Here is a 71,201-nt window from a genome sequence, read left to right as displayed (position 1 = left end):
CCTTTCTACTTGTAACCTGGCCAAGAATAATTTGTGGCAGGAAAGTTTGAGCATTTGTAAAAATAAAATAAAAATGTAAAAAGAGGGAGAGAGAGCGTGCAAGAGTGCACTTGAGTGTACATTCGTGTGAAACTAAACAGAGGGAAAGTTATTTAGTTGGTAAAACGTCTCTGCGTTTCCCTCCCTCCCCCTGGGCCCTGACACTCGGCCCCCCTCCCCAAGTGTTGAAATTGAGATTGCTCGGGTATTTGTTTTGTTAATCTCCTGCCAGGGCCAAGGGGCTGCAGGCTGGGTTTCTTCTTGTTCACATAGGGCTCTGGCTGCCAAACGAGTCCCCCCCCCCCCCCCCCCCCCCCCGCCACCCCTCACCTAGCCCAGGGCCGGGGATCTGTGCACCTGTTCCCTGCCCGTCTGGAGCACTGGTGGGGCTGGGGGAGGAGATTTGCCCTCCTAAGAGAGTGTAGCTTTACCCTGAGACCCCCAGCTCCTTGAGGGTGCCAAATATGAGGACTCCCCTCCCCACAGCCTCCTGGAGCCACAGATGTCTGGACCGTACCCCTGGGTGCTTGCTGAGGCCCCGTGGGAGTGCCAGACTCCAGGCGGGTCCTGGTGCGCTAATTAAGAGAGAACCAGGTAGAAGAATTATCCAGACCTAGGTATGAAGCCTGCCTCAGTCATTTGCTCATTAGATGAATGACTTCACCTCTCTGTGCCTCAGTTTCTCACCGATAACATAGGAAGGATTTTAGCGTTGTTGGGAGCGTTGGAAGAGCTGACACGGGGAAGGGGTTAAAGGCTGCCTGGCACACGGTGGCTAGCTACTCAATAAACGTGAGTGCTTACTCCCGGGGGGGCTTTAAGCAACATCGGAGGCTTCCAGAAAATGACATTTGGCTTCTCTATGGCTCAGTTTCTCTCTATAAAATGGGCATAACATCTCCGTCCACCTCACAGTGTTGTTTAGGAGAATCAAGGAAATTAAATAAACCAGATCCCTAGGCCAGTGTCAGGCACATGGTAAGCACTCGTCAAAAACTCGCTAGCTGCGGCCTCATTGTGTCTTTGCTCTGCTTTGTCATAAAATTTTACTCTGATTCAATAAAGAAGGAAGGAGACGAACGCGCCCTTTCCATTGGCCATGCCCTGTACTAGGCGCCTTTCCGCGAGTGAGCTTGCTGTATGTCCCTAATACTTTCTACCCCGGTCTTATTTGTCCCATCTTTCAGGGGAAGAAACTGAGGCTTGAGTGACTCAGCAGGTTAATGGCAGAGTTGGGAGCAGAGGCTCGGGCTTGTCTGGTGCAGGTCAGGAGCTGATCCCTGCAGGGGAGGGACCAGACCAGGAGAGGATAGATGGTGACGATGATGACGGTGATGGTGGTGGTGATTTGAGTGCTTATGTGGTGGGTGCTGTTTGAGGCAGGTCATATATGTTATCACATTGGGCTCTCCTTCCAACCCTGTGAAGCGGGTTCATTGTGCTGACGAGACAGATATGGAAACAGGGGCACAGGGAGGTGGGGAAGTAGTGTTCTTTGACCCTGAGCCTCCTGGGCAGCATGTGCTTTTGGCCCCTCAGTGCCACCGGCAAAGAAGCCGGCACTTGGTGCAGGCACCCCATACACAGACGTTCCCATTCCTGATCTCACCTTACGTTTTCCCTCTGAGAGGCCAGACCGTAAGAACTGACAGGCCGAACCCAAAGCCCAACTCACTCGTTATACAGTTGGGGAAACTGAGTCCAAGATGGGGGAAGGGGCTCGCCTAAGTGCAGGCAGAGTAAGCCAGATGTGATGGTCGGTGGAGCCCCAGTGGCTCTCTGGGGGCTGCAGCTGTGGAGAGGAGGGAGCAAGGAGAGGTATTCTGGCCTGGGGCAGAGCCTGGCTGCCACTTTGCCGGGATGGGGTGGGGGGAGGCGGAGTAGAACAGTCTGGTAGGAGGAGGAGCCCTCTGAGCGGCCCCCAGCTGCGCTTCGCAGCTTGGCTGTCTCGCCCCTTCCCCAAACTCAGCCCTCCCCTCAGACCCCCTTCGTGCCTCCCCAACACTCCCATCCTTCCCTTTGATGACACCCCAGGCCTGGGAGCTGGGACCTGGGGTTAAGGCTCCAGGAAACGGGCAAGCCCCTTCCTCTCCAGGCATCAGTGCAATGAGGGGCAGTGGCACCCATGTTCTCAGCAGGCACGCGGACAAATGTGGTAATGTGGGTGAAAGGCTGAAATCCGGGCAGAAATGGGAGTTGTTGTTATTTTTATTATTACTACATCAGATAACTGGTCGGACTGCATTTTTCTCCGGTTGCCCCCGGGGCCCTGTAGAAACAGCTTCAGATTGTGCTGGAAACTGCTGAGCCTACCAATCGGGCAATCTAGGCTCAACCCCAGCCCTGGCCTGCCTTGTGGGCGCTGGGGACAAGGTGGTGTCCCCGTCCTCTCTTGCTCCCAGGTGGACCCCGAGGAGTGACTGAGCTGTTCCGTCTTTTGGTCTCTAAAACTTCACAGATGTCTTCTTGGCCTTGCGGGGTGTGGGGAGGACCCCCCCCCCCCCGGAGCAGCAGGGAAGGGGACACCTGGTAGGGGTGGGTCCCTGGCAGGCTCCCTGCTCCGGCACCTGAGCCAGCGGGCTTCCTGGGTCTGACTGGGGCAACGAATGAGTAAGTCCCTCTCTCATCTCGGCGACATTCGGTGGGGGGGGGGGGGGGGGGGGAGGGGGGGGGAGGGACATCTGGCCCATCCTGAGGCCCTCCTGTGGTGACAGGCATCAGCTTGGGGGAGGGGACCCAAGTCAGTCGAGACTGAGGCTGACCTGGTGCGAGAGGCTGCCAGGCGGAGGAAGCTGGGGCAGGGAGAGAGCGCCTCCCCAGGCCAGGGCCCGGAGCCGACGCTGGAGGCCTGCAGGGGCCGGGGGGTTGGAGGGTGCACATCGCCACCTAGGCCCCAAGGATGGCAGCGCAGCCCCAGCCGGGCTCCAGGGCGGCTTCTGCCCGCCCCTTCCGCACCTGGAGGAGCACCCCCTGGGCGCCCTGCCTGTGCTGGGGCCTGAGGACAGGTGTGATGCCCGCCAGGCCCGCCCCTGTCTCCAGGGTGTTCACAGCATGGACAGTGGCCGACCCTGTAGTGCGACTGTTTGGGCCTCTGTGTCCCTGCTTGCTCACCCACCAGCTGACTGTGTGACCCTAGGCCTCTCTGAGCCCATTCTGTCATCTGTGAAAAGGGGGACTGCTTCCTCCCTGGCAGATTCACCGAGAGCCTGAAGCGGGATGTTGCCTGTGACGTGCCCGCCCTGGGGGCTGGCACGCGGTGAGTTTTCAGTGGCTGGCTGTTCCCTTTCTCCTTCCACGACAGCTAAAGTCATAGGATGCTAGAAAAACACTGGAGAATAAGCAACGTCCTTCTTGGGGAGACAAGGAACGCTTCCCGCTGAAGAGAGGGTGTTGGAATGGGGTTTTGAAGAACGAATAGAGTTTCCTAGGCATTCCAGGTCTCCGTGAAGGCAGGAACCATACCTGCCCTGGGTTGTCCCTGATTTCCCAATGCCCGGTACATAACAGGAGCTTAATAAATGTTTGCTAGATGGGTGGATGGCGTTCCAGGAGGCAGGGACAGCATGAGCAGAGGCGTGGAGGCATGCCTTGGGTCTGGCATCACTGGAAGGTGAGCCACCTTGTCTACAAAAGGCCATTGTACCTGTGAATCCACCTGTGTGTTTCCTGCGGGACCGTGGGCACCCCACGGAAGGGCTCCTGTTGCCCTTGCCTTACTGTCACTATGGCCCAGTCATGCCCTGGCCCAGAGGACCGGGCTCTGGAACCGATGCTCGATTCGACAGAAGGCCGCCCCTTTGGACGACTGCCAAAATCTTTGTTTGGAGTAAGGTGTGTGCGTGCATGTGTGTGTGTGTGTGCGCGTGTGTGGGTGCCTTCCTGTTATCCCCCCACTTCTTCCTTGGGACCCAAGGGGAAAGTCCAAACTCTATATCCCATCTTACTCTAGGCCCTTCCTGATTGGCCTCGGTCCATTTCACCAGCCCCGTAGACTTTCGTCGGCTGATGCTCTGTCCTGTGGGGGAAATGAAGCAGGGCAAAGGCGGGGTGGGGGGGGAGCTGGAGGGGAGGGAATACTGTTTCAGGCGGGCTGGTCAGTGAGGGGCCTCCCTAGGAAGATGACACTAGAACCAAGCGTCAACTCCCCTTTCAGGATCTGGGAGCAAACCTGCCTAACCCTCTGGGCTGGGCCGGGCATCCTCCCGGTGCCCCCTGGCCTTTGCGCCCACCTGGCCCAGCCACTTGTAACCTTATGACCTTGGACAATTCGATAAGCCTTTCTTTGCCTCAGTTTCCTCTTCTGTTAAATGGGGATAAAATAGCACCCACTTCCAGGCCGGCTGCGGGCACTCCATCTGTTATCATTTGCAGACGGCTCAGGACGGCACCTTGCACATCATCGATGCTCCAGAAACGGGGCCGGATTCGTTATCAGCATTACTGCATTTATCCTATTTTTACATCTCCTCTCCTCTAGATGCAATGATCTTTGAGTCTTGTCCCACCCTCTGGAAATGGAAATGGGAGGAGCTTCCTAAGGGAGTGTGGGCAAGACTGGGGAGGGAGGACAGTGCCCTGCGGTCTCCAACTGCTGGACCCAACGGGGACCAGTCGAGCCGTCGGTTATGTGCCAGGACAGACGGTGCTGCCTTGTGCGAGTACCCTTATCTCCCACAGTCCTCCAAACACCCCTCAGGTAGCCCCACCCTGCAGATGATGCAGCCTGTGCCTCGGGGACCGATAACCTGGTTCAGACTCCCAGGGGACTCCGCCGGGATGTGAACCCAGGTCGGCCTGACTCTGCCCTAAACTGTCTGGCTGGAGAAATGCCATCCGGCCCACCCCAGGTTAATGCTGGTTGACAGTCCCACCCACCAAGGAGGCCAGAGTTTTATTCCATGGACTGAACTTGGAACAGATCTGAAGGAAGCCACGTGCACGCGGCCGTGGCCTTTCCCAAAAGGGAGGCACATCGACTGTATAGTTGATACACCTAAAGGCAAGTGTAGCCCTTTAGGATGCAGAGGTGGGGGGGGGGTGGGCATGGGAGGAGAGAGGAGAGGGGGTTGGATGGTGGGCAGTCCTCCGTGGAGGACCACTCTGCGGTCTGCGCTCGCTGCGTGTGGGCTTGGACCTGGGAGCACTGGCAGGGCCGTGAGCAGCCTCGGTCCGCGTGGCCCCCCATGAGCCTCCCGAGCTGAAGAGTTTCTGCAGTGAGAAGGTTGGGTTTTCCTCCTGCTCAGCCTCCAAGCAAGCCAGCTCTTTCATCTGGTCCCCAAAGACACCGCATGGCAGGGAAAATCCAGGGGCTGCACCCCACGCAGACCAATAGCCAGTGCTCCTCACTGGGTGGGTGCCAGCCTCGGCCCAAGGCTCCTCCGGGTGCGAGATGCGGGAGAAGGAGCACCAGGCTGCGGTCACAAAACCAGAGACTGACCTTGTATGACCTTGAGCGAGTCCCTTCCCTTTTCGGGGCCTCATGATCCCCTCGGTGAACAGAGCAGTGGCAAGAGTGGGTGACCTCCCTTCCAGCTCTACCGCTGAGTGTGACCGGTCATGCAGTCGGTCAACAGGCATTCTGGGCCAGGTGCTGCTCTAGCTGTTGGGGAGAAGGGGAAGGGGAAGGGGAAGGGGAAGGGGAAGGGGAAGGGGAAGGGGAAGGGGAAGGAGAAGGAGAAGGAGAAGGAGAAGGAGAAGGAGAAGGAGAAGGTCTGCCCTTAAGGAACTTGCATTTTTGATGGCGAGACGGTGAACATGCCAACAATGAAGAAGGTGATTTCAGATGGTGATAAGTGACAACACACAGGGTCATGTGAGAGAGAGCAAGGGGGCCTCCTTAGGTGGGGTGGTCCAAGAAGGGCTTCCTGAGGAGGTGGTGCTTAAACTGACATCTGAAGATTGAGCTCCATCATGTGAGGATCTAGCAGAAGAGCACGTAAGGCAGGATGGCACGTGCAAAGGCCCTGAGGTGGGACTGACGCTGGCATGACTGAGGAACAGAAGAAAGGCCAGAGTGGCTGGGGTGGTGAGCAAGGTGGGGGTGCTGCCTGAGACAAGGCAGGGAGGTGAGGAGGGTTGATGGTTCTCAGCCAGCGGTGCACCACCGTCCCCAGGAAATGCTTTTCGGTTGTCCCAAGGATTGGGGGACTACCACTAGCATGTAGTGCTGGGAGGGATGACAGGTGTCCTGTAACACACAGAGGTCCCACACAATACTGAGGTTTCCTTTATCAAGACCCATTAGATCCCACCTCAAGCCCCTCAGGATGGTTACTATTAAAAACAAAAACAAACACAAAACCCCAAATCAGCAGCAGTTGGTGAGGATGTGGGGAAATCGGAACCCTGTGCACCGCTGGTGGGAATGTAGAACGATGCGGCAGCTATGGAAGACGGTACGGCCGCTCCTCCAAAACATCAAAAATAGAACCACCACGTGACCCACCGATTCCGTTTCGGGCTATGGATCCAAAAGAATTGAGAGCGACACCCAACGAGATATTAGCACAGCCCCGTTCACAGCAGCGCTATTCACAATAGCCGAAAGGTTAGAAAAACCCCAAATGTCCATCAACGGATGCGTGGATGAACAAAATGTGGAATATACACAAAATGGAATATTATTCAGGTTCGAAAGGATAGATTCTGGCACGGGCTACTCCATGGGCGGACCTTGAGGACAGACATTGTGCGAAATGAAACAAACCAGTCGCAGAAAGACAAATACGTGTGATGCCACTTCTGTGAGGACCTCGTAGCCAAAGTCATAGAGTTGAAGCGTAGAATGGTGGTACCCAGGGGCTGGAGGTGGGAGGGATGGGGAATTGTTGTTTGTTTAACGGGTGTGGGGTTTCAGTTGCGGGGGATGAACACGTTCTCAAGATCGGAAACACGACAGTGTGAATACGTACTTAACACGACTGAGCTACACGCTTAGAAACGGTTAGGAGGGCGAATTGTATGTGACGTGCACTTTACCACGTTCTGAAAAAGAAACGGCAGATCATTTTCCCTTGGTTAAGAGTTTGGATGTTTTTCTGAGCAGCAGGAAGCCATTGGGAGGGACTGATGTTTATTCCGCATATTTTTTGTTTATTTGTTTGCTTGTTTTGTGGACTCACTCTGGCTGCCCTGTGGAGAGAGGATGCGGGCGGGCCAAGGAGGCTGGACGGTGGCACAGGAGGGAGAGAGCGGCTTGGACCGGGCTGGTAGCCATGGCTGTGGAGAAGTGGATGGTTCCAAGGCGGATGGGGGAGGAGAGACTGCGGGACCGGTAGAAGGACTGGATGGGGAGGCAAGAGGAAGTGTCACCTGTGGCCTTTTGCTCGGTGGCCATGTGTTTTCTGAGCTCCTGTGATGTGCTCAGCACGTGCTGGAGAGGCAAGCAGGGGGCCGGGGGACTAGACCGGTGGGAATTTAAAGTCTGACCACATCACCTCCAGGCTGGACCAGACAGCTGAAGGCCTGAGAGGATTCGAGACATCATCTCGTCCGTCCTCCTGCCCCCAGGCCAGACACAGGTCCCCCCATGTCCCCAAACCCCAACTCCGAAAGACGGTGCACAGGGGGGAGTTGGGGGGTGCTCCAAACCTCCCCCGCCCCGGGGAATCCATGATGTGGGGGCGGGATATTGCACCTCGGTTAGAGGCTTTAGCATTTCCAAAGCCTGGTGGTAGCTCCAGTCTGTTTGATGGTCTTCAAGTCCCCGGGGGGTTGACAGGGAAGGTTTGTGCACTTGAGGCAACTGAGTCTTAGAGAAGCATTGTGTCTCCTCCCCAAAGAGGTATGAAGCTCCCTTGAGAAGTGTCCATTCTCGGCTTTAAACATGAGAGGAGCACTGGAGGCAGGGAGTTTTGTGTGGGGGGGGGGGCGGGCCCGGGGAAGGGTAGCCAGGCTGGAGAAACGGTGTGTCCAGCTTTGAAGTGACAGGAGAGCATTTCCCTCCAAGCACAGAGCAGAGGGTTTCTGAGCCTCCCATCTGCAGCCTCCTCCCGAGGGGACCCTGGCGACCACCTCCCGGGATGTTGCCGTCGACTGACCATCCAGGAGCCGCCAGCTCTGTCCCACAAACTGCCAGGCTCAGGTGTCCTGGGCAGACACGGCTGCGCTTTTCCCCAAATGCCCGTGTTTGGAGTGTGCAGGTGTGGGAGCCCGAGTGTGCAGGTCTGCGCGCCTGGGGCGTGCAGACGTGGGAACCAGAGGTGCCTCTAGGTGCCGGATGCCGGCCTCCACCCTTGCAGCCAAGTCCAGGAATGTGTCTGGCTGCAGACAGCTGGCGTCACAGCTGCAGACCAGAGGCCTCCAGGGCTGGGAGTTACCGGGAAGTCCTCCCATCCATCCTCTTGCCTTCAGGGGGACATCCCCCCTCCTCCAAGACTAAACCCGCCAAGGGGAACGATATCTTTCCCCCACAGAGCTCCTCCTCCCTCCCCCAGGACTTGAGCAGCTTCCAACCGAGGACCTCTTCCCAAGGCCTGTAGCTGTCTTTACTTCTGCCTGCCCGGCATGTGCTCCCTCTGGGAGCCTCTTCTCCCTCACTTGCTTTGGGCAGGCCCACCTGTGGCCTAGGCCTGGCCGGTCACAGGGCCATAGTCCCCTCATCTCAAGGTTGCTTAGGGGCGGGCACGAGACTGACACAAGGCCAGTCAGGTTAAACTCTGGCAGTTTTGCCGTAGCAACGGGGAGAAAGGCGCTCTCTGTGGCCTTGAGGTCGCTGTGGCCAAGGAGGCCCAAAGCTGCCATTGTTTGAGGAGAACCTGCCCGAGGATGACTCCAACCCGAGGGCAGCAGGGTGGAGAGCTGGAGACAGCTGGGGAGACGCTTCTGACCACCGCAGTTGAGCACCTGGCTCCAGCCATGCCTGCCACTGGAGACCCGAGGTCACTTTAGTTCCCCTTCCCACTGCAGAAGCCAGTCTGACTCGGGCCGCTGTCGTTTGCAGTGAGAACGCGCCAAGCCCAGCCTACCCGCCCTCCCCTGCCAAACCTTCGCCCTTCAACCTGGCCCATGGGGGGCTGCAGGGTCTCTGTTGTGCCCTTGGCAGAAGATCCATCTCCCTGAGTCTGCGGGCCGGTCGCTGCCCAGCATCCGTGTCTCCACTCGGACTCACCCTGTTCCCCTTGCTGGCCCCCCCTTGATTTTGTATCAGTCAGAATTCTTTCCATGGCAAGTTACAGAAGCCTGCGTCACTTAGCTGTCGTGAGAAAGGGAGCTTGAGGGTCTAGGAAGTGGCCTGGTCGTGGGGGGCCAGGGGGCTAGAACCAGGGCTCAGGGCCACCAGGATTGTCTGTCCATCACTCGCCTCTGCTTGTCTCTGCTTCCCTTTGAGGTTGGTCTCCCTCTCCCCCTCCAGGGGGTGAGGAACTTGGCCAGAAGTAGCCCAGCCTGGGAACCCCAGTCCGAAACAAGAGAGCTGCTTTCTCTTGGGATCCGTGTGGGCCCCCAGGAGGGACTTTAGCTGGCTTTGTTTGGATCACGTGCCCACTCTTGGACCAGGGAAGTGGGGCAGGATCATCGACCAAGTCTGGGTCATGTGAGTAGGGCACTGAGGCTCAGTGATTGATGGAGTCATGTTGGGGAGGAGGAGCATTCCCCAACGGAGACAGGGTGGCAGGTATGGGACAAAGGGTGGGATACAGGGACTGCTGGACAGAAAAGAACAGCGGACATCCACCCCAGCCCCCATCACCATCACCACCATCGCTGACTGCCAACATTTACTGAATTCCTAGCATGGACCAGATTCTAGGAGGAATCTACCCATCCATCCATCCATCCATCCATCATGACCAACTCTGCACCACACCCTATGCTAGAGATACAATGAGGTAAGTGCCTCTTGTCACACTCACAGATGGGGACTCGGTTCTTAGTTCAGCCTAGAGGGAAAGAACATAACTAAGCCATCACACTTCCCTGGGATATGAGCATTGATAGGGGAGTATAAGGTACTCAGAGCAGGGCCAGCTAAATGTAGTTTGGGCATGGTAGTCAGGGAGGGCTTCCGGGAGGAAGTGACAGCTGAGTGGAGAACTAACGGAAGAGCAGGAGGTAGCCGGGGGAAGAAGAAGAAGAGCTTCCAGGAGAGGTGATCTTGGGAGGAGTAGAGCGTCTGCCCCACGGAGATCGTGTCATGTGGGGAGACAGGATACGAACCCGTTCCTTCCTCTGTCCCTTCATTCAGCTGGCGTCAACTGAGCTCCAGGGCCGGCCTCAGTACTAGGCTGGGCCACAGGATTTGGAGATGAGATGGCCGCGGCCCCTTCCCCCAGGAATTCCTGTTCTACTAGGGGAGGCAGATGTCAGAGTGGGAGGTGGCAGGACGGGGGAGGGGGCAGCTTGGTGGCTCTGGAGGGCAGTGAGGGCTCCAGGAGGAGGTGCAGGCCACACTGAGCCTTGGTGGGATGAGCTCACTAGGTGGGAATGAAACCACAGGTCCTCTGCTCTTAGAGCGAGTCCCTCTAGCCACTGTCTCCATAACTACCAGTCTGTGTGTGTCCCAAACAGTGTCCTCTCGATGGCCGCTCGCCCCTGGAGAAGCTCACCAACGTTCCTTGGCCAGTCGGTGCCGTGCTCTGTGCTGTGCTCGTCCGGAGGTGTAGGGGGAAGCAAGCCATGGACGCTGCTGGGAAGGACCGTAAGTGGACCAACGTGGGAAGGGAAGGTGGGAGAGGGGTCTGGTCTGGATCCGAAGTCAGGAGATGGGATCCAGACCGTTTTCAGCAGCACGCTCTCCACATGACCTGGGGCGAGCCCCGTTCCCCTCCGAGCCTCGGTCAGGTCCACTCCCGGGGGAGGAGCACATAGGTCTTGATAAGGTGCCGTCCTAGTTCGGACACTTTGGCGCTTCTGGGCCTCCAGCCCCTGCGGCAGGCAACCCCTGTCTTCGTGGACCGCGAGGGGATGGTGGAGGTAAGGCGGCATTGGGGTTCCTGGCTCTCGGCCACACCGCCTGCAGCCTTCAGGACCTGAGTCATCTTCCGGGCAGCGAGTGACCTCTCCATACCCCTGTCTCCCCCCAGCCCCGTGACCCTGGGCGGTGTGCAGGGCCAGGCCGTCCCAGGCAGGCGGCACGGTGGAAATCACAATATTGACCCAGCACGCAGGAAGTGGGGAGGACAGGCCGCCGGGGTTCCGGGGCGGGGGGGGGAGACAGCTTGCTGAGTGACGAGCTCTGAGCAATGCTCTCCCTCCCTCCTGGGTCACCGCTGCTGCCCGCCTGCCAGGGCTGTTCCTCCCTCCAGGGCCCCCTCCCCGGACCTCCCTCCTACACATTCCCCCGGCCCAGACCCAGGAGGGGGGCTGCCGGTGAGCTCTCTCGGGGCCTGCCTCCCTCCATACGAGGTAGGGGCTCCCCTGGGCTTCCGGCTCCCGGGGGTCCAAAGTGGAACTGCATCCTTCCAGGCTGCCGGCCTTGGCAATAATCCCACCTCCCATTGAAAGAATGGGGAAACTGAGGCTCAGAAGGTTACTTGGCCAGTACCATCAGAGCCGGGATGCAGACTCAGAAGTGTCGACTCCAGGCCAGAACTCTGTCCAGCCACCCAGCAGTCAGTCATCTTTGGTAATGACGGTGTGAATGATAAACCACTCACTTTGTGAAGGGCTTCGTCTCGCTCGGTCCTCGCCACAACCCTATGAGGGGTTCAGTTATAACGTGATTTTACAGATGGGCAAAATAAGGCTCGGGGGAGGCTAAATAACTTTTCCAAAGACACAGCTAGCCAGCAGCAGGCTGGGGGTTTGAACTGGGGTTTGCCTGATCCCAAAGCTCACGCTTTGTCTGTTCTGACAAGCCACGGGACAGGAGGCGCCCACCCCTGAAGGTCTGCCTAAATGTTCCCCTAACCCCCACCAAGCCTTAGGACCACCTTCTGGATCGCTGTTTCCCATGAGAATTTGCATCTGCAAGGAGGTTCCTTGGGGTAGCCCCGCCCAGAGCCTTACTCTCCAACGGTGCACATCTCCGTGGGTGTTCCTTGCGGGGGCTGGGCTGTGGACTTGGAGGTGACCATCTAGCCTGCTGATGGGTTAAGCTGGACCAGGAAACGCTGCCAGATGGTCATCCCACTGGGGAGGCAGTGGGGGAGCAGAAATGCTCCTGGGCTTGGAGGTGGGGCCCCCGGCCTTCTCCCTATCCCTCAGCGTCTCGGCTTCCGCATCGAGAGAAGGACTCGAGGGCATTTGAAGGCCTACTTCCCAATACCAGAAAGCGAGTAGGAGGTTTGGCTCCTGTTACCACCCCCCCCCCCACCCCCCGCACCCTTCCCATAAGCTGGGGATGGGTGGGGACAGGGGCTCACATGGGCTTTCCTCTGGCTCTGCTTGGATTTTATGCCCTGGGCTCTCTCTATGTGGAGTCACCAGTCCAAACTTGCCCATGTGCTTTTTCTAGGCTGCCACTGGGGGTGTTGTCTGAATCACAGGAAAAATTCACTCAGCATTCAGCGTGGGCAATTTGCACGAAGTCTGAGAAACTGGTTTAATTTTATGTAACGTGTTACTTCTTTGTTTTGCCCTCGGTGAAGCTCAGGGCTAGAAATGATACACAGCAGTTCAGGGTTTCCTGATGCAGCTTACTCTCCTTGCCCCCTTCCACTGGTTCCAAATTATAATGACTTCCATGTATCGAAGTTTATTCCATTTATTCTACTGTGCAGAAGGGAAGACACAACCCTGGGCCGATTTTAACTCAATGTATAAAATTGTGTGTATTCATATTTTCTCTTGAACCATATGTAATGTCATAATTTGCTTTCAACCTTTGTGAATTAAGACTTTGTTTAAATAAATAATAATAATCCGTTACAAATAGTTATTAGGTGTGTTAATATAGGGTATATGACTGTATCCTTAGCATATCCCTGTGGGTGGGTCATCACACGGACAGAAATGCAGGTTCAGGGTCAGGACCTCTGCTAGCCCATAGAGTCCCTCTGGGTGTACTAGAAGAATGTGCCCTTCTGGGTGATCATGGCTTTGGTAAGCAGAGCACTTGATAGATTCACCTCATCATCCCGGGTGCCCTTGTTCAGTGCACAAGCTGTACAACCGTACACGGCAGCCCTCTTCAGTGTCTTGCCAAATCCCGCCCATATAGCCTCTACTCCAAATCCAGGGCTTGTTCTACTTCACACAGCTCCCAGTCCACATTCTGGGTCTTGGTCACCAACTGAGGCCCTGGGACAGATGGCATTTAGTCTGAGGCTGAGGGAGGGGGTGGTAGGAAGAGCAGTGTGAACAACTCAGCCCGTGTTCGTGTCACAGGCAAGCAACGTCGCTTCTGGTGCCTGCCCCTGCCTGCCGGGTTCTGCCGAGGATCCTGCACAATGGATAGTCCCAGTGAGGCCCTCTCAGAGGACCTGCCGGACTCCCCAAGACCCCGTCCTTGGCCTCCACCCCGAGCTGGAAAATCAAGGGCGAGGCCTCCTCCTTGGTGCCTTTATCCTGCACGTTTCTTCCCGCTCACTTTCCGCCCCGGATTACCGCTAGGGTTGGGCTTCTGCACACTGCTGTCGCTTGGGTCCCCACACGGGATGCTTGAAAAACATCTCTCTGAAAGCAGAGAAAGTGTGAGCCTTCGGGAAGGAGGGTGTGGAAGGAGAGAGGTCCTCGGAGAAGGGGAAATTTACAGCATTCATTTGGCCGGTTCTTAGGACATTGTGTAGCCTGCGTGGAATGCCTTCCGGAGGTGAGCGCTGGTATTTTCCCGCTTGAAATCGGATGTCAACGCTTCTGTGCCCTTGGAGATGGCCTCCACCATCTCTGCCTTTGACAGATGAGGAAACTGAGGCCCGGGACCGAAAGTGACTTGCCTAAGCCCATAGAGCTGACCCAAAACTCCCAGGCACCGACTGTGAAGGCCATTACCATCCACATTTTACGGATGGGAAAACTGAGGGTCAAAGAGCCTGAGTCACTCGCCAGGGGTCACCCTGCACCGTGGCAAAGAAGGTGAGCGGTCCTACTGGTCAGAAATACGGCCTGTGGAGTAGTCCATCAGTCCTGGGTTCCACCACCACCCACTGGCTGTGGGACCTTAGTCAAGTTACTTTGTCTCTCTGAGCCTCGGTCTCCTCATCTGTAAAATGGAGGTAATAACCATAAGGCTGTTAAGACCATTCAGTAGGCTGTGCCTGAGAGGTGCCTCTCCCCCCCCCACAGTCTTGGGGTACATTTACGGTCAGCGAATGGTGGCCGAGGTCAGTATGATTATCTACATGACGTTGCAGCTGTAGCAGACGTTTGTTGGGTTGCCTGCCACCGTGCAACCTCTGGATCCTTGGAGCCAGTGGCCTCGTGCTGATGACAGTGGTGGTGGGAGCGTGCCCCCCTGCCCCCACCAGAATAGAGGGAGCTCCCTCCATGCCCTCCTACCTAGTGTAACCCACAGCCCTGACTTGACCAGCTGACTATGCTCTGCTGAGTCTTTGAGTCTCTGATTCCATAACCACCTAGCAACAGTTGGGGACTTTTTTTTTTTTTTGTATCAGGATTGTAGAGACGTCCTGATCGGCCTTTTTGTTTTTTCAGATGTTCGTTTATCTATTTATGCATTGAGCAGCTATCTCAGGGGCACCTCTCTGAGCCAAGCACTGGGCTGGGGGCCTGGGACCCAGTGACGCACACAACAGGGACGGTCCCCGCTTCCTCACTGCCAGCCTCCCTGGGCCCTCCTGGAACCTGTCAGCCAGAGCCTAGCTAGGACCGGGCAGTGGTGGGATTGCTCCCATAGGTCCCCAGCCTGGGCTCGTCCCCTGGCATCGCCCTGCTTCCTGGTACCCCTAGTCTACAAGACGCCTGAGGCTTGGGGACCCTAAGATCGCCCTGGATAGGATCAACCAGGTCATAGGATTCATCTGAAAACGCTGTGTCACCAGGCCTTTGAGATGCCACAGACTTTCCTGATGACAATCGTTTTCAACTTATGCCCCTGAGAGCTGTGGAGTTCTGCAGGGTACCCCAAGGGGTGCTGGGGTTTGGGAATGGTGAAGGGGGCAGGCGAGTGCAAGAGGTCCCCTCCCCTCCCTACTACCATGCTGATGCCAACCAGGGTGGCTTTATGTGGGCGACATTTAGCAAGCATGGGCTGTGGAACGACATTGCTCGGGCTTGAGTTCTGTCTCCACCACTCTCGAGCTGCCCTTGGATAATCACTCCGTGCCTCAGTTGCCCCGTCTGTAGAGCGGGCATAATCACGCTTCCCAGAGTTGCTCTGAGGACTGAAGGGATGTGTGTGGCCAAATGCTGAGAAGCCCTGACCCCGGGGGAGTCCTCAGTAAGCTACTGTCATTAGCTACTCCGCATGGTGGGTTTCAACGGGATGTTGTAGCTGGGATGGGGAGAGGGGTAGAGACCATTTCTTTTCTTTCGCTACCCTTTATGATGAATACATTTGTGACCATTTGTATGAATTAATTTGCTTCAACACATCTACAAGCAAAGAACAAAGAGCACTAATTCTAGAGTGAGAGAGAGAGAGAGACCTTTCTTGTCCTGGCTTTGATACTTATGGCCTGTGTGTCCTAGAATAAAGTTCTTAACCTCTGTGCCTGTTTCCTTGTTTGGAAAATGGGGTGATAAAAAGCTATTCCAATGGGGGACTTAGCGAGCTCGCAGCACTGGGCACAGGGCCTCGCGTGCAGTGGGGGAGTGCTCAGTCAACGGCAGCTGCTGGGAGGCCTGGGTTCAGTGAGGCACAGAGCAGGAGAAGGGACTCCATCTGTGGGCATCAGGGAAGGCTTCTTAGAGGAGGCGGTGTCTGAATGGTTCTTTTTTTTTTTTTAATTTTTTTTAACGTCTATTTATTTTTGGGACAGAGACAGAGCACGAACGGGGGAGGGGCAGAGAGAGGGAGACACAGAATCCGAAGCAGGCTCCAGGCTCTGAGCCGTCAGCCCAGAGCCCGACGTGGGGCTCAAACTCACAGACCGCGAGATCGTGACCTGAGTTGAAGTCGGACGCTTAACCGACTGAGCCACCCGGGCGCCCTTTGAATGTTTCTTAAAGGCTGCACAGGAGCGACCCAGGTGGAAGGCAGCTCAGGCAGAGTGAGCACGGAGGTTTGGAGCTGGCGTGTTGGGAAGAGCGTATTGCTCAGGACCCCCGAAAGGTGGGCTGGAAACTGGGGTGGGTGGGAAGCAGCTGGACATGAGACCTGGAAGGGTTTGAGCAGGGAAGTGACCTGGCGTGTTGGGAAGAGCGTATTGCTCAGGACCCCCGAAAGGTGGGCTGGAAACTGGGGTGGGTGGGAAGCAGCTGGACATGAGCCACGGAAGGGTTTGAGCAGGGAAGTGACCTGGTTGGTTTTAAGTTGTAGAGAGACAAGTCAGTGTCACATGGAGAATGGGCAGGAGGGGGGGCCCTGGAGTCCGCTGCGGTCGTCCAGGTGATGAGGCCCAGAAGAGGGAGACGGGCCGTCAGCAGTGCCCTCTGAGCTGGGCCCAGCAGTCCTCCGTCTGGTCCCATCTGGTGAGGGTGAGTGGAGCTGACCTCTACCCCGTGGCTCAAGGCCACTGCTCTGAAGGCCCGCCGAGCTGGCTGGAGAAGAGGCGGGCTCCAGCCTGCAAAGGGGAAGCAGAAATATTTGCTCAGCTGCAGAGACAAGCTCGTGAGTCGTTCCTTCCACTTAAGACACTGGCTCAGGGTGAGGGTCTGGCATAGTCCTCCCTCAGCCCTCCGGGGTTTGCCCCTCCCCCACTTAGGCCTCTGAGCCACCCACAGACAGTGTCCTTCCTCGCTGAGACAAGCCCTCTGAGATCTGAAGTCAGCGACCGTGACCTCTTCTTCCTTCTCTTCTCCCATCAAACACACCCCCTTCTTTCATCTTTTCCTTGCGTGACAGGGACTGACCTTTGTTTTTATTTTTAGAGAAATGTCCAGATTCAGCAGTCAGTGATTCAGATCTTTCTTTTTCAACTGGCTGACACAGACAAGGCACCGTAGGGTTTAGAGCCAAGACTTTGATGTGGGGCAGCCTGAGCCAGAGTGCTGCTGTGCTGTGTGACCTGGGCAGGTCACGGAAGTCTCTGATCTCTAAATAGAACCCCTTTCTCCAAGGGCCATTATGAAGGCTGAATGGGAGAGTATTTATAGAGCACATAGGACGGTGCTTGGTGCGTAGGAAATGCTCAGTAAACGGTAGCTATTATTTGGTGCTTCTCTGGACATCTCAGCATCGCTTTGGCCGAGCTGCGCCTGGACCCCTGACCTGCAGAAACCGTGAGATAAGAAATGTGTGCTGTTTTAAGGGCACGAAGCTTGCGGTCGTATGGTTACACGTGACGAGTACAATTTATACATAATTTCTTACATAATACAATTTAGATTTGGAAAGCATTTCCAGGTGGGTCTCTCTCTCTCTCTCTCTCTCTGGGTTTGGCAACCTGCCCCCTGCCTGGGGTACTTTTTGCCCTGAGTGCCAGGCCCGGGTTTGCAGGCAGGAGAAGGGGCCAACAGTGAGGGGGGTGGCAGAATTATCAATTCCTTGAAAGAGTTGATGGGGCAGCAGGAGGAATGCATTGTCGAATGTTTGCTACGTTCTTCGCCCAACCCTTTCCACACCCCGGTTCATCTTGTCTCCACCACTCCCTGTGAACAATAGCTATGACCCCATTAAACAGACGGCAGGGCCAAGGTCCGGGGCAGTTCAGCCATTGGCCTGAGGCTGAGGGGTGGTGGGGTCTGCAGACCCAGGTAGGCTGATGCGCAGGACCCCCCCCCCCCCCCACCGATGCGATAAGGGCGTCTGAATTCCATTCAGAGCGTGGCCCAGATGGCAAATGCAGCAGCCAGACCTTGGTTTGCGTTCTGTCTCTGCCGCTTCCTAGCTGTGTGAGCGTGGGCAAGCCGCCATCCCTCTGTGAGCCCTTCTCTTCTTCTGGAACGTGAGATTGATGCTTCGGGCCCAGCGCTGGAGACCAGTAGCCATCCCTCACCACTCTCGAGGCCTGCCTTCGAGAACACACACGTCTCGGGACCGCGTTTCCCCCGCCCGCTTGGCACAAGGGGAGGCCAGTGGATCGTGAGTGTGGGGGTGGGGGCGTGCGGCCTCTAGGCCACGTCTGGGTAAGGTGACCACCTGCCTTCCGCACCTCCCTCCTCCTTCAGGATGGAGTGGGTCCCCAGTGTTGGTAAGGTGGCTTCGACCGTGTTGATGAGGGTGAGTCCCCGGGAAATCGCAGAGCAACAAGATAGAAAGCATCCGGGAGCCCAGACGACAGTGGGGAGCTGGGCCATCTCCTCCCCTCCCCGCCCCCCGCCACCCCGGGCCTGTGTCTACTTCTGGACACGAGAAAGAAGTGCAACACCCCCCTTCTTGCTGAGCCACTGTGTTTCAGGGTCTCTTTGTTACAGCAGTGTGGCTTGTGCCCTGACCACTAGGGGTAAATGGAAGCAAGGCCCTTAATCAATGCTGGCTGTTGCCATGCATCCTGGGAGGGCAGGGAATGCAGATCAGGAATGGGGCAAAAGGGCTCCTGCCGATCTGTGGCTCCCCCCTTGGCACCTCTTATTCAGAGCAAAACATACCCATGTCCCCAGATCAGATCTGCATTGAGTCCAGGGGAAGTTGGAGCACTAGCCTTCCCGAATTGTGTGAGCCTCACCCTGAAGTGGTACAAAAGCAGAGATCAGCCCTTCGCTGCCCCGGAAGTGGGGAAGGGGGCAAGGCCATACCAGTCAGGCCTCTCAGGGTGGGCGGGGGTGGGGGTGGGGGTTCATGGCAACACTCCTGCGTCTCACCAGCTCCCTCCACTTCGCCAGACCTGCCAGTCCTCCCCCCACAGCCCCTCTCCAAGTCTCGTCCATCAGAGGTCAGGGCTCTGGATGTGGGGGGCAGGAGCCCTGGCCGTGTGAGGCCAGGAGGGCAAGAGTACCTTGACTTTGGTATGACCTCCTCATCAGCAAGGGATCTGGCCAACTCCTTCCGACCTCTCTGCAGAGAAACCTTGCCATTGCAAGAACTGATTTTTTTTTTTTTCTAAATAAAAGTTTAGACTTCTAGAAGGATCACAAGGCTAGTACGGAGCCCTTGTGAACCTTTCTCCCCATTTGATCTGCTGTGAACACCTTACATCACAATTCTCAAAACCAAGATGTTACTTTCAGTGCATTACTGTTGCCTAAACCGTAGACTTTTTAGGTTTCACCAGTTTTCCCGCGAACGCCCTTTTGCTGTCTCGGGATCCAGTCCAGGACCCCACACTGCAATTAGGAAGCACTGATTTTTCTTCCCTGGGCAGCCTGGTCTGGCACGGGTGCGCCTAGGCCTCTGTTGCCGCGGCTTGCCCCTACTCCTTGCAAACTGACGGCTCTGGCATTAAGTTGGCCTCCTCCCCCCGGGGAGGCCAGGGGCCCCGCGTTAGCTAGGACGGCTCACTGGGCATCGGCATCGGCCTCAAACGGTTTTTCTCTGGTGCCTAAATTTCCGCTCGAAAATTGAGGGAGATGGGAGTTTACTACCAACACCAACGAAGTGCCCTGCAAGGGCCCGAAGGCACGCTCGTGGCCGTCTCCTACTTCAGCGGGTTTAGCTAAGGACAGCTCACTGGCAGCGAGTTCCACTGAGCACCTACTGTGTGCCCGGCCTCGTGCTGGCTTCTGATGGGCCAGACACAGTACCTGCCCTGGGATGCTCACAGTCTCATCAAGAGGAAGGATGCAGGGGAGAGAAAGACAAGTGTGCATGTGGCTACATGGAGGAAGACCCGACTCGACTGTGTGGCCCTGGGGAGGCCACATAACCTCTCTGGTCCGTGTCTCATGTCTCGTAAGCTTGTTGAAGAGTCTAAGAAGAGCCCTGTATTAAGTGTATTAAGACACTGGGTGTCTTAAACAACGGATATTTATTATCTCACAGTTCGAGCTCTGCTGCTGTCTTCACGTGGTGTTCTTCCTGTGTGTGTGTGTGTTTCTGGGTCCAGATTTCCCGTTTTTATAAGGGGACCCATCACATGGGCTCTGGGCCCACCCTGCTTCAGCGGGACCTCAACTGACTTAACCGATTCCACCTGCAATGACCCTGTTTCCAAATAAGGAAATTCTGAGGTACCGGTGAGTTAGGACGACAACATAGGAGTTTGGGTGGGGTGGGGGACACAACTCAACCCATCCCACCACCTGGGGCCCCTCCCTGTGGCTGAACTCTGGATGAAAGCACTTTCTATCCCATTCTTGTCCACGCTGGGTAGCTCACAGAGGTCGGCACAGGAGTGGCTGTTTGATGAATTGTTGCGTTACTTTATGTTACGAAGGGGTCTGCTCTGTAAGCAGGGAAGTGGCAGGATCCAGCTCCTTCCCCAGGTGGCCCCTTACCCCCTCACTGTTGGTCCCTTTTCCTGCCTGCAAACCCGGGCCTGGCACTCAGGGGAAAAAGTACCCCAGGCAGGGGGTATGTTGCCAAACCCAGAAAGAGAGAGACCTACTTGGAAATGCTTTCTAAATCCTCCAACTAGAGGCTCTACGGCCCCACACCTCTGCCCCAGGGAGAGAGGAAAGGCAGAGAGAGGAGGAGGAGTGGGTTTCCGGTGTGTTTATATTTCAGGCTATTCTGAACCCCCCTGAAAGCACTCACACACAAGGGCGCATTTAAATGTACCAGGAAGTGCCCCCGGGATGGAAACTGGTGGAAACTGGAGCCTGAGGAATGCTGGGGCACTACATTGCCCGCTCTGGTCTCCCGTCCCTCAAACAACCAGCAATTCAGCCCCTTCAGTGCCCACGTCAGAGCCGGAAGGGCTCCTAAAGGTCATCGTGCTCCTCCTTTTCCCTCCCTCCCCACCAAACATTTACTGAACATCTCAGCATCTTTGCCAAGCCAGTTATAGGACCCTTTAGGCCACAAGGAATAGAAAAAAAGTACCCAAACTAGCTAGGTGAAAAATACGGGGGAATTTTATGGCTCAGGTCACTGCAAAGTCCAAGGAGAGTTGGCATCAGGTATGGCTGGAACCAGCAGCTCCAACATATCGTCAAGACCTGGTCTTTTAGCAGCCCTGGGCTCTCCTCCCTCCATGCTGGCCTCATTCAGACTCTCATCTTCAAGTCCCACAGATCTCAGGATGTGATGTTTCAATTGGTCCAGATTAGTCACAGGTACCCTCCTGAGCTGGGGGTGGAGTCAACTCTGCCTGAAGTTCAGAGGTACCTTTCCCGTCCAACCCTCATCCCCAAACACCAGGCGCCAAAACTGTGTATGTGCTCTCATCCCAACGAAATGGACTCACGTTCTCTGTTCACACCTCCCCAGTGATGGGGAGCTCACCAGACAGGGGGGCTGCCCTGTCCTTTGAGAACTTCATGCATAGACTATCTCTCACTATGCTTCAGTCTCATTTTTTGTTCACCCGTCTCCCTTAACCAACTCCTTTCTTTCTGTATCTCCCACACCTGGCACAGAAGAGGCGCTCAATAAATGTTTACCAAATGAAGAAACGATGCCTTCCATTACTGAACACATACCACGCACCAGATGTTTCATGCGTGTGACCTCCATCGATTCTCATGACTGCTCTCTTAGGTAAATGGCATTGTCTCTTCTTTTATGTGTGAAGAAACTGAGGTTCCAAGAGGTTAAGACATCACCTTAACCAAGGCCACCCACCAAGAAGATGGGGAACCAGGATCTGAGTCCACACCTGTCTGCCTTCTGCCTGAGGTGGGGGTGGGAGAGGCTGGGAGGGAAAGGCAGAAAGTAGGAAAGAAGGAGAGAAAGTAAGGAGAGAAGAGAGATAAGGACAGAGAGAAGGGGAGGTGGGAAGCTTTGAATGTTAAGAATCCTCTCCTCTGATGTTTACTCTTAACTGGCTTTTTGGTCAGTGGCTCCTTCAAAAACCTGATTAAAGTTAGTACATGTTAACGTGGCAATGCATTCAAGCACTAACAACGTGAGAATATTTAATAGAACTAAATGTGGTCAATACCCATATAGAACATTAAGAGTATAAATTTGGAAACATGAAGACAAGGGTTGATATGATTTGTTTGGGGAGTACAGGGTATAGTTTTTAAAAGGAGAATTTCGGCTTGGGGCATGGATGGCGGGCAGATTTCTTCTCTTCTGACATCTCGGGAGATTCATACTCTGTGGTTGACAAGAATCGAACCTTTGTTACACTACGTGGGTCCTCCTTATCTTAAACAATTTTCTGTTCAGCGTGATAACGGTATTAATAGGATAATAGAGAAATCGTGGTGAAATGAATGATGAAGGATAACATCTGGTGGCTACACAGTGGCCCCGGGTCTTCTCGCTATCACTGGATTTGCTTTTAAAATGCAGAATGGGGGCGTCTGGGTGGCTCAGTTGGATAAGCGTCCGACTTCGGCTCAGGTCATGATCTCGCGGTTCGTGGGTTCGAGCCCCGCGTCGGGCTCTGTGCTGACAGCTCGGAGCCTGGAGCCTGCTTCTGATTCTGTGTCTCCCTCTCTCTCCCTCTCTGCCCCTCTCCCGCTCATACTCTGTCTCTCTCTCTCAAATAAACATTTAAAATTTTTTAAAAATAATACAAAGAAAATAAAATGCAGAATGGACCTCAGGTTAGGAAGCGCTGTCTTGGCCTTCGTGGCCGTGATTTTTGGAGTATGGGACAGGCGTGGAAAGTAAGATGAAGGTCCATATAACAAGGGCACATGCAGGGGTCTTTCTGTGTATAATTTCAGGGCTTTTGAAAATCTCCTAGGTCTTCTGAGCTTACACATGCGAGAAAATTACCCAAGACTAAGGAAGACCCACCCAAGAGTATTAGAGGAAACAGTACTTGGAACTTATATAGAGTCTGAAACCCTGCCTACTCCCACCCACCAGATGGCAAAACCTTATAATTTATGGTACCTTGGGTAGAGTACTCAGGAGGGTCTTGCCTTCGTAGGGAATACTCCTCACAAATCTCCAAAGAGACTCGAAACGATCAAACTGGTTTCCAAATCATTTAATTCTGCCCCAAACATTAAGAATTGTTTACAGAGGGGCGCCTGGGTGGCTCAGTCGGTTAAGCGTCCGACTTCAGCTCAGGTCGTGCTCTTGTGGCTGACGGGTTCGAACCCTGCGGTGGGCTTTGTGCTGACAGCAGAACCTGATGTGGGGCTGGAACTCAAGAGCCATGAAATCATGACGCGAGCCGAAGTTGGACTCTCAACCTACTTTATTTCGGGGAGCCCGAAATAAAGCCTTTTAAAGATATGCAAAAGAGGGGCACCAGAGTGGCTCAGTTGGTTAAGCGTCCCTTTCTTGATTTTGGCTCAGGTCATGATCTCACGGTTCGTGAAATTGAGCCCTGACTCTGGCTTTGCACGGAGCCTGCTTGGGATTCTCTCTCCCCCTCTCTCTCTGCCCCTCCCCTGCTTGCGTGTGCGTGCAGCTCTCTCTCTCTCTCTCTCTCAAAACAAATAAATAAAACTTCAAAAAAATAACAAATATATGCAAAAGAGAAAATAATTTAATTAGCAGCACTCACACAGTAAGAAGTATTTTTAGAAGGTCTTTTAAGGGGTGCCTGGCTGGATCAGATGGTGGGGCATGCGACTTTTGATCTCCTGGTTGTGAGTTCAAGCCCTCTGCTGGGTGTAGAGATTATATAAAAATAAATCTTTTTTAAAAAATAAAAAATAAATAAAAGATCTTTTAGGCAGAATAAAAATAATACCGCGGGGAATATGGATTTAAACAAAACAAGGAAGAACACTAGAAATGATAGCTTTGAGGACCAAAAATACAAGATGTTTTTCTTTTCTTTTTAAGTTTGTTATTTATTTTGACAGAGAGAGAGAGAGAAAGAGACAGAGAGCATGCACAGGAGGGGCAGAGAGAGGGGGGTGGAGAGAGAGAGTCCCAAGCAGGCTTCACACTGTCAGCATGGAGCCCTCCGTGGGGCTCAAACTCATGAACTGTGAGATCATGACATGAGCCAAAATCAAGAGTCCAATGCTTAACCGACTGAGCCACCTAGGTGCCCCCGAGATCCTTTTCTTATCAGTTAAATCTTTTAAAAAGGTAACTGACTAAGCAAAAGCAATAACAAAATAATGAATTTCTAGATATAAAGTGTACGAAACAATTGCACAAAAGCTGAGATAGGAGAAACGGAAGTACTTTAGGGTTCTTGTACTTGTCATGAATTGGAATAATATTGCTTGAAGATCAAATGATAAGTTAAACATGTATACCATCAACCCTAAAGCAACCATAAAAATAGCAAAATGGTTACAGCTAATAATAAGTACACAAAGAAGGTAAAATGAAATCAATGAATCTGAAAGAAAGCAGAGATAAAGAGAACAAAGAGACCATTAGAAAATAAATAGAAATAGATTTGATTTAAATCTAACTGTATCAATAATCTTATTAAATAGAAACTATTGGAGGGGTGCCTGGGTGGCTCAGTCAGTTAAGTGTCCAACTCTGGCTCGGGTCATGATCTCACTGTTCAGGAGTTCAAGCCCCGCATCCAGCTCTGTGCTGACAGCTCAGAGCCTGGAGCCTGCTTCAGATTCTCCCTTTTCCACTTTCACTCTCTCTCTCTCTCTCAAGAATAAATAAACATTAAAATAATAATAATAATAATAATAAAAGAAATGATTTGAATACCTCAATCAAGGGATAGAGTTTTTATATTGGACAACAAAAGCAAGACCCAACTTTATGCTGCCTGGAAACCTACTTTAAATACAAAGAAACAAGTAGTTTAAAACTAAAATTATAGAAAAAAATATGGCATGTAACGTTAATCAAAGGAAAGCTGGAGTGGCTGTATTAATATCAGATAAAGTAGACTTCAAAACAAAGAATTTGACCAAGGATAGCCAAAATCATTTCATAATTATAAGGGAATCAATTCGTCGGGAGGACATAACAACCCTAAATATTTATGCACCTAAGAGGTTCAAAATACAAGAAACAAAAACTGATAGAATTACAAGGAGAAATAGATCAATCCGCAATTATAATCAGAGATTTCAATCCTCCTGTCTTGGTAATTGATGGAATAAGTGGATAGAAGGTCAGTAAGGACATAGACAACTTGAACGTTATCAGCCTAGTTGATTTAGTGGATGTTGATAGAACACGATGCCCAAAACAGCAGAATTCATGTTCTTTTCAAGTGCACATGAAATGGTTACTAGATAGAGTATATTCTGGGCTATAAGACATGTCTTGGTACATTTAAGAGAATTTCAATCATACAAAGCATGATTCTGATCACAAGAGAATTCACCGGAAATCGATAAGAAAAGATCTCTGGAAAATCTCTCCCATATTCAGACACTAAATAACACACCTCTAAGTAACACCGAGGTGAAAGAAGAAATTAAAAGGGAAATTATAAAATATTTTCAACCGAGTGAAAATGAGAACACAGCATATCAAAATTTGTGGGATGCTATCAGAGCACTACTGAGGCAGAAACTGACAGCACTAAATATCTGTATTAGAAAAAACAAAATGTCTGAAGTCCAAGATCTCAGCCTTCATTTAAAGAAACTAGAAAAAGAAGATCAAATCAAAACCAAAGTAAGCAGCAAAAGGGAAATGATAAAAAATAAGAGGGGAAATAAAATGAAATAGGAAACAGAAAAACAAGAGAAGCATTAATGAAATCAAATGCTGGTAACTGAGAAGCTGAGTACAATTGACAAACTTCTAGTCATACTGGCCAGGGAAGAGAGAGGTCACGCATTACCAATATTGAGAACGAGAGAGAGGGCATCCCTACAAAGGCCACAGATATTTAAAAAATCATAAGAGAATATTATTCATAACTTAGTGCCAATAAACTTCATGACATCGATGAAGTGGACACATTTCTCAAAAGACACGAGCTACCAACGTCTGCTCAAAAAGAAATAGATGTCGCCCTACATGTACTGAAAAAATGACGTATAGTTAAAAAAAAGCTTCCCACAAAGAAAACCTTAGGCTTCACTAGCGAATTCTACCAAAGGAAGAATACTATCAACGGTACACAGACTTTTCGCAAAAATTGATGGGGAAGGAACACTCCCTTAATCACGAGGCCAGCGTTACCCTTCTACTGAAACCAGAAAACGACATTACACAAAAAAGAAAACTGCAACTAATATCTTTCATGAACAAAGATGCAAAAACTCTTTTCTTTAAACTTTTTTAATGTTTATTTTTGAGAGAGAGACAGAGCATGAGTGGGGGAGGGGCAGAGAGAGAGAGGGAGACACAGAATCAGAAGCAGCTCCAGGCTCCGAGCTGTCAGCACAGAGCCTGATGCGGGGCTCGAACTCACAGACCACGAGATCATGACCTGAGCTGAAGTTGGACGCTTAACCAACTGAGCCACCCAGCTGCCCCTAGATGCAAAAATTCTTAACACAATCTTATCAAATTTGATCTTACAATGTATAAAAATGTTAAAATATCATAACTAAGTGGAGTCTATCCCAGGAATACAAAGTTGGTTTAACATGTGAAAATTAAGCGATGTAATTCACCATATTACAACAACAACAACAACAACAACAACAACAAAAGAACTCTATGGTCATCCCAACAGATGCAGAAGAAGCATGTAACAAAATTCAACATCCATTTCTTACAAAAACTTTCCACGAGTCAGGAATAGAAGACAACCTCCTCAACCTGATCCAGGCACTTACTCAAAAAAACAAAATAAAATTAGCTGACAACATGCGTGATGGTGGAAGATGGAATGCCTTGTCTCTAAGAACAGGAAAAATACAAGGATGTCTGCTCTCACCACTTCCATTCAACACAGCACGGAAAGGTCTAGCTAGTGCAGTAAGGGAAAATAAGGAAATAAAAGACATCTGGATTGGAATGGAAGAAGTAAAAATGTTGCCGATGAGCTATCGCTGTGTTTGGAAAATCTAATGCAGATTTGAATTGATCCCTGGGTTTAGCAAGATTGCAGGATGCAAAATCAATATTAATTAATTATACCTCTTTATATTAGCAATGAATAATCAGAAGTTGACGTTAAAATACACCATTTCCACCAGCATCAAAAAATATAAAATACTGAAAAATGGTATATAAGAATGTACGTTGAAAACCACCAAACACTGCTGAGACGAATCAAAGAAACCATAAATAAATGGGGAGATAGCATACCTATCTATGTTCATGGGTTAGAAGGCTCAATATTGTGAGGAGGTCGCTTCTTCCCACATTGATTCATAGAGTCGGCGCAATCCCCCATCGAAATCTCAGCAGGCTTCCGTGCAAAAATCGACAAGCTGGTTCCAACGGTCACAGGGGAATGAATAGCAACCAAAGCAATCAAAGCAACTTTGAAAAAGGGCAAAGTGAGAGCACTTGCCTGATTTCAAGACTCATTACAAAGTTCCAGTGGTCGGCACGAGTGGTATTGGCAGACAGACAGACAAATAGACACATGGAATAGAAAAGGAAATCCGGAAATGGACCCACATGTACAAGGACAACTGATTTTTTTCAAAGGTGCAAGGGCAATTCAGTGGAGAAAGTAGTCTTTTTTATCAAATGGTATTAAAGCAATTGAATACTGACATGCAAAAAAAATGGGAAGGGAAGGGAAGGGAGGAAGGAAGGAAGGAACGAACGAACAAAGCAGGGAGGGAGGGAAGGAGGGAAGGAGGGAGGGAGGGAGGGAAGGAAGGAGGGAGGGAGGGAGGGAGGGAGGGAAGGAGGGAAAGAAGGAAGGAAGGAAGGAAGGAAGGAAGGAAGGAAGGAGGAAAGGAAGGAAGGAAGGAAGGAAGGAGGGAAGGAAGGAGGGAGGGAGGGAGGGAAGGAAGGAGGGAGGGAGGGAGGGAGGGAGGGAAGGAGGGAAAGAAGGAAGGAAGGAAGGAAGGAAGGAAGGAAGGAAGGAAGGAAGAAAGGAAGGAAGGAAGGAAGGAAGGAAGGAGGGAAGGAAGGAGGGAGGGAGGGAGGGAAGGAAGGAGGGAGGGAGGGAGGGAAGGAAGGAAGGAAGGAAGGAAGGAAGGAGGGAAGGAGGGAAGGAAGGAAGGAGGGAAGGAAGGAGGGAAGGAAGGAGGGAGGGAGGGAGGGAAGGAGGGAGAGAGGGAAAGAAGGAGGGAGGGAGGGAAGGAAGGAGGGAGGGAGGGAGAGAAAGAAGGAGGGAGGGAGGGAAGGAAGGAAAGAAGGAAGGAAGGAAGGAAGGAAGGAAGGAAGGAAGGAGGGAGGGAAGGAAGGAAGCAGGGAGGGAGGGAAGAAGGAAGGAAGGAAGGAAGGAAGGAAGGAGGGAAAGAAGGAAGGAAGCAGGGAGGGAGGGAAGGAAGGAGGGAAGGAGGGAAGGAAGGAGTGAGGGAGGAAAGGAAGGAAGGAGGGAGGGAGGGAAGGAAGGAAGGAGGGAGGGAAGGAAGGAAGGAAGGAAGGGAAGGAGGGAAGGAAAGAGGGAGGGAGGGAGGGAGGGAGGGAAGGAAGGAAGGAGGGAGGGAGGGAGGGAAGGAGGGAGGGAGGGAGGGAAGGAAGGAAGGAAGGAAGGAAGGAAGGAAGGAAGAATGAACAAAAGCATAGGACTTTCATCTATATCTCAAACCATACAAAAAATAACTCAAAAAGCATCATAAAGCTAAATGTCAAATCTAGGGGCACCTGGGCGACTCAGTCAGTCGACTGAGCATCCAGCTCTTGATTTAGTCTAGGGTTGTGGTCCCAGGGTTGTGGAATCGAGCCCTGTGTTGGGCTCCACACCGAGCATATGGAGCCTGCTTGGCACTCTCCTCTCTTCTCTCTCTCTCCCCACCCACCCCACCACCCCTCTCCCTGACTCGCACTTGCTCTGTCTAAAAACATTAAAAATTTTTTTAAATTAAAAATAAAATATTTAAATGTAAAATCTAAAGTTATAAAATTCCTAGAAGAAAATATGAGGGAAAATCTTTGTGACCTTGGGTTAGGCAAATATTTTTCGGATCCTAAAGGAAAATATAGACAAATTGTTCTTTATTAAAAGTACTTTTGGGGCGCCTGGGTGGCGCAGTCGGTTAAGCGTCCGACTTCAGCCAGGTCACGATCTCGCGGTCCGTGAGTTCGAGCCCCGCGTCAGGCTCTGGGCTGATGGCTCAGAGCCTGGAGCCTGTTTCCGATTCTGTGTCTCCCTCTCTCTCTGCCCCTCCCCCGTTCATGCTCTGTCTCTCTCTGTCCCAAAAATAAATAAAAAACGTTGAAAAAAAAAATTAAAAAAAAATAAATAAAAGTACTTTTTAGGGGTGCCTGGGTGGCTCAGTTGGTTGAGCGACGGACTTCGGCTCAGGTCATGATCTCGCAGTTTGTGAGTTCGAACCCTGCGTCAGGCTCTGTGCTGACGGCTTAGAGCCTAGAGCCTGCTTCGGATTCTGTGTCTCCCTCTCTCTCTGCGCACCACCCCCCTCCCCTGCTCATGCTCTGTGTCTCTCTGTCTTTCAATAATAAACATTAAAAAAATTTTTTTAAAAAGTACTTTTTAAAAATCTACAATTCAAAAAACACTGTTACGGGAATAAAAAGACACGACAAATGCTGGGCAAGTCATTTATCTGATAAAGGTCTTATATCCGGAATATATTTTTAAAAAAACTTTCAAAACCATGAATAAGAGGATGCAAAACACAACTTTTTCAATGAGCAAAAGATGTGAACGGTCACTTCACAAAAGAAGATATACAGATGGTGATTAAGCGTGTGGAAAGACACATAACATTACTCATTATTCAGAAACTGCAAACAGAATACAATGAGATCCTACGACACATGAATTAGAATGGCTAAAATCTGAAAGACTGACCATATCAGGGGTTGGGGAGACACTGAGCAACTGCGGGAGTATAAAATGGTACAAAGATTTTGGAAAACCGTTTGGTGGCTACTTAGAAAGTTAGCTTACACCTACCGCATAATTCAGGTATTTGCTCAAGAGAAAAGAAAGCGTATGTCCCATATAGCCATGCAAAGGCTTGTACATCAAGGCTCATAACAGCCTTATTTACAATAGCCCTAAACTGGGAACAATCAAATGTCCATCAACGGGTGAATTGCTAAACAAATTGTGGTATATCCATACAGTGGAAGAGAACTGAGAAATAGAAAGGAACAGACTCTGATATACAAGGCAACATGAATAAACCTCAACATAATTATGTCGAGTGAAAAAGTCAGTGGTATATACCATATAGTTCCATTTAGATAGTGTTCTAGAAAATACAAAGTAATCTCTAGCCACAGAAAGTAGATCAGTGGTTGCTGGGGGAAGGAGAATTACAAAGGGACTTAATCTCGTTTATAGTATCTTGTCTATAATGTTGGTTTCATAGGTGTGTACATATGTCAAAACTTACCAAGCTGGGGGCGCCTGGGTGGCTCAGTTGGTTGGGCGTCCGACTTCAGCTCAGGTCACAATCTCACGGTCCGTGAGTTCGAGCCCCGCGTCAGGCTCTGGGCTGACGGCTCAGAGCCTGGAGCCTGTTTCCGATTCTGTGTCTCCCTCTCTCTCTGCCCCTCCCCCACTCATGCTCTGTCTCTCTCTGTCTCAAAAATAAATTAAAAAAAAAAAAAAACAACTTACCAAGCTGTACCTTTAAAAAATTTTTTATTAAGTTTATTCATTTATTTTGAGAGAGAGAGAGAGAGAGAGAGAGCATGGGGAAGGGGCAGAGAGAGAGGGAGAGAATCCCAAGTAGGCACCACACTGTCAGCTCGGAGCCCGATGTGGGTGGGGCTCAGACTCGTGAATCGTGAGATCGTGACCCGAGCTGGAATCAATAACCAGACGTCAGCCGACTGAGCCATCCAGGCACCCCTCAAACTGAGCCTTTTAAGTAACTGCAGCCTCTTGTAGCCTAATACAACTGTTTCAGAATGCCATACGCACTTACTATCTACTTACTGTTTACTTACAAAACATTTTTGCAACTACAGAGATTCCTTCCTTCCTTCCTTCCTTCCTTCCTTCCTTCCTTCCTTCAGAAAGCTGTACTATCATATACTCTGTATACACTGTATATAGTCATGTCCTCTTGTAAGGTCTGGGACTAATACCTCAGTCTGCAACATAGACAAAAACTTTCTGACCTCTTAGCGCTCACATTCTTGGTGGGGGAAGTTGTGGGTGGGGAGACAAATGCTAACAAATAACTGAAACACTTACTATGTCAGATGACGATGCGTCCTAGGAAGGAGAAAGAAGCAAGGCTAGAAGATAGGGGGGTGGGGTGGGGGTGGGGTGGCCATATGAAACAGGGGTTGCTAATGTGACCTTTGAACAGAAACCTGGAAGATGACGAAGCAAGGCCTGTTGGTATTTGGGAGAAGAGGCTTCTAGCTGGAAAGGAGAGACTGTGCAAAGCTCCAGAGGGAAGGTGCTTGGGGAATTGATAAATAGCAAGGATTCCAGCGTGTCTGGAGCAGGGTGAGCGAGGAGAGCAGGTCATAGGCGGGGCAGGTCAGGTTCAGCCATTTGGAAGCACTTTGGCTTTTATAAACATGGGGTGAGTCCTGCCCCTAGGAAAAGGGACAGGAAATTGGTGTTCTTTTGTGGACCTACTGTGTGCCTCCAGCCTCAGAAGTCAGAAAGGTGAGGGCCTCCCCCATCCTGCCGCACCTCTGGGCTAACACCCGAATGGCATCCAGTGCTGTCCTGGCGCACAGCTGGCATCAGGAAATGTTCGCTGTGATCAGCGGATTGAGAGAGTAGACTGGCACAAGCTTCCAGGAAAGAGGCATTTGAGCTGCATGGGCTAGAATATTCTGGAGCTCTGTGGTTGAAACCCCTTGTTTCTGGAGGAAGCCGGAGGGAACGGTAGGCTTTGGGACCGTCGAGGGCATGGCTCCTGGGGTCCCGTTGCCCTCCCTCCGCAGGGCCTGACACGGCTCCTGACCTGCAGCAGGGACTCAGTGCATGTTTGTTGAGTGACCGGATGAAGGAGGGGAGGAACAAACGAATGAAACGGTGGCATGTTTGGGGCTGAGACAGACACAGAACCTGCTTTTCTATCCACGGACTGCCCAGAGCCTCACAAGACCCCAGAGCCTGGAGTCAGAGACACCAGGATTCAAAGGCCACTGGAATTCTCAATTTTGTTCCCAGGAAAGTGGGGGACAATGAAAATACCTACTTCAGGGGAGCTTGCGAGGACCCAATGAGGGAGTCGATGTGACATGCCTTCTATGGTGCTGGCTGCGTGGAGTCCTCAATAGGTATTCAGCTTGGCTTTTATTGAGTACTAGCGGGTGGCAGGGCCGTGCTAGGGGCTTTTCGTGGGTTAACTCTGAAGCTAAGCATCACGACAACCCGGTGAAGTAGGTGCCATCATTATCAACCCCCATCTAAGAGGCGAGGATACAGAAGCTCAGAGAGGTCCAGCAACTTGCCTGAAGTCACACAGCTAGTAAGTGGAGAAGCTGGCATTTGAACCAGAGTCCGTGCTTATAGCTGCTGTTCGGTTTTACAGATTGTTCTAGACTTTCCATTTAGATAGGGGTCTCTTTCTCTCCCTCTTTCTCCTTCCTCTAACCAGACCTAGGATTGGGGGGTGGGTGTTGTGCACTGGGCAGTAGGGAGCTGCGACGGCCCCTGAGGAGGAGCACGAGCATCCGACATCCCCCCTCTTCTTCCTAAAGCTGGAGGCACATGTTGAAACTGGGGGGGGACAAGGAGGGGGATTTGTGCGAGAGAAGTCTCTGTTGACCACCCTCATCCCTGCTCCCCAGCTGGGCTCGCTGTAACCTTGAAGGAAATTGGGGACCATGGGCCCACCCCCCACCCCCACCCAGAGCGGGGCTTGAATGAGCTAAGCACGTCTGTTGAGCTCCTGGATGAACCTTGAGGTCCATAGCCTGCCCCTCAAGAGGGACTCTTGCTGGCAGTGACCTGCCCGGGCAGGGAGGGGACCAAAGAGGTGCCTTGGGCTGGTTGTCTGGGCGGGTCTCATAGCAGCTATAATTGCTGGGCACCAGAGCCCAGGCTGGGCCCTTTTATGGAGACATTTATAGCCAGCACGTCTGGGGGACAATTCAAGTGGTTTTGTCTCTTTTGTGTCCCTTTAATAAACGAGAAGAAGAGACATCAAATTAAGGCTGATTCCGGAGAAACTTGGCTTTGCCGAGAGGCTCTGGGGAGGTCAGGGGAAGGTCATTCTGCTCTCCGACCCTGAGGCCTGCATTTTTTACCACATGCTCTTAAAATGTACACACTCAGATGTCAGGGCTAGCCGGGCCTTTGAGGTCACCCAAACCAGCTCTCAGCCTTGTGCAGTGATCCGCACTGGAGAATTTGAAGACTTCCAGAGACGGGGAGCTCACTACCTTTCAAAGCAACGATGCTGTTATCAGCTGTCCACAGTCTCTCTTCTCAGGGGCTGTGGAAAAGGACAGACTTAGGACAGCGTCTCCGCTCTGACGCTCACCAGCGCCAACATCAGTCCCCGAGCAGAGGCGCTCACTGTTGTGAGTTTGCTCCTGTGTCAAATATCGTTCGTTCATTCAGCAAATCTTCTGTCTTAGGCTGGGCTTCACCAGAAGCAGAGTCAAGACAAGGATGTGAGTGCAAGTATTTGGGGAGGGATCCTGGGAAAACCCATGGAGGAGGGGATACTGAGACAGAGAAGGTGGTGCCCCCCCCCCGCACCCCACCGCAAGAAATATGTTCAAGCCCTAACCCCTGGTACCTGTGAATGCGACCGTATTCGGAAATAAGGTGTAATCAAGTTAAGATGATGAGGTTGTATTCGTTTAGGGTGGGCCCTAATTCAATGACTGGTATTCTTTTTTTTTTTTTTAATTTTTTTTTTTAAAGTTTATTTTTGAGACAGAGAGAGACAGAGCATGAATGGGGGAGGGGCAGAGAGAGAGGGAGACACAGAATCGGAAGCAGGCTCCAGGCTCTGAGCGGTCAACCCAGAGCCCGACGCGGGGCTCGAACTCACGGACCGCGAGATCGTGACCTGAGCCGAAGTCGGACACTCCACCGACTGAGCCACCCAGGCGCCCCTATGGCTGGTATTCTTATAAGATGAGGGAAATCTGTGCACATGGGTACACACAGACAGAAGACAGCTCTGTGAAGACACAGAATGCCATGGGACAAGGCGGATAATGAAGTCACGCTGCCACAAGCCTGCGGGTCCCAAGGGTCGCTGGCGACCACCAGAAGCTAGGGGAGATTTCGGGCTTCTAGCCTCCTGAATGGTGAAAGAAGACATTTCTGGTGTTTTCAGCCACCCAGTTCATGGTATTTTGTTACACAGCCCTGTGGAACTGATACAGCTGGGGAGGAAGCCATCAACAAGAAGGCAGTGTGGGAGTTCAACAGAGTGCTGCTCGGGGAAACTGAGGTGTGGACCCCAGCAGGGGGAGGGGTGCTCAGGGAGAGAGCATATAGCATGACCCAAAGTTCTTCCAGCCAAGGCGGAGGGGCTGGGGTGTTTGTCCCCCAGAGCCCATCCATCCTTGCCTGAAGGATGCTCCTGGGCACACGGACCCCTGGCACTCCGGCCTGACCAGTGTGTGGACAGGGCAAGTTCAGGTGGCCGGAAGGGGTCCCAGGTGAGGATTACAGGTGGTGGCGGTCAGAAGGGTTGGGGGTCAGGGTGCACAGGAAGGGGGTGCTGAGGGGACGTGGGCGGCACAGAGCCTTCCTGAGCGCCTCCTGTGTGCATAAGGCACCATTCTAAGTACACGGAGGGTGGCCAGGCCCTGCCCCCGCAGGACTGACACTCCAAGAGGGAGGCAGACGACCGCCTAGTAAACCAGGTGGCAGCATTAGCCCAGTAGGGCAGGAAGGGGGCACACAGTGACAGGTGATTGGCCACAGTCCTTGTGGGTCACCGGCGTGGTCCTAGCTGAGCCTGGACGGTCAGCGCGGGCCTCTCTGAGGAGACCCGAATGCTGGGAAATCCAAAATTCGGACATCTGATGGAACAGCGTTCCGGGCAGAGGGAACAGCCAGGGCAGAAGCCCTGAGGAAATGGAGGGCCGCTGTGAAGATTTCATGATCTAAAGGACCCAGCTCAGGCCTGGAGCAGCGGAGGCTGGAAATCTCCAGACCGTGCTTCCCCCATTTCCTGCCTCAGTTCCAAGTCTGGCCCTCTGGTCACCTTCCGGCAGAAACCCTTGAAAGGGTCCGGGCGCAGGAGCCCCTCACCAGCCCTTGGACCCTGGAAAAGGCCTTCGGCTCTGAACCTCACTGTCCTCCTCTGTGAAATGACAGTAGTAACATACTACCTCCCGGGGTTGGTGTGAAATTTGAAGGCAGACTTGTCCCCGGCCGAGGGAGGGGGATCCCTCGTACTCATGCCTGACCTGCCACGGTCCCCCCAGAGGCCGGACAGCGGTCAGCAAATATTTCGGGGGGTGCTTGGGGGGTGGGCAGCACGCTTTTTAAATGTAACCCAGCACTATTGGTTTAAATTTTTTCACAGCATTTAGGAATACAGCGAGCACGAAATAAAACTCATCCGCCTCTCCCCCTTCCAATACCGCTCCTACTTCCTGTTTCCTTCCAGGCTTTTCCACGGGTAGCAGACGTATACGCGCGTATAAATGGTCCTTGGTTTTTATTTTTAACAAGCATGGCAACGTGTCTTGCCCTTTTAACTGAATGCGCTGTGGACATCTTCTCTTCTCAATAGTCCCGAGGTAGAAATGGTCACCCATTTCAGTGACAACAAACCGGGCTTGGGAGGGGGAAGCGTTTTGCTCACCGTCACGTACCTGTGCGTGGGAGCGAGTCCCGGGAGCTGAGCCCGGGAGCGAGTCCACTTCAGTCTGGAGCTGAAACACCGTCAGCGGCCGTCCGCGGCATCTCAGTGGGACCTGGGGAGAGGGACCTCCTTCTGGAGGCAGAGGGCCGAGAGAGCTGCAGAGAGGAGCGGGGGCAGGAGGTGGGCCGACAGGGGTACCGGTGGGGCCCGTTGAAGGAGGAGGGGCCCGGCCCGGAGACGCGTGAGCAGCCCGCAGGTCTGTGCAGCTAAGCGCAAAGATGCCAGGACAGGGAGAGCTGGGTGCTCGGCCGCCTCTGCTGCTCCCGCCAGGCTCCCGCCAGACACCCTCCCCTCGATGGCCTCCTCGCTCCCCTGTCCGTCTGAGCCAACGGGAAGGTCTGAGCCCTCCTCAGCTGGCGCAGGCCGGCATCCCATCTGTGGCTCTGTTCCCGAGTGGGCACAACGGTCGCTATTTGCCCTCCCGCCATCCTGTGGGAGCTCAGAGGCAGCAGATGTGCCCCCTCCCTGGTGGACGCTGGGGTCCCCTGAAGCACCGTGGCAGGCAGTCATTCAACTCTTGCCTGGATGACTCCAGAGACGGGCAGCTTATGACCTCCCCAGGAAGCTGGTTCCATCTTGGGTAGCTATCATGGTTCGTTGGAGAGTGAGCACAGCAAGCCTGGGCTTTGGAGGCCGACCCCGGCCCTGGTGGAGAGGATGGGGGTCCGTCCCGGTTGTGTGTGAGGGCAGGGAGAGCTCAGTGAGCCTCAGTTTCCTCTCCGGTTGCCTTTGGCTCTGTGTTTATCTAACGGCAAGTCATAAAGGGTTATGAGTCGTGATCAGCATTTTACAAGAGATAAAATAGGATAGAAAATGCTGGCATCATCTGGAGCAGTTAAGCATAAGACTTGTTTCTTAAAACACTCGATGTCAGCATGGGGGGCAGCATGCTGGTGTGGTGGCACCAAGGGGTCGGTGCAGGCCCGGTGGGGGCGGGGGCCTCCAGCAGCACTGAGGGTGGCCTGGAGGGGCTCCCGGGCTCAGGCGAGCCTCTTCCTGCCCAACCCACGCCAAGCAGGGGTGGGGAGGCAGAGGTGGTGGGAACAAGGAGATCCTCTCCTCTCTCCCTGGTGCAGCCAGTGGGCTCTGAGCAGCCCCATAAATCGTCTGCCCGGAGTCAGGGGCATAGAACTCCCTGATTTATGCCCCGCCGGGCCCGCCCCCTCTGCCTCCCTCCTGGGCTTTGCGGGGCGAGGCCTGGCAGGCTGCTGGCTCCAGACGGCCCCAGTGGTTGCCGTGGCGACCGGTTCAGGCTGGGCCATTCTCGGAGCTCCTGCCCTTCCCTCCCTTCCACACTCATCAGGGCCGGCTTCTTAGCCGGCCTGGCTCTCCCCAAGGGGTGCCGCCGTGTCCAGCGGGGCCCGTGCCTTGGCATCACAGGGAAGCCCGGAGGTAGAGCCCGTTGAGATGGGGCAGCGCGGGGTGCCGGGCGACTAGCGGGCTAGCCTCCCACGGGCGGGGATTCGAATCCTGCTCTCCACTTCAAAGCTGGCAATCCCAGCACCTACCTCAGACTCAGCAAGAGTCAATGAGAGTCCCGGGGAGAGTGTTGGCCCCTTCCTTGGCACGGAGACCTTTGTAAGTCTCCACTATCCCATCTGCAAAGTGGGTATGACACCATCCCTGTTCACCGCTCTGACAGTAGGCGCCCCGGGGCCGCGAGCACATGGCTGGGTATCATATAGGTTGTTGTCAAGGCCCCTAAATAAGGGCACACGTGTGGTGGATGTGGGATGGCCACAAATCCTCTGGCACGCACGCCATTGAGATGCAGGGGTTCGATTCCCCTCCCCCGGAATCTGGACTGGCCTTAGCGCTCGTCTGTAACGAGCGCAATGTGGCCGGAGTGATGCTGCTGGCCTTCCCGGGTGCTTTGCTCTGGTCTCAGGGAGCCCCCGCCACCCTGCAAGAAACCTGATGTCCCCGAGGCCGCTGTGCAGGAGAGGTCTTCTGGAAAGGTCCTGAGCCTCCGCGAAGACAGACAGGGAGATGCCAGCCGGCTCCCCGCTCTTCCTGCCACAGGTGCTGGAGCCATCCCAGCTGAAGCAGAGACGGGCTGTCCCCGCTGAGCCCTGCCCAGATTGTAGATTCATGAGCAAAATAAATAACTGTCCTTGCTTTAAGCCACTAAGTTTTGCGTTGATTTGCTCTGCAGCATGGAGTTTTTTAGAGCAAAAATGGAAAGCCCTGGCCCGATGCCTAGCACGTAAGTGTTCAGTGGAGGTTAGCAGTGGTCACAGTAATGGTTGTCGTTGCCGGGGAGCCAAATAGCTTAATTGTTCAGAATTGAGGATGAGGAGGCAGACTGCCTGAGTCTGAATCCCAGTTGCCAGGCTCTGCAGTCCTGGACAATTACCTTCCTCCCACGCCCCCACCCCCACCCCCCGCCACCACCGGGCCTCAGTTTCCTCACCTGTAGAAAAGCCATAATGATGGTCGATCACTTTGTAGGGTTATTGTGACGAGTTAACGATACAACATAAGTGCAAAGCGCCGTGCACAGCGAACGCGCTGCCACGGGGAGCCCACCCCCGTCAGCATGGGCATCAGCATCATTATCTTCCATTTAAAATGCCCCCCCCCCCCATTTTGTAAGTCCTTCAAAGGGTCAGAGCTGGAAGGAACAAAGCCATGGTGTGCAGCCTTCCAACGTGCAGTTGGGGTTGGATTGCTGGGGGAAGCTTTGAGTTATGATATTTTTATCTTTATAAAGAGCTCTGGGTGGCCCATCTGAAAGCCAAATAAATAATAACGATGACAATGGAGGAGGAGAAGGGGGAGGAGGAGAATTTGCCTCGTGGAGCTCACCTACGTCATTGCTTCCATTCACACCGACTGCTAAATTCTGTGAGCTCCTGGGGGTGGGGGTCGGGAGGTGGGGACGCTTGGTCATTTCTGCCTGCTCTCGTTGTCCATATGAGGGACACCCAGAGAGGGACAGTGACTTGCCCAAGGTCACATAGCAGGTCACCAGAACCCAGAGCTCTTGCCTCCCAGCCTGGAGCTTTCCGGGCCGCTTCCAGTCTCAGAAGCAACACATTTTAGAGGGGGCTTTACTTACCAAGCTCTCGGGGGTGGCCTTGCCAGCCTACCATAGTCTTCCTTGCACTAAAATTCTCAGCATGGGCATCTCAGCTGTTATTCTTTCCAAAGGGAATGTTAGCATCAGAGGAGCCCTGGGGAAGGCAGGGGATGGTAACCTGTAAACTCGTCTCCAGGCCCAGCTTGAGAAGCAGAGGGGCAGTCTTACCGCTCCCCTTTAGTGGATGGGAAAACAGAGGCCCAGAACAGGGAAACGAGCCTTTGTCTGCTCGTCACAAAAAAACCACCAGGGACTCTCCTTGGACAAAACAAACAGCAGGCACGCATCTACGTGGTACACCTACCTCTAAAAATACTGGAAGCCCCCCTCGCTCAGAAATGGCCCCCTCAGTTGCCTTTTCCCATGGCTGAAATCCACCTTCGGACTTTACTGCTTTTGAGTCGGGAAGGAGTTCTTGGAAATGCTCCTGGTGGCTCTGTTGTTGAGCTGATTCGGAGTCTTCGAATCTGGCTTTGCCACTCATCACCCGTGTGTCCTTCGGCAAGTCCTTTTCCCTGTCTGAGCCTCAGTTTCTTCCGCCGTACAATGGGGTCATAATTGGACTACCCCACCCTGTGAAGGTGAAATGGGATTTTCTAGCTGTTGATTTCGGATTATCGCCTAACAGACCACCCTAGAACTTTAATGGCTTGAAGTGCAACAACGCTTTGCTCATGGATGTGCAATTTGGGCAGGGCAGGAGCTCTGCGGCTGGGAGGTCCCCTTCCAAGGTGGAGCCCTCGCCAGACTGGTCGTCGATCTCTGTCCATGTGGATCGCTCCTCAGGGCAACTTGGGCTTCCTCAGGCTCTGGAGGCTGGCCTGCAAAAGTGAGGGTCCAAAGGGTGAGAAGCTGGTTTGGGGCTGGAACATACGTGTTACAGTAGCTCGTCCGTTGTGTTCTATCGACTCGGCAGTCATAGGGCTCAGATTCAAAGAGGAGGGACGTAATGGGTAATTTCCTGTAATTGCAATGAAATATTTATGTCATTATGTCTTGGCATCCGCTTTTCTTCCCCTCCTTCCACTAGAGTATCTTGTTCATGAGTGTATCTACAGCAATGCCTGGAAGATACGAGACCTTCAATAAATGGTATTAATAATTGGATGAATGAATGAACAGATGCTTCTCTCTGACACTCCAGCCTTGGGTCCCAGCTGCTCGGGCAGGGGTGGGGAGGCGGGGGTTATGGAAGGAGCCCTGGTTCCGGCCTCCGAGGCCTGGGTTGGGGCCCCGGCACTGGCCCCAGGCTGCTAGGTGACCTTGGGCGAGTCACCGACTTCTCTGTGGGTGCCAGCAAAACTAATAAAACCAGAACCCGGCTTTTCAACTTGTGTCATGAAAACCCCCACACAGGACTTGCTTTAATTAAGATAAGAGCACAGTGAAATGTCTGGGCTTGCTGTTCAGTCTTTGATGTTCGGCCTTTTCTATTGTTGTTTTTGATGTCGGGGTTGGAGGATGGTTCTTGGCCCATGTTGGCGGGCTGCCTGCCGTCTGCTGTTTGCCCTGGGAAAAGCACTTGGGATCCTAACAGAGTGAGATGGATACGGTGTCCCTGGGGCCAAAACACTCCATTCCCTGCGTTCTGGGCACTTCTCCGCTGCACTCGAGCCTGATGTTTACTGAGCACCAACAAAATACTTAGGTCCTGGGCCGAGTTTCATTTAATTCTCAAAACAACTCAACATGTCCCCATTCGAGACAGGAGCAAACAGAGGCCCCGGGAGGTGCAAGGACTTGTCCAAGGTCACTGGGAAGTAAGCTGGTAAGTAGAGGTACTGGGGTCCAGACCACGCGTGACCTCCCGCGGGCCGCTGCCATTGTCGGCTTGGATAGGAAGCTGACAGAGAACCTAGTCTTGTCTATGGTCAGAAGCAGGTTTGCTTAGTGCTGGTGTTAGTCACTAGAGAGAGGCTAGGCCCATGAGGTGATGTTCCTATGACCCCATTTTATAGGTGGGAAGACTGAGGCCCAGAGAGTTTACAAAGGACATTTGTTTCAGGAAAGGATGACAACCAGGAAAAGAAGGGTGGGGGCTTCGAGACCCTCAGCATTTTCGACTGGCATCATTCAAGGTTAGGTCAGGCGAAGAGGCAAGCATGAGATATTGGCTGAACTGACTTTGGCTCCTTCCTGCCCCCAAAGACAGTGGGAGGGGTGTGGCTGTGCCTTCTGCGGGGCAGCGATTCCAAGTGGAGTGGCCCCCGGGAAGACCGAATGATGTGGGGAAGCATCCATATCCCTGGGTCCCGAAGGGGAACTAGGAGCTGCTGCGGGGAGAGAGTGGGGGCCTCTGAGGAGGTCAGTCCCCTTTCCTGGTCCTTGGCTGAAGCCGCAGGTGCCTCCACAAGTACCACCAGCCTCCCCCCCAACCCCACACTACCCCCCCCCCCCCCTTCAGTCCCCTCAGTGCCAGAAACTCTACTGTCGACAGCTTCTCCCAGGAAAAGCACAAGTTGCAGAGTGGGAGGGAAGGTCATTCATTCTTAAGGGCATTTCGGGACAGTTTAGGACATTCAGGTTTGCCCCATCTGGAAAATGGAACGAACATCAGCCCCACCAGGTTGTCAAGCTCCTGGCACAGTGCCAGGCATCCCGGAGGGCAAAGGAGGCTTGTTCCTCCCGAACTGAGGGCCCGTCGGGCAGACCCGAGCCACTGGGCCTGCTGCAAAGGGTGCCGAGACCTCGCTGGAACCCAGCTGTCCCCAGGCCTCACCAGCCTGCAGGAACCCAGGAGGTCACACTGACATTGACACCCAGATAAGGAAGGTTCTTTCGCCTCGTCTGCCCCCCAAGCCCCCTCCCCACCCCCAACCGGAAGGCTACGGACTTCTAGCACCTCCCACGGAGCAGCGCCTTCTCCCGTCTGCCTGCGGAGAAGTCGGCTCATAGTCTCAACGTCTTGTTAAGGTGCCTTTGGCCCCGGGTGATCCTGCAAAAAAGCCTCAGCAGGGGTGTTCACCTTCCACCTCATTCACCTTAAACTTCCAGGTGCCCCGGTTGCTGTGGGGCTCACAGTGAGGTGGGCATAGGGTGGGCTCAGGCCAATCCTCCTTCAGAAGTTGTCACCTGACGGCCGGACCCGGGCCCTGGGTCTCACACCGTCTCCTTGACGATGGTTTAGCTATCTTCCTCCCCGCTTCTTTTCTCCATCACGGCTCAAAACCAGGTCTGGGGGCAGAAGACACGCCTCTCTTCCACTGCCCTCATGTCCCCCAGTCCTTGACCCTGAGCACCCACGTCCTCCCTCTCCATGAATCCCGACCTGGGCGGGACCCGCCAGGGCCACCACTGGCCAAACTCTACATCCAAGTGCGGGCTTAACCGGCACAGCCTGCCTCAGACAGAAGGGAGTCTGCTGGCCCTCCGGCTGGAGAGGGGAAACAGCACAGCCAGAGGGCTAGGCCCTCACACTGTGCTCCCCCCCGGGCAAGCCTCTTCCCTCTCTGGGCTTCTGTGTCCCCACGTGCGCGGGTTACATAAGGCCCAAGGCCCCGGCCAGCCAGACATTCTGAGGCCTGGTGTCTACCCCACGCCACTGGCAGTCAGTGGAGCCAGGGCCACCCCTACCCCAGTCCCTCTTTTCCATTCTGGCCGGACCGACAGCCGAACAGCCGGAGGCCCTTATCGCACACAGCTATCTTCATTGTTTGCATAGCGCTCATTTCCCCTCGGCTAAGAAAACATGTTTGCAAAATCAGATTTCCCTGGAAAGCCAGCAGGTTAAAAGGAAAGGAAACGGTTTGAATTCCGTGAAGCAGGGATCTGAAGGCTGGGACGACCTCTGGGATTGCCCCCATCTTCTGGGTCCCCTTGATTAGAAGGAGCAGGCCCCATCCCAAATTTCAGCTCGTAAGTAGCCCCCCACAGGTCCCCAAGTCGGTTCCAGAACTCACAGGCAGCTGAGGCCTAGAGAAGCTTAGAGCTTTGCTCAAGGTCACACAGAGTGGAGACTCCCTTTCTCCAGAATCTTCAGTGGCTCCTCATTGCTGGCAGGGCAAACCCACATGTTCCCTTCCAAGCCTTCCTCTTCCCTTGTGTGGACTTGAGTTCTAGATACCCCAAGTTCCTCACGGACTCACGTCTGCCATGAGTACACCTCCCCCAATTCACTCTCCATCTGTCCAACTCTCTCTTACTCCTCCCAAGACCATTCAGATCCTGCCTCCTCCAGGAAGCCTTCCAGGAGTAGCCCTGCCCACACGATGCCCCCCCCCCCCCCCGTCTGTAGGGCCCTAGCTGCACCACAGCACTGTTGGGTCACTTCTCCCTCTCCCACCCTCTCCCAACCTCCGCCTTCTCCAAACCACCACCACCAACCGGGGCCAAATTGTGTTTGTGCCCAGCTGCCTTCTTGGTGAAAGCTGGGTTCCTAATCCTCAGGGCCACCATGGACCGCCAGTGACAGAATCAAAGCGTTTCCTTGGAAAAAAATGATACCAACAGCCTCAAGTCTGGGGCTTTTCATTAAAAGTGACTTTTCCTGGTACTAAAAGTGGATAGGGGCGTCTGGGTGGCTCAGTCAGTTGAGCGTCCGACTTCGGCTCAGGTCATGATCTCGCGGTCCGTGAGTTCAAGCCCCACGTTGGGCTCCGTGCTGACTCGGAGCCCGGAGCCCGGAGCCTGCTTGGGATTCCGTGTCTCCCTCTCTCTCTGTCCCTCCCCTGTTCATGCTCTGTCTCTCTCTGTCTCAAAAATAAATTAAAAACATTTAAAAAATAAAAAAAAAATAAAAGCGGATAAATCATAGATGTAGTCGCATAACATGCCATTCTGCAGCTCATAACAAGATGAGATGGATGTACCTGTGCCCACAAGGAAAGCTGTCCACGATGAAAAACTCAAACTGCAGAGAGAAAGGTTCGTAGGATTCCACTTGTTTTTAATTTAAAAAACAAAATGCCTGGGACGGCTCCCACGTGCTTCGCACTGGTCTAGTGCGCCGTGTGCATTAGGATGAAGATCCTGGGCAATAGGGACCATAACTGGCCCGTTTTACAGATGAGCAAACTGAGGTTAAGAGATAGGATTCAAGTGCAGGCTGCAAGCAAGGTCCACCCCCACGCTGAGCAGTCTTCTCTGCATTCTCTGTGCCAGTCTGCGTTTAGTGTATACATAACCAAAGATACTGAGAAGTTGGGAACGATGTTCTCCAGGATTGGAATAACGGTGTGTTTAGAGGGGGAAGCATGGAGAGAGCTTCATTTCCTCTTCCTATATTCTGTATTGTTGGGTGGTCACAAATGATACAATTTAAAATAAATTTTTTAAATAGAAAAAGCAGGGGCACTTGGGTGGCTCAGTCAGTTGGGTGTCTGACTTCGCTCAGGTCATGATCTCACAGACGGTTGAGTTGGAGCCCCGCGTCGGGCTCTGTGCTGATGGCTCAGAGCCTGGAGCCTGCTTCGGATCCTGTGTCTCCCTCTTTTTCTGTCCCTCCCCCTGCTCACGGTCTGTCTGTCTCTCAAAAATCAATAAACATTAAAAAATTTTAATAAATAGAAAACACATAAGAAAAAAAAAGAAAAAGGTTTTCTACTCATTGTAGGAAACTCAGAAAAGAGAAGAGAAACGCCCCAGAAACCAGGGTCAGACTGGGAAGCTCATTCGGGGCCATGGGATTCTGGAAGGATCTCCACAGAAATGGGTAAGTAACTGGGATCGTCCAGGTGCAGTGGCATCAGCATGAGGAACAGACTTTTCAGCTCAGTGTAAGAGGCACTTTATACCCAATCAGAGCTGCTCCACCATGGAACATGGCGGCGTCTGTCGGTGGTGAGCTGCCTGTCAGTGGAGGCGTGCAAGTTGATCCCGCATGCTGGATCAACCCTGAGCTGTTTGCTAAATATTCCGTGCACACTAGTCTGGCTGCCACCAATCCCATCACCTTTAACCTGAGCTGGACAGCAAGAGAATGACCCACCAGAATGGAGCCTAGAGCTGGTGGTTAGAAAATGACAAATAATTATAAAACAAAGCTGCAGAGCCTTGAACAGATGCAGTAGTTTGCGGCTCACGGAATTCCTCGACATGTGTTTCATGTGATTTCAGAGCCTCCCGACATTTTTGTAGCGGGACAACAGAGGCTCAGGGGAGTACCCCTTGCCCAAGGTCACCCAGCTGGTCCGAGTTCCTGACACTGGCCTGGGGGCCATCCCACACCAGACGTTTTCACAGCAACTGCTCAACTTCCTTGCGGTGTTGGCATCCAGAAGACGCTCAGGCCCTCCGCAGAACCGAGTCAGAAGCCCCGGGTTCTCGTCTGGCTCTGGCCCAACGCGCCGCGTGATGCTGAGCAAATCCCTGCCCCTCTGGTGCCGGGCTTGCTGTTGTCTGGTTCTCCAGCTCTGTTCTGTCTGCCACCCACCCGGGCTCCTCGGTTTTCCCAGCTTGTCCCCTGACGGCAGGCCCCAAGGAGTTCTCAGCCGGACGAGGGGGAGGGAGGGTCCATGGAGTATCAGACACCCCGACGCTTGCACTGTTCCTTTATTCTGTGCAGATTTATAGGGGTGCGTTCCTGAACTTTCGTTCGCTGTCCGCCGTCCAGCACACGGTCTAAAAACAACAGATCCGATGAAAGAGATCTTGCCCGCAGATGAAAGCGGGAGGGAGATTGGCCTCCCACAGCCCCGGCCTGGCCCTGGGCCCACTGCATACTCTGGTCAAGGCCAAGTCAGGGCTGCAAAGTTTGGAGAGGCCTGGAAAAGGTGCCGTCCCACCGGAGAAGGGGCTTCGAGGGGCCCTGGGTGCAAAGCCTGAGACAAGGTACTAAGGGAGGCAAAAGGAAATGGAGACCCAAGGCCTGTCCAGGGACAGGTGGATTCACATGCCAGCTAAGGGAACTTGGCAGAGCTTAAAGGTAGGGTACGGATGAATGACCCCCAGGTGCCACCCCTCCAGTGCTGTCTGGCCACTCTCAGCTCACTCACTCTGCTCCAGCCACTCTGGCTGCCTTTCTGTTCTTAAACTCAGCAAAGTCATCCCTGACCTCAGGGCCTTTGCACGTGCTGTTCCTCTGTCTGGAGCACTCTTCTCCCCACCTTTCACGAGACCTCTCATCTTTCAGGCCTCCGATTAAACAAAACCTCCTCGGGGGGGCCTCCGACTAGTAACCCCATCTGGTTCCCAGGTCAGTACCCATTTGCCTAATGGCACTTGGCACCATTTATATATAATCCTTTGCTGTAATGATTTATCTGTATCTCCATGAGGATGTGTCCTTTATCTCATTGCTCTGGGTAAAGGGGGCGGTTCTGCCACCGACCCACTGCTTCACATTCAGGCATCAGCTCCCTTGAGTACGGCAATAATATTGACCTCCTGTCATGCATCAAGCACTTTCCATGTATGACCCTATTCGTCCTCACAGCAACTCAAAGAGGGAGGTGCCGCTATCAGCCCCATTTCACAGATGAAAAGACTGAGGCTGAGCAAGATGAATGTGCCTTGGCTACAGTCCTCAGCCACAGCTGTGTATACAACGCCTTGCTCACCTTTGGGACCCTGGGGTGCCTCATGGGTGAGCAGCGCCGTGCCGGAAAACAAACCGGTCACCGGGCAGTGGCACCTTAGGGTGACTATGTCTGTTTGCTCCTGAGCGGGTCTCCCTCTGGAGTGGGAAGACAGGGGATCCAGAAGGAGGGAAGCCAGAGTCGGCTGTGGGGCCAGGGAACCTGTGAGGGGACATGGGGGAGGTCCAGGCTTTCTCCGCTCAGGTCCCACCCCTCCAAGACCCTTCTGACCCCTCTTGGTCTGCAGAACGGGGCCTCTGGTGTCACCAAGGGGAGGGAATCAGGCCCTTCTTGTGTTGCAGGCCGGGGGAGGGTGGTGGGCGGGAAACTGGGGGGTGCGGCTCAGCACTGGGAGAGGAATCTTCCGCACCCTTGTGCTCCCTTGGTCTAGATAATTCTCTGAGGGAGGCGTCCTGAGAAAAGAATCAAGGGCCAGGACAGAGATTTCCACCCCGAGCCTGTGCCTAGCACCTGTGGGGTGGTGTTTTTATGGTATTCTCTCTTCTTTTGTGTCTGTGGAAGTTTTCTATAATGAAGAGTAAAACAGACAGAAAGGAAGGAAGAAGGGAGAGAAGGAAACAACATGCATAATAGAATTTTATTCTTTAATTAAAGCTGTGTGTGTGTGTGTGTGTGTGTAAAAAGTTTGGGAGGATGTACCCAAAAATGTTAACAATGGTTCTGATGGAATTGTGGACTATTTTATTTTTCTTCATTACACTTTTTATGTTCCTAATTCAGGGGACACCCCCCCCCCATAGCTATTACGGGAAGAAAGAGAAAAGGAATGCCCTGGGTCCTGGAGTCCCCTCCACCCACTTAGTGGCTTGCTCTCTGACTTTGCTCTGGCCATGTCACCACGCTGGGCCTCCTCTCTCTCCTGGCAAACTGGGAGACTATGGACGGCCTGAGGCCGGAAGGGGCTGGTGCGTGAGGGTGCACCCCGTACGCTCAGTCCCTCGCACATCGCCCTTACCCCAGCGCACGGGTCAGGAGCTCAGAGATGACGCACCAGCCCCGCACACCCCTCCAGACCTTCTCGGGGGACACACCGGCCTCGGAAGGCCAGCCACACTCCCCGGTACGCCAACGCCCTCAAGCCTCGTGCACAAACACACGCGTGAGCTCACGCACTGTAACCTGCGTGGGGCGAGAGGAGAGAGCCCCATCGCTCTCCAAGATAAACACAGGAAGTGAGGATCCCACAGTGTCAGGGGAGGTTGGGAGCCATCCATAAACTCCAGGCAGGGGTGGGGGGTGGGGAGGAGGAGGAAGAGGGGCCCGGAGAAGGGAGGGCGGGTGTGGGAGTCTGGGCAAGGGCCTGAGTTTGACATCTGCTGTCTTGAGTTCAAATGTGAAAAGTTGAAACAGTGACTAAGCTCGGAGGCCGTCTCAGCTCTGTCTGTCTGTCTGTCTGTGTGGGACAACACCTCCCACCCTCAGCGCACCACTTGCTCCCCAGCCCAGGGCTCGGTAAACCGCGTGTCCAGGCCAGTGGGAGGCCTGAGGGCCCCCAGCCACCCCCACCCCCACCCCCGCCTTCTCCTCTGGTCCCAGGGGAGAGGTGGGTGCTGGCTCGGCCGGGGAGTCAGGGGGCACCGGCCACTGAGGGGTCGCCCCGGGAACGCTTTTGGATGAATGAGTGCTTGCTGTGTGCCAGGTACTTTACATCAGCCTTAAATACTTTTCTGGCACAAAGCAAGAACAGAGGGAGAGGGAGGGGGGCGTTGTCATCTTTCCTCTCAACCACCCACCCGCCCTCCGTCTGCAGCCGGGTCACCAGCCCGGTCAACACGGCGTGGCCAGAGGCAGCTGCATCTGATCCAAAGCACATGCTCTTTCTCGAGGGCCCCCTGCCTCATGTTCCCCTACAGCGGATACGAGCGAAGAGGGTGCCAGGGTGGGGGGGGGGGGTGAAGGGCGCATGGAAACCTTCTCTTAAATGTCCTGCTGTGACATTTCCTATTCAATGCACTGGGCGAGTGGGGGTGAACACGTCCCTTCTCAACATCATCATCTGCTCACTTCTTCCTGTCAGGAGTGTGTGTCCCCACGCCTGGAGCCCTCTGGCGGCCCAGGAGCCTGGGCCCAACCCCACCCCCCGGCCGCCGTGCCCACTCGGACGAGTCATGGCCACTCTCGGCCCCTCTCCGGTCTGCTGCCTCAGGCCCCACCTGAATTTCTTCAGCTCCCGTGGCCATACCTGTGCACAGCCCTTTGCAACGGTTACTTGCCCCTCCTGAAATCCAGGACGTAGAAAGATGATGTCCATTTTACCAGTGAGGAAACTGAGGCCCAGGAAGGTTCACACGAACAATGAGAAGCGGAGCCCGACCCAGACCCAGGTCACCAGTGGTGCTGGCACTGGGGGTGGGACAGAGGGGCTCTGGGGTCGGGGTTCCTGTTGGCTTCTCCCTACCCCGGACGACAGGCTCAGCCTCAGCCCCCAAACTCACACCTTACGGGGGGGGGACCCCCTGCCTGGCTCCTCAAGCTCCTCTCTTTCTCTTTACCTTTTTCTTCACCACCGTCAGCCACACGATTCTTTCACATCCTTGGACTCCCCCTTCTTTCTTACCCCAGGGATCTTGCTGTTGTCTCTATTTTTTTCCTTTTAAAAATGTATCATTCAGTGGATAGATGGACAGGGGGGTGGTTGGATGGCGCGTGGGTGCGTGGGTGGATGGGTGGGCAGACGGATGGATGGATGGATGGATGGGTGGATGGAACAAGAGAGAGGTGGAGGGATTAACAGACGGCTAGGTGGGTGGCTAGATGAGTGAGTGCTTGGTGGGTGGATGGCTGGACAGGTGCTTGAGTGAGGGGGTGGGCAGCGAGGTGATGGATGGGCGGTGGGCAGGGTTGTGCAGGTGGGTGAGGGGAGGGTGGGTGGATGGGAGAATGGATCTGATGGGTAGGCCGGGGAATGGATGGATGGACAGACAGGATGGATGGATGAGACAGAGGGATGCTGCTTCAGTTCTGCTGAGGCTCAGCCCTCTCTGAGCCACCTAAGGGAACTGGATGATGGGTTTTACCCCCAACGCTAAGTTGCCTCCCCCACAAACATGGAGGGGTCATCGGGGAGACTGCGGTGAATTTCCCTTCAGCCTCAGTCTTGATTCTCCTCAGGGGCGTCCTCGTGGCTCCCTTTAGGAACGCAGCAGGACCCCTAGACCAGGCTCTGGGGGTGGGGGTGAGCCTCTGCCCTCTGTGCACACGCCTGAAAGGCTTGAGTCCCTCACCTGTTACAGCGGCTCCCGCTTTGGGGCAAGGGGGTTTTCTCTCCCGTTGCTCCTAAAACTAAAACCCAAACTGAGAGCGTATCTCAGATAACATGCAATTTAAATTTTATGGACGAAAATTACATCGTGATGATACTCTGGTTTCTCTTCAGATCGAATAAATCTTTCTCCTTTTAAAATCACATTGTGATGACTAGATCTCAAGCTTTAAAAAAAACTGCAAATATTGTCTCGAAGAGTTCCAAAGAAGTCTAACCAAATTTTAAAAGGACACCCACCCCAATCAAAATATGGCACAGGTCAGAGGAAGTTTTCAATCTCCCCCAAATCCAGCCAGAATGTCTTCAGAATCATTAGCTGAACAATCATCAATATACAAAGAATAAAAGGGAACCAAATAATATCCACTGCAGTGGGGTAGAAATGTGAGCGAACAGATCACTGGGTCGGCAGGACTCTAGGGGAATGTGCGCGACCCCAGCACCCCGTCCCAGACTCCTTACTCTGACCCAGAGAAATGAGGGCCCTTGCTCAGGGGAGGAGTCGGGGCTGCCCCCGTGAGCCCCTGTGCTTGTCCGTCCGTGAAGAGGTCATTGTTAACGCTCAGGAAGTGCTCCCGTCTCTGTCCCGGGCCAACCCCTTCACACGGGTGCCTCACTTTGTGCTCACATAAACCACGGGGAGAGGAGCATTGTGGAGACCCCCACTTTCCAGATGCAGAAACTGAGGATCAAAGTCAGGAAGTGTCAGGTCCAGGATCAAAATCTGCCGCATAGGGTTTCTGTCCTATATGCCCCATGAAGTAGATGATGAAGTGACTACAGATTAGGGCAGCCCAAGGGCCACGTGGCCAGTGAGGGCTGAGCTGGGCTTCAGCTAGCGCTGAACTAATGCAAATGTGAAGTGAATGGGACAGACAGTGGAAGCTGGGGCCCCCCACGGGGAGATCAGTTCCTGGGGGAGCGGGGGTGACTACAGGGAGAGAGAAAGGAGACGGGTCCGGAGGGCTTCCCAGAGGAAAGGGCCTTGACTAACAGAGAGGATCTGCCAGAACCAGCGTCCTCCTGAATTCCGGAGGTGGAGAGAAAGCAAGGACCCCCGTTGTCTCTCTCCCTGAGCTTTCTTTGTGTATCCGGCTCATGAGAGTAACCCCCGGCCCCCCGCTTTGGGAAAATCTCCCACCCCATAGCAGGGCCAAGGGGGCAGAAGCAGCCAGCAGCCTCTCATCAAGCCCTGACAGGAGTTGTCACCAGTACAGAGCCAGCAGGGATGGGGTGGGGGTGGGTGTCTGGCCCCAGCCCCGCTGTTTACCTGTCTGGGCCGGTGCTGGAACCATCCATCTGGGTGAAGGATCACACAGCCTCCCTCCTTCCTCCTCCCCACTCAGCTCCCCCATCAGGCATCAGATCACACAACCGCAGGCCCCTTACTTGCTGCCTCCCTGCTCGCGCTGCTCCTTTCTGGCCAGCCCCTGCCCCACTCTCCCCGGCCCTATCCTCTCCCGAGGGATGTGCTCTCCCCTATCCTTACCTGTCCCTCACATTCTGCTTAATTAGAATATTTCCCGGGGCCCCTGGGTGGCTCAGTCGGTTAAGTGTCTGACTTCGGCTCGGGTCATGACCTCACAGTTCCTGGGTTCGAGCCCCGCGGCGGGCTCTGTGCTGACAGCTCGGAGCCTGGAGCCCGCTTCGATTCTGCGTCTCCCTCTCTCTCTGCCCCTCCCCTGCTCATTCTCTCTCTCTCTCTCTCTCTCCCCCTCTCTCTCTCTCAAAAATAAATAAACATAGAATATTTCCCGGGTGCCCATCAACATCAAGCAGTCGCAGTTGTTATGGGCCTGCTGTGCCTTGGGTCCTGTGCTAAGGAGGACTTTTCATCCATTACTTACTGGTTCCTCACCTGCACGGTGTCTGCCCTGGGGGAGAGGCCGGCACATTTCTGACTGGCAGGTCGGGTGGGCTGGGGTGGTTCAGATAAGCTGTAGTCATCCCATCAGGGACTCGGAGGAGCCGCTAATTGTGCCAGAGGAAGCGGGGAGGGATGGAAAAGCCGGGGAAGGGCCCACGGGGACCCCGGCCATCCTGCAGGTGAGGCCGGTATTTCCAGGTAGGCCAGGGGGAGAGCATTCCAGGCACGTGAGGGCTCCACGGGCGACAGGCAGTCAGGGTGTCTGCGTGTGGGAAGGGTCCAGAAGCTTGCTTAAGGCCTTTCTTGAGCACCCCCCTTCCAGGAGCCCTCTGGTCACTGGGCCGTTGACCCCTTCGGATCTCCTATAGCCCTCGCAGATTGGTGCTTCTGAGACACGGAACGAAATCCACCTTCTGGTGTAACTTTCTGAGCACGTGCAGCCTCTGCCCATGGACCCTTGAAAACAGGGGTCCTGCCTTGACTCCCCCACATCTGTTCTTCCCCACCCGCCCACTCCTGGTCCCCATGTTTAGATGTTGGATAAAGATTTGCTATTTGGTGGACTTCGATGTTGTTGGTGGGTTGATGGTGTCTTTGGGGGGGTGAGGATGACGGGAAATCAGGTATGGGGACGGCTCAGAGCACAGCAGGTGCTTCGAGAGTGCTGGTGCAGCCACCACGCTCCCTCCCCATCACATCTACATGAGTTGTCAGGGCCCAGCCTGCCCCTAGAGGGCATGAGGGGCAGACGTGGGAAGTGGGGGAGCCCCAGTCCTTCTGCTCTCCCACCGGTGCTGTGGGTTCTGTCCAGCTTCGGCGGCCTCGGAGTCCCACGTCCTTGGCCTTCCATGCTGCCGCTAAGGCGTGGGACTCCCCTGGGGGTGTGCTGGTTAAGCGCGTGGATTCCGAGAGTGACAAGCCTGGGTCCGAATCCCAGCTCTGACCCTCGCTCACTGTGGATGAGTCCCAGTGTCCCTCTTCACATACGGTCGGAGACCCCGGAAGTACTTGTCTCGTCAGCTTGTGTGGGATACCAGATGCCGTGCACGCCAGGCCCTGCACGGTGCCCAGACAGCACGCTCTCAGTAAATGTCACTCATCACAACCATCTTTTATTATCTTAAAATTACCTCCTCTTCCAGGAAGCCCCTTCTGACTGAGCCAAAGGGCAGGAGGTATTTCCCCCTTTTCACTGCCCAGCGGCCTCCAGCCCGTGGTCCTTGACCTCCCCGTTCAGGACAGAATAACCAAAGTGCCCTGGGGTCCAGAGAGGTCTGGTTTCTACGGGTTCATTCCTATAGTTGGAGGGTCATTTCTGGGCTTCAGGGCTCCATTCAGAGGGGAGACCCCTGAGGATGGGGACCGTGGTGGGGAAATTCACCCTGGGGGCTGCAGGCAGGCCCTGGGGGATGTGGCTGCACTGGTGGGCAGCTGGCCCACAACCGGAGGCCTCGGCCGTGGGGCGAGCTGTGCCCGGTGCCTGCACCCGGGACCCCAGGCTGCCTCGCCCCGTCACCTATGTCCACTGGCCATGACACCCGCTGCTCTCAGGCCCCAGGCAATTCTATCTGCTGTGCCTTCTGTGTGAACTCTGCCCTGTGACCCCGGTTGACGTGGGGGGTGCCCTTTCCCACAGCCCCAGCCAGAGGGGAAGCTTCGGGAGGACAGACACTGTGTCTAGTTCATCATCATGTCCCCAGTGTCTGGAACACGGCCTGGCAGGCGGGCGGTGCTCAGTAAACATCCCAGGGATTCATGATCACGCTGCCGAATCATCTAGTTTAATCTCTGCAGCCACCCTTCTCGGTAGGTGCGATCAGTCCCATTTTGGAGGTGGGGAAATTGAGGCTTCGAGGAGTGAGTTCCATGTAAGGAGAGGGGCAGATTCGGGTTTTGGTTCCTTGGCTTCTGCTGCCCCTGCCCTTCCCCGGGGAGGTTTGTTCAGGCTTTTGTCGGGGGCTGTCGGGGAGGGCCAGGGAGAGGATGGGGGAGGGCTGGGGAAGGATTTCAGTCCCCGAGTGAAATCTGTTTGTGGGCCAAGCCCTCATGTTCTGAACTTGGCCTCCTGCCTCACCTCTTAAAAGGACCGGTATTAACTTGGCACCAGAGATGGATGATGGGGGCTGGGGAGCAGGGAGGGGTGGGGCGCACTGGCTGGTCTGAGGCTCACGGATGGACACCGTGTGCCTGAATCACGGCCTCACATTTACTGGACTCATACTGTGTGTACCAGGCGCTTCTCTCAGTACTTCCTGAGAATCTTCTCGTTCATCCTCACTGCCTTCCTAGGGGCTATTCATTGGCATCCTCCCCAGTGCATGGGTGAGGAAACAGCCCCAGAGAGGTCAAGCCGCCTGTTCAAAGTCACACAGCTGGCAAGTGGTGATGCCAGCACTGAGTCCCAGAGACCCTGGCCCCAGAGCTCACCTATCGGCTGCCCTTCCCGCCTGGGGGATGATCATGGGCTCTAGAGCAGGATTCCGATCTCATGCTGTGTGATCTTGGACCAGCTGCTTAGTCTCTCTGAGCCTCAGCTTCCTCAGCTGTGAGAGGGGGCTGCAGTACCCACCCTGCATGGTTGCCGGGGCACTCAATGAAGCAAGGGGCAGACAGAAAATGGCTCGTGCCTGGCACATGGAAGGGGTGTGGTGCGTGAACGGTGGTGGCAGAGGTGGGTGACGTGCCTGGCTTGCGGCGACTACACTGTCACTGATATTTCCACTCCAATCTCGTTTCTGGAAAGACGGGGTCAGTGACACCCCACATCAGTCTCGAACCCTTTCTCCACATCCTGGATGGTGCCTGAGGTCCTGGGGAAAATGCACCTGCCCACAGGTGGGATGGAGGGGGGCCTTCACTGTAGCCTCTGTTAATTGTCACTTTTCCCTCCCTGTGAATGAAGGTTCCGAATTGGGTGCTTGGGTGGAGGGGTTCCCCAGGAAACAGGTGGAAAGTAGGTGACTTTGCCAACCTTATAGCTTTCTGCCGGTCAGATGTCAGCCTCGGATTGTATACCAAGCCTTGCTTGGATACCTTCTTCAGCAGGGTCAAGTTTAGAATCCTGGATACTTTCCCTTCTGTCCAGGATAACATGAATATTAATTTTAATTACTGTTGATAACAGCACTCACTTTGCGTGGCACTCTATACTTTCTACATGCTTTGCACCTCATTTATCCTGTGTGAACGTTACGACCCATTTCACGGATGAGGAGACTGAGGCCCAGAGAGAAATGGCTGGCCTGGGGTAATGGCAAAGCCCGGGCTGGGAGCCAGGTCTGGGGCTTTCTCTGGGGCTTGGGCCCGGTGGGCCTCCCCAGGGACCACCCCCACCCCCGCGCCACACTCCTTCCCATCAGAGAGGCCCAAACTCTGGGCCAGGCTGGGAATGTTTAGGGGGGAGGCTCTCCGGAGTCAAGGCCGTGTGTAAGTGTTTTATTGTTTGCCCAAAGAGGTGTGAATGAAGTAATGGGCCTTCTCCGGCACTCTATCCGTCTAGGGCTGACAGCCGTGCTCCGAGCTGCTCTGCATAAATGCTGTCACCCTGCCATCCCCGAGCAGGCAGCTTCCTCAGGGAAACTGTAATCAAGGCCTCCCGCGCCCGCAGCTGGCCCTGTCCGCAGCTCGTAAATCACGGCCGCCTTCCCGGAAAGCAGGGGGAGAGACAGGCAGGGTGACAGGGAGACAGAGGCTGGGTGAGGAAGAGCCCGGGACGGGCCGGCGGGGAGAGAGGGAGGCAGCCAGGGCAGGCACAGCCGAGGGACAGTTAGACAGACAGACGGACGGACAGACAGGGAGAGGGCCTGAAAGAAGAAAGGGAGAGAGGGGCAGAGAGAGGGGCTGACAGAGGTTTTGGGGAGAGGGGCAAGAAGATAGAGAGAGAGCGAGACCCGGGAAGGGGGCAGGCAGACACAGACTGGAAGGAAGTAAGGAAACAGAGGAGAGAAGAGTAAAAGGTGAAAGGGAGCTGGGGGAACAGTGGAGAGACAAAGGTGAAGGCAGGGGAGGCGGAGAGGGGCACACATGGCAGGGGCCTCAGCAGGGAGCCAGGGCCGAGCCCCGGGCAGCTGGTCCAGACCGCTGGCTGGGAGGGCTGCCGCCATCCAGCCTCACAGGGTCCCCAGCTTCCCCTGGCCACACAGGCCCTCTTCCCTCCACACCAGCCTGGTGGCCTCACAGCCAGCCAGAGGGAGGCGGAGGCGGGTGGGAGAGGAGGGGCGGGAGGAGGCTGCAGCTTCCTGGCCCCCCCCCCCCGCCCCCGTCCACGGCCTGTGTCGGACCCACTCTCACCCTGGGATGCCACAGGGATCCTAGAAGGACAGACAAGTGACTCACCCAGCAGCCACCAGAGCACCTGGGCCTCGCGGCCACCAGTGTGTTCCACATTCTCACGCACCCGGGGCACACACGCGCGCGGGCCACATGCTGCCCGCAAGGGGATTCACACGGCGGGAGAGGGAGGCACTCAAAGCCCAGCTAGCCAGGCTACCTTAGCCCTGGAGGTACAGGAAAGGCCTCCAGAACTGGCAGAGAATGTTTCAGGCAGCGTTCAGCCCAACAAGGGATTCTTTTTCCAGCCCAAGTCATGCAAGCTGATTAAAAAAACCCCACAACTCTCACCCACCAGCTCCTACCCCAGGCCCTAGAGAGTTAGCAGGAAACAAAATCGGGTTTCTGTCTTCTGGATTTGATGTCTGGTCAGGGAGACAATGAACAGTAAGTAAGTGGACGAGGTGCATCACATAATAATGAATGCTACAGAGACTCTAAACGAGGGGAAAGAATGGGGGCTTTATGAAAGGTAGTCAGGGAAGGCCTCACTGAGAAGGGGACCTTTGAGCAGACTCTTGAAGAAAGTGGAGAGGTAGAGCATTCCAGGTGGAGGAGATGGCGTGAGCAAAGGCCCTGAGGCAGGAACATGCCTCACCTTTGGGAAAGTCAGGAAGAAGGCCAGTGTGGCTGGAGCAGAGGGGGCAAGGGGAAGAGTGCTGGGAGGTGAGGTCAGAGAAAGGGGGGACCTGGTCGTGTAGGACCTTGACAGCCACTGTAAGGACTCGACTCTTCATATGAAAGACATGGGAAGTCATTAAGGGGTTTGGAACTGAGGACAACCTGATCTGACCTATTTGCAAAGACTGTCTGGCTGCTCTTTTAAAAACAGACTCGGGGGGCCAAGGACAGAAACAGGGAGGCCCACGAGGAGGTTTTTGAATTCACCCAGGTGAGAGATGATGTGCCTGGGACGGCGGTAGCAGTGGGGAGAAGTGGTCAGATTTTGGACGTACCATTGGAGAGAGGATAGATTTGCTGATAGAACGAGAAGTCAAGGACAAATTCAAGGTCTGGGGCCGGAACAACTGCAGGATGGAATTGCCATGTAATGTGACGGCGAAAATGAGCGAGGTTCAAGCGGGGGGTGGACGGGTACTAGGTAGGGGTGGGTTCTCGAGCAATGAGGTGGAGAGGTCAACTGCACACCCAAGTAGTGGCAGGGAGTGGACAGCGTAGGGCGTGGTCTAGGGGGACACAGACCTGGGAGCTGTCAGTTCGTGGGCGGTATTTTAAGCAGAGGAGCTGGGTGAGGTCACCTGGGGAGTAAGTGAAGAGTCCAAAACTGAGTCTGGGGCTGCAGCCCACACCTAGAGGTTTGAGAGAGAACAGAAACACATCACAAGAGCTAGAGAAGGAAGTCAGTGAGGTAAGAGAGAAAACAAGGACAGCCAAGTCTCAAAGCCAAGTCAGGGAAGCGGTTCAAGAGGGGGGTTGACCAGCACTCCTGCCGAGAGGCCAGGCAAGGCCAGGACCCGGGACGGCCATCGGGGCAGCATGGAGGCATCGAGGCCCTGACAAGGACAATCTGGGGGTGGGGGGGGTGGGCAGCGACCTGACTGGTGTGTGGGCTCACAGACTCCGGGGAGGGGGACTGTTAACAATAGGTGTGGACAGTTCTCTGGGAGCATTCTGCTAAAACAGGAAGCAAACGATAGGATGGGATGTGGAATTGAGAGAACTTTCTAAAATAATCTTTTTTTTAAAAAATGCCCGAATAATTTTTACATGTATAAGAATTTTGCAGAGATGCTACAGAAAGTTCCCATACGGTCTTTACACAGCTTCCCCTGATGCTAACCACCTCCATGACCACAGTTTGTTTGTCAAAACTACGACATTGGTACGATACGATTAACCGCACTGTAGATTTTGTTCGGATTTCACCGGGCTTTCGACAGATGTCCTTTCTCTGGTGCAGGATCCAGTCCAATCCAGGATACCACAGTGCATTCGGTACAGAGGGTCTTTTTCTTTTTTAATTTTTTTTTAACATTTATTTCTTTTTGAAAGACAGAGAGAGACCGAGCACTAGTGGGGGAGGAGCAGAGAGAGACAGAGTGTGAGCAGGGGAGGGGCAGAGAGAGAGGGAGACACAGAATCTGAAGCAGGCTCCAGGCTCCGAGCCGTCAGCACAGAGCCCGACATGGGGCTCGAACCCACGAACCGTGAGATCATGACCTGAGCCGAAGTCAGAGGCTCAACCGACTGAGCCACCCACCCAGGCGCCCCACTTTTTTTCTTTTTCTAAACATGGGGACATTGCTGCCTGTGTGTGACTTGGTGGAGCGCAGAGAGCCGAAGACACCGGAGAGGGAGAGGGACTGCTTGCTGGAGTGACTTCCTCCGTCGGGTACGGGAGGGTGGGAACCCGGGCTCCAGCGCTCCTGGCTTCTGACTGTCCCTGCATCAAACAGATGCCACCCACAAGAAAACACCCGTACTGCCACTCACGTCTAAACTATGCTTCCTACTTACAACTGTCTCTGAGTGCAATTGCATCTTGGAACCCCTCCCCTCAAAAGAAAAACAACCCCAGAAGTACAGAGGGGGGCTGAGGGGGGGGCCCGGAAAGGAGAGGGGGGGACTTCCGTGAAGCCACATGGTGTCAGCAGCGGGGCCAGGAGTCCAACTCATGGGTCCCAACTCGGGACTGCAGCTGTCGGCCTTCTCTCCCCTGCAGGTGGTATGTTATGGGTACCCCAGTGCTGGAAAGGGCAGAGCTGGGAACGAACCCAGAAAGAGAGAGAAAAGCATTCCTCCCCTGGTTCACCAGCTCCACCCACCCAACACCTCAGCTCTGTCCACCTCTGCTACCTCAGCTTTTCCCCACTGGCACAGCAGCCCTGGGACTTGGCAGGTCCTGCAGGAAATGAACAAGCGGAAGGGGCAGGTTGGAGACAGAGTCAGAAGGGGTCAGCTGGCAGACCGGGCCGAGACCTGTCTGAGATACCACTCTAGGCCTTGTCCTGGCGGGTGGGGATTGGTGGTTAACCCCAGCCCACCCTCTGCTTCCTACTCCCTCTGTGCATTACCTAGGATTGTCTGTATAGGGCGAGCTTTGCTATTTTCACCCAGCCATATTGACGTCTTCCAGATAAAAATGAATGAGTGAAAGAATCTTCTTCTGCGACTTCAGGAGTGATGGCTGGTTGCAGAGATCAAGTTTGCTCATAGCTGGACTCTGGTACCCAGACCCAAGCTCCACACACACACACACACACACACACACACACACAGGGGCACATTACAACTTGCTTCCCCCATCCTTGTTCTGGAAACTACGATTTTATTCTAGTACAAGTCCACAGTCCCTCGCCTGAAACTCTTGGGGGTTTCAGACTTCAGAACCTTTCAGATTTTAGAAGGGTAATTCGGTACACATACCACAGAGTTTATAATAACCCCTGTGGGGCCTGAGCAGCACTCTGTATGCAAACATGTTAATATTTCTGCAGTGAAATGCATGAATATTCACGGTAAGTGGGAAAAACAAAGGCCATAAATAGCCTTGTGACGGTTCAAGTTGTGTTTTACAGACTCATGACTTAGGTGAAAATTTGGCTTTTGGAGCTTGTTGGATTTCAGGATCGCGGGGAAGCGACAGAGGACCTCTCCGGAGCCCCCCAGGCTGGTGAGCTGCCCAGCCCGCACACGTACATACCCACACATTTGCTTGTTCCTGATGAAGGTCAGGAGCCCCGTTCTGCAGGAAGAGACAAGGACAAGGGCTCGTGCGTGTGCACAAACACCTTCATACACGCATGAATATATACACAAGCATATGTGCACCTACGGGGGCGGGGGTGGGGGGCATGTCTCGCCCTTGCGGACCCTTGAGTTTCTCTCAGGGCTGGAGGGGGCCGCAGAGGCAGCTCTTGAATCCTCTCGACAATATCCCCACCAAGTGGTCACCTAGTTCCTGCTTCCGAAGCCTCCCTGTCCCCCAACTTCCTTCTTCTCTGCCACCTCTTCTCCCTCCTATAGGAAGCATCACCTTCCTATAGCCTCTGGACCTTCTCCCCTCCTCAGGAGACTCAGAAGGGAGCAGCCCTACAGCTCTTATTCACCAGGAAAATCCCTCAATGGGAACCACCAGCATGTCATGACGCTATTCTGAAAAAAGGATCCAAACCCCAGCTTTGCCGCATCCCAGATTCTGGCCAGCGAGTTAGTTAACATGGGGGGCTCCCTGCTGCATGCATCCCCCTTAGGAAAGGCGGGCTCTGATCAGGCCCGTAGATGCCCTTGCTTTCTCTTCCCTTGGAGTCTTTCTTACTTCTTTTCCATTTCTTTTTTCATAGGACATTTTAAATTTAATTTTTTTTTTTTTTTTGGCCAGGTGTTCTGAAAAAGATCGATGACTTAAAAAAACGTAGAAAAGTTGCAAGAAGAAGGCAAAGAGCTCCTGTGTATCCTGCATCCATATTCGTCTTTTGTAACACTTTGCCATGTTTGGTTTATTATTTTTTGATACATATATACCCGTATTTTTTTTCTGAGCCACTGGAAAGTAGGCTGTGTGATGTTGCTCCCTGACTTCCTGTCTCAGTGTACTTTCTAAAAAATAATGGTCTTCTCTTAGACAACCACAGAGCACACAGTTATACAATCCGGGAAATTTGACATCGACACAATGCTTTAATCTAATCCATAGCTCTCCCTTGGAATTGAAGTCACTTTCCTCACAGCTTCTTGGACAGATCAACTGTGTTTGGGGTAAATTCCTGGTGTCGAGCAATATTAGCCCCAGTCATGGCTCCCTTGGGTCAGTCTGGACTTCAGAGATGACCGATGTTGAGTGTTCTCAAACCATGTGCCATGGAACCTCAGGGGTTCCACCGAGGGAGGGAAGATAGCACTTGGGCATGAGACTTGGTTGAGAAAAAGAACTGATTAAAGAACTGATATTTAAAAACTTTGAAGAAAACAAGTGGTAAACACTGGTCTCTTCATTTTACATTTGAGAGCGGAAGCCTCAATGCTTAGAGAGGTTAAGCAGACTGCTCTATGCCACACGGGGAGTCAGCAGTCCGCCAAGCAGGGGTCTAAAACCAAGTCATTTATTCATTCAGCCATTTCTCCAGCACAGCAGGGAGAGCGGAATGTGCTGCACCCTGGCGTCACAAAGATGACAGAGACCAGCCCGACTTCCAGAAGCTGCCTGGCTGAGTCTGGATGAGGCGTTTGTCCCCTGTGCGGCTCTGCTGAGGTGAGCTCTGAGCTTACATTCTAGTCCAGGGACCCCAGAGAAGGGAAAATAGCCTGTGAATCAGCAGGAGCTTTTCCAAGAACAATAGTGTTCTTTTAACAAACATTTGTTCTATCAGCAAATTTTTGAACATTCAACAAACATTGGTCCTTTCAACAAATATTTGTTCGCTCGCCCGTGTTGACTCAGTTCCTGCCCTGTACCTACTGCTGGGTGGGAACTGCAGACGGGGTGTTAGGGACAGAGCACCAGGTGGCACGAGGGCCAGGCCAGTCCTCCACAAGGATGGTAGTATCACTTCTGCAGTATCTCCCTGTCCCTGCCCCTCCCACGCCCTGCCACAGCAGAAGGAACGAGGTGACCCTAGCTTCTTGCTCCCAAACTTCTCCTTTATAAACAAAACCCTTTGCGTTATCAAGGGGACCTCCTGTCCCTGAGCGACATGTGCAGATCCTGCTTGCTGGAGAGCAATCCTGCAAGGGTTACTGGAAATCTCCCAACTGTGCACCACCTTCAAGCCAGCGATCCCACTTCTGAGAATCTAATCTCAGGAGCCCATCAGGGGATGCATCGAGGTATAGCCTCAGGGATTGTTTACAAGAATGAAAACCAGAAAGCAACTTGGATGTCTCCTTGGGGAGGAAAATCATGGCTCATCAGTGCCCTAAAAGCAAGGTGTCCCTGGCAACAATGGGGAGGGGACTGTGGAATGTCAGGCAAGAAAGTTCCCGATAAATTTCCCAGTAAGTTAAGAAAAAAGTTTTCAAAATAGGATTCATTGGATAATCCTAGCTTTTAAGAAATATATACAGACTGAGAAAAAAAATCTGATAGGATCTACTTTGGAAAAGTTAAAAACTAGTTATCTCTGTATGGAAGAATTACACATTATTTTTTTTCCTTATTATGCCCCCCTCCCCAATTTTCTAAATTGTCTGCAATGAATATGGATTGGTATTATAATTAGAAAATAATACACAGAAGTGTAACCATTCCATTGAATTCAATGGAACAGCAGTTATTAATGTGTCCCCTGGTATTTCTTATACAACACTCAGCTGCAGACCTTTATTACAGACACGACACCATTTCTAGAAATTGACCCAAAGAAAACATCTAACCCTCAGCCCCAAGTGGCAGTCCCAGTGATCACATCAGCCCTGCTGGGACCTGGGCTTCATACTCTTGTGTCTCGCATGCATACGTACACGTGTACAGACAGATGTGTGCACAGATGTGTTTCTTGGGGCTGGGCATGTTGCCCTTGGATGGCAAAGTCAGGCTGGGACAGTCATCTCAAACCCAGGGAAAAGAATGAACTGGGAGAATAGGCTCACTGGGGCTCTCTCTCCATCCTTTCCCCATCCCACCCAAAATGCACACTCGCACACCCAAAAGACACGCTTGCAACTAACACACTCTTAATGGCAATGCATGGCTTCTTTTTTTGGTGGGTGGGTGGGGGAACAGGGACAACAGGACACACACACACACACACACACACACGCACACACACAAATATATATGGTGATATATGGTGACCTTGTGTCTGCAGAATCCCCACTGGGAGTGCTCCGACAGATCCTCATACACATGGTGTGGTCCCAAGTACACTGTGTTGTGTATAGAGTACCCACACGCACATGTGCTCTCAGTGGTTCCTATGCGTGACCACATATATGGGCAATGAGGTACCCTGAAAAGAGACTATCCTACCAAGCTCTGAAGCCCAGTGTTGCTGTTCAGTAACCTTGTGAATGCGGGGAAGATGTGGCCTCTCCAAGCACTGTTCCATCTGGAAAGTGGGAAGGATAGGCATGGACAAGATTTAAAAATTGTCAAATGCTATCCATATTGCAAGGCTCATTAGTATCATATACACGCGTGCTCGTATTTATAAAAATAATAGTAAATCATAGTACCGCTAGAATCTGCCTCTCCTCCACCTCTGCCTGATACCCTGGGACGTTATTACAACACTCGCCCTGCTCTGCTCACCTCTCTCCTCTGTGGCTGCATCCTGTTAATTGCAAAATCGGAGCATTTTCAAATCTAGCTTGGGAAAGGATCCTAGAAGTTACCTAGTCAAAGAAGCACGAGGGGTTTCTGGTCCAGACAGGGGCCTCGGCCTCAGCAGAACCGGGTACACGCGGGTGGAACCCACCTGTGGCTCTGGTCACTGGAGTCAGACAGCTCAGGGAGGGCACCCTCTAGGGTTGCTGAGCCAGGGCGGAAGCCTCAAGCAAAAGGAATCAACAGACCCAGGAACTCCCACTAGCTCACCCCAGCAAGGGGAGGGGCCAGGCCCAGGGGGCCCTGCTGGCGGAGCCGGCCAGGCTGGGATTTATGGGCCCCTCTTGGACACGTTAAAGATCACATTAAGTGCAATAAATGTAGATCACGCTTCTAAATAAGCTGAGATTTATCCCCGGATCCTCTCCGCAGGGGCCAGCTCCATAAATCCTGCCCAAGCCTGTCCCCAGGCTACAGGATGGGGGAGAGGGGAGGCATGGGGTAGGGGGGAAGGGCAGGGAGTGGGGTAGCCGGTCCAGGTACAGAAAGGCTGGAGCTGAGAGGGGGTGGGGCAAAGATGGGGCCCATGCTGCCTGCACCCCCTCCCACCTACCCTCCTTGCCCCAGCCTTAGCCCAAGCCCCTCCCCTGCCCTCCCCCAACCCTACCTTCTCCAGGCCCCTGCCCACATATGATCTTGTTACAGACATTAAAACAATAACGACACTAATATTGGAAAAGAGACTGTAGCTTCTAAATGGGAAGCTCAACCCTAGCTAAAATGGCCTTTGTCCACAGTGTGGGAGGGCCCTCCGTTAAGAAAAATGTATTGTAGCACAATGCAAATTTACAGACCAATAAATTAGGGGATGATTAGTCACGTTGCCATCTTTCTTCAAAGGATTCTTTAAAGGCTGAGCTCGTTCATTTAAGTGTCTGTTTAGAGCTCAGTAACTTCCAGACTGAGAGGCTGGGAGGCCCCACCGAAGAGCAAGGGAAACTAAGAAGATGCAGGGAAAAAGGCAGAGGCACCCTTTCCTTAACCAGCCTGGGGATGAACGTCCCTGAAAGGTCAGCAGAGTCGTCTGGATCGTGTTGATTCAAATGACGTTTGCCCAGTACCTACCATATGCTGGGTACAGTCTCGACACTGGAGAGGTGACCAGACAGGACCCCAGACCCTCAAGACGTTCACAGGGTGGGAGTGGTGGGGGGACGGTAACGGTAATCGGATTCATACTGGTTTCCAGTAGACGAGATGCAATTTCCAGGCAACCTTTTCTGAGCACAACTATTGCCAGTGTCAGGGACAGTCCACGTGCACGATGGTGGAAGGAAGGATGAATTGATAAAGGATGGGATTTTTTTTTTTTTTTTTTAAAGGCAAACGAATATAAACGCCATGGTTTGTCCGGCTTTCCCAAAGAACAAATACAGAGTTTGGCCTTCATGGACGTAATTGCCCTAGAGTCCTTTGCTATGTGACCTGGACCAAGTCCCTCAGCACTCAGCACCTCGAGCACCAGTGACCGCAGGCAGACAGGAAGAGATGAGCTCACGCCCTGATCCCTGGCCCCTGGGATCACTGAGGAATCTCTTCCAAGGGTGAAGAGAGGCTTGCTGGATCCCCGCCACCCACCACTCGAAGCCACAGAGGACAGTTTTCCAGGCCCTTCCTGCCCCCGTGTCTCTGTTCCTGCTGTTCCCTTTGTCACACTGCCCTCTTCTCTCTTCTCCACCTAGCAAACTCCTACGCATCCTGCAAGACCCAAGTTTGGCCACGGACTTATTGCATTATGTTGTGATTTAGCCATTTGTGTATCTGCTGCCCCCACGGCCTATAAGCTCCTTGAGGGTGAGGGTGAAGGTTCGTTGGCCCAATTCTTAGAACCAAGCACTGTGCCTGGCACCTAGGTGCTGCTCCGTAATTGTTTGCAGAAGGAACGGCCCAGATTAATTGGACATATCAGGGACCATGATCATCACAGCAATAGTTACTGAGTGTTGAGCACTCACTGTGCAGTAAGCATCTCACCTACAACAACCCTTCGAGGGAGGTTTTCTAATCATTGTTTCACAAGAGAAAAAGCCGAGCCTGGAAAGGTTGAAGGTTTGCTTAAGATCAAAGAGCTGGTAAATGATAGGAGCCAGGTCTACCTGATGCTCTATTACCCCCCCCCCCATCAGTTTGCCCTTCTAAATTGTCATCTCAGGGGGCGCCTGGGTGGCTCAGTCGGTGGAGCCTCCGACTCTTGATTTCAGGGTTATGAGTTCAAGCACCCTATGGGGTTTGAAGCCTACTTAAAATGATAGGTAGATAGATGATAGATAGATGATAGACAGATAGATAGAATCATCTCTTCCAGATCAGGGACTGTGTTGTATTGGCCTTGGCATGCCCTCCAGGACCTAGGACAATATGTGCACAGTATTGAATGACTGAATCAATAACTCCGCAACTACTGTCATTTTCTGGTCAACAACCAATGGGCTGAATTCCAGTGACGCACCAAGCCGTACCAGAACAGGAAGCAAAAGAAAGATGTCTACCCCTACATACATGTTTTTAGATAGCTTTTAATAGTTCATTTTTTTCTAGAACATTAAAGAATATTAAAAGATGAGAAGCAGGGTATCAAAACTCATAATGTTATTTTAAGTTTAGATATTTTATCTACACCCAAACCAGAATTTACTGTAATATTGCTTCCTGGCTTGAATGGAAGCAAACTCACCGATAGAAGTCAAAATTCAAAAAATCTACTCCTTTGCTTAGTTGGTTTTCCGTTGAGAGTTGTAAATTACAATGAATAAGAGAAAACTTTGAAAGTATGTTTGATGAGTCTAAAACTCTGTCAAAGGGTCTGAATATAATTCCCAAATATTTAAACGTAAAATAATATTGTGAGTTTTATTACAGCCACTTTTCAACCTTTTAATATGCTTTTGCATTATGCTGTGATTTAGCCATTTACGTGTCTGCTGCCCCCACTGGACTCTGAGCTCCTTGAAGACAGGGGTTAAGTTTTGTTGGTCCAATTCTTAGAGCCAAGCACTGTGCCTGGCACATAGGTGCTGCTCTGTAATTCCTTAACATTCTGGAAAAGATATTTTTTAAAAATATAGAGGCACACATTTTTTTCTGAGTCATCGCAATGTGTTTTTATTTAAAATTTTCAAATTTTGTTCATCACGGAATTTTTTTACATTAATTTTGATTTTTTTTTTTTTGGAGAGAGAATGTGAGCATGGGAGAAGGGCAGAGGGGGAGAGAGAGAGAGAGAGAGAGAGAGAGAGAGAGAGAGACTCTTAAGCAGGCTCCACACACACTCAGCAGCATGGAGCCCAATGCAGGGCTCAATCCCACAACCCTGGGATCATGACCTGAGCCGAAATCAGGAGTCAGATTCTCAACCGACTGAGCCACCCAGGTACTCCTGATTTTTTTTTTAAAGCATTGCAGTAAATATTTTTTTATCTTGATAACTGAATCTTTTTGGTGCTCCCTTATATTCTGTGCCTGAGGCAAGCACCTCACTGACCTCACCCATCCTGGCCCCGTTGATTTCCAAAAGAGGAAGCCCAGCTTTTCTGCAAGGCAAACTGAGGTAAACATCACAAAATATTAAAAGGTTCCTTTGGCCTACCAAAATTCCACCTGTGGAGATTCATCTAAAGAAATCATGAGATGTGGACAAAGGGTTTTTGCCCAAAGATGTTCATCTCCGTGTTATTTACAACAGCATAATTCTGGGAAGAACCTGATTGCCTAACAATAGGAAATTCAGTTTATAAAAGTTCTGTCTATCCATGTGATAAAATATAATGCAGCTGTTTTGAATTACGTTTTTTTCAAAATAATATTTTCTAAGAATATTTAATGACATGGGAAAATATTCAAGATGCCTTTTGTAGAAATGCGTGATGAGAACTATATATATTCCAAGCCATTTTAATTTTTCATAACATATTTGTTTTGAAAAAAATACAGAAAAGTGTTAACAGCAGCTGTCCCTGGATGATGGAATTATGAGTGAATGTTTTTCTTCCCTTCCGCTTTCTTGGGTACATATCTTCTCTCTACTGTTTTTTTTTTTTTAAATATATTCAGTGGGTTTATATTAATTTTATAATCAGTAATTTAAAATAATAGTTTTCTTTTTTTTAAGTTTCTTTGTTTATTTTGAGAGAGAAAGAGCGTGCATGCGCAAGGGGGAAGGGCGGAGAGAGAGGAGCAGAGAGAATTCCAAGCAGGCTCCACACTGTCAGCACGGAGCACGATCTCATGTGACCCGAGCTGAAGTCAAGTTGGACACTTAACCGACTGAGCCACCCAGGCACCCCGGTATATTTTTAAATTGACGTATGGTTGATGTATAAAAAATATTTTGAAGTTCATTATCCAATAAGTCTATACTTCAGGCGGGCCTCGGAGGACAGGGGGCATGCTTGCTTTGTCCCTTCCCTGCTCCATTCCCAATGGTCACAGGAGGAGTCCCACCACATAGTCGGTGCTCAATAAACTTTGCTCACTAGCTGCCTCTGAACAAGTGGTCCAAACACTCCTTTTATTATTCGGGACTTTTGGTTGAAAAAGACAAACAAAACTCAGTTGAAGGGGAAAAGGAAATGTGTTGACTCACCGCTGAAACTCCCGGATTTGAAGGACTCATTTTGGGGCTCAGGGTCTGTCATTTTTCTTGGCTCCTTTGGTTGCAGCAGGGAAGATGAACACTGATGGTTCTAGAATTGCCTCCCCCCAGATCCACTAAGTGCCAAGGGATGAGGGAGAGGTAAATCTCAAAAGCAGAGATTGTGGGGACCAGCGCCCTATAATCTCACTTACTCTCTGAGGGTCCTGTGTAGTGCAAAACTTCTGCCCAGACGGATCCGGCATCCCTTTTTACATTTTATTTTTTTTAATCATTTTTATTTGAGTGTAGCTGACCAGCATCCTTTATTAAAACAATTTTTGGAGGGCGCCTGGGTGGCTCATTCGGTTAAGTGTCTGACCCTTGATTTCGACTCAGGTCATGATCTCAGGGTTGTGAGACTGGATCCCCGCACTGGGCTCCATGCAGGGTATGAAGACTGCTTAAATTCTCTTTCTCTCTCCCTCTGCCTCTCCCCTGCTCCCACTCTCTCTTGAAAACAAATTTTTTTTCTGTATACCCTATGTTCATAGCACAGGATTTAAAAAACTAGCGACATTTAAGGTTTTAGGAACTTACGGGGTTTTAAAGTTGCAAGTCAGGTGGTCTGAAGGGAATTAGACAGCAATGGCCATGGGACAAAGAGCTTCCTAGAAGGTTTCTGTTTTCTGCTGACATGACATCACCCCCTCCCCCAGTACATCACCCCAACCTATTGGCCAGAGCCATTTGACATTGACATTTACCATTCCTGAAGATTCCAGTGACACAGGAGACATCAGCTATCCGGATGACAGCCTTAAGACGTCTGACGCAAGCCACTCAGTCCCTGAGGTTATCAGATTTTTGTGCCTGGGGAATTTGGCGTGTCGGTAGCCCTGCGCTCTCAGGCCACCACCGGGAGTAGTATTCATGGGCTTTGATAATCCTGCTGCAAGAGCTCAGTTTAAACCAGGGAAACACAATTCACTGTACCAAGCACTCTCTTGGATCCCTTCATGTACATAGACTAAGGCAAGAATAGGGTAGGTAAGGCGGTAATCATAATGATCCCATTTTACAGATGAGGAAACTGAGGCTCAAAACTAGTTCACACAGCTGCCAAATGGCAGAGCCAGGCTCCCAGTCCGGGCCTTCTGACCCCAAACCCCGAAATCTTTCCACTCCTCAAGTGTTTCCCACGGGTCATAAGAGCCACGGGACGGTATGCCGAAAAGAAGTCTGGGGGCGAAGCATTTCGGGAAATGCTGCAAACCATTTCTTCCTCTTGGAACGTTACAATATTTATTAGCATATTACAGGCTTGAACCGGACTGGTTTTGCCTAATCTAGTTTTTGCCTGAATGCGTTGGACCCTGCAACCCCTCCTGTCCACGGTAACTATATCTTCTGGAACATACTGTAGGAATCACTGGATTATGCTCCCGACTACTGTGCTCGTTCATTACCACAACAGTTTTGCAGCGTTTGTCCTGGTGCCTGATGATCTGTGGGAGGTGCGGCTCAGCTAATTTTATACTTTGGTGTAAATACCAAGTCGCTGAGACTCAGGGGGGATTCAGAATGACCCTGGTTCTCACTCACTCACGTTCGGATGGTTTTTTCAGTGAAAGGGAAAGGCGTGGAGTTACAGCGTCAGCCCTGGAAACCGTCTATGACTCATAGCCCTCCTGTGCCTTAGCGGGGAAAATTACTGACATCACGACCTATGTGAAAACAATTAGAGTGCATATGGATTGTGACTTTTTTAATAGTCATTTCTATTTTCTTTTTTATTTGAACCAAGGATAGCTTTGCGGGGAAAGGTGCAAGGGACATTTCCTGTTACATCTGTCCCGGGGTTCCATCCCCTTGTGGTTCCCATGGAAATACCCTCGTCCTGGGCCTACCACCTTGCTAATCCTGGTACCCAGCCCCCTGAATGTTGCAATTGGCCTAAGGGGTGAGTAGTTGACCCAGTCCGATTCCTACCAAGAGGTCAGATGTGTGGTTTCAGGAGAAACAATCTATTGGGTTATAAGCCTATGTGGACGTAGGCTTGGCTTTCTCCCGTGGAGAAAACTTCTCTGAGATTTAAGCCAAAACATGGAAGGGAGCACTGCTGAAAACTAGAGAGAGAGAGAGTGAGAGAGAGAGAGAGAGAGACATCTAGAATCTTGGTAACATCACTTGAGTCCCTGGATGCAGCCATGCCTGACACTGTCCCACCCCCAGGTATTCTCAGTTATGTGAGCCAGTGCATTCTCCCTTTTGCTTAAACTCATCGGGGCTGTGTCTTTAGTCATTAGCAACTGAGAAAAGATTGATGTGTTCAGAAATTGATGCCCCAAAGAGTAGTATTATAAATGTGGAATTAGCTGGGTTGAAGTGGGGTGTGGGCAGGAGTGAAGTAAGCAAGGAAGAGGATGGTGAGAAATTAGGTCATGGAGGTAGGGAGAGGTCGAATCACTCTGAACCTTGTAGACCCAGCTCAGGGTTTGGGGTACGATTCCGAGTAAATGAGCAGCTTCTGGAAGAATTCAGAAGTAGGAGAGTGACCTACTATGATGGATGCTCTTAAAAGTTTATTCTGGTGGCTGGATGCAGAATGGAGGTAGAAGTGGAAACCAGGAAACCATCCGGGAAGGAGGCGACAGGGCTGATCTAGGCACAGGCAGTGGTGACACAACCAAGACGAAGGAAGGGTAAGTGGTGATAACTGGCCCTAACGGGCTCCCCTGGGGAGGCAGAGCTGAGCGTGTCTGCTGACAGACTGGACGTGGGATGTGACGGATGGAGGAGTGAAGGACGGACGACCTGCGTAGTCCATGGCCGGTGCCCCTCCCGTCCCCCGGCTCCTGTGAGGGTCGGCCGCCCCCATCTGTGGGGAACCGCCCTTAGCCAAAAGGACCCGACTCACCAGAAATCCACACACCCACCTGCCAACGACTGGCTGCCAGGAGGCTGCAGAAAGGCAGGCTTGCTTCCCGCCTCAAGGCGGGACGACTCTGTTGCAAGTCAACGCTCCAGAGCTCCCAGGGGACCCAGCTGAAGCTGGTCTCCAGCCGAGAGCACAGCCTCGCTTAGCTGCCCCACCTGCTCCCGACTCTCCCTTCTCTTGAGAGCTCTTCCCTAATAAATCCCTGCACGGGGCCTCCCCGCTCAAGCTCTGCTTCTAGGAAACCCTCGACAGCACCTATGCTTTCTTCGACAGCACCTATGCTTTCTTCGACAGCACCTATGCTTTCAGCCGGGGCAGCTGGGTGGATGGTGATGCCGGGTGAGGTGGGGAAGACTGGGGTAGAAGACGTGTGTCCAGACAATCAGAAGTTTGCTTTTGGACATGTGAAGTTTGAGATGCTTGCTGAAAGTGTCAAGGAGCTATTTGGAATGAGAAAGCGAGAAGGCTCCGTGTAAGTCCTGACCCTATGGTATCGCTGGAAGGATTGTATAAGGCAGGGAGTGGGTGGGTGGGTGAGGGTGGGGGGCGGGGATAGGGTAGGAGCTTAGCTGGATAGTGGGACAGAGC

The sequence above is a fragment of the Neofelis nebulosa genome, chromosome 2 (genome assembly GCF_028018385.1).
Source record: "Neofelis nebulosa isolate mNeoNeb1 chromosome 2, mNeoNeb1.pri, whole genome shotgun sequence".
Taxonomy (NCBI): Eukaryota; Metazoa; Chordata; class Mammalia; order Carnivora; family Felidae; genus Neofelis; species Neofelis nebulosa.
This window is presented reverse-complemented; position numbering follows the sequence as displayed.